At 39.3% G+C, this 72,089-nt stretch overlaps 2 protein-coding genes across 2 annotated transcripts; both read right to left on the bottom strand.

Moving 5' to 3' along the window:
* Positions 1 to 4,835: 4,835 nt before the first annotated feature.
* RSL1D1 (ribosomal L1 domain containing 1) lies at positions 4,836 to 17,895 on the bottom strand. The gene is made up of 9 exons (XM_058570036.1): positions 17,759 to 17,895; positions 16,905 to 17,044; positions 15,192 to 15,330; positions 14,510 to 14,658; positions 14,319 to 14,420; positions 11,823 to 11,916; positions 11,611 to 11,736; positions 9,136 to 9,438; positions 4,836 to 7,154 (listed from the first exon to the last, which is right to left on the bottom strand). The coding sequence occupies exons 1-9, from the start codon at positions 17,855 to 17,857 to the stop codon at positions 6,729 to 6,731; spliced, it is 1,578 nt and encodes a 525-aa protein (XP_058426019.1). The 5' UTR covers positions 17,858 to 17,895; the 3' UTR covers positions 4,836 to 6,728.
* Positions 17,896 to 32,318: 14,423 nt separating this feature from the next.
* On the bottom strand, positions 32,319 to 62,239 carry GSPT1 (G1 to S phase transition 1). The gene is made up of 15 exons (XM_058570034.1): positions 61,658 to 62,239; positions 49,176 to 49,220; positions 49,016 to 49,057; positions 48,027 to 48,254; positions 46,618 to 46,651; positions 44,329 to 44,406; positions 42,956 to 43,136; positions 42,178 to 42,332; positions 41,869 to 42,009; positions 40,727 to 40,820; positions 39,775 to 39,855; positions 35,900 to 36,073; positions 34,940 to 35,029; positions 34,610 to 34,778; positions 32,319 to 32,812 (listed from the first exon to the last, which is right to left on the bottom strand). Exons 1-15 carry the CDS (start codon positions 62,016 to 62,018, stop codon positions 32,760 to 32,762), a joined length of 1,926 nt encoding a protein of 641 aa, XP_058426017.1. The 5' UTR covers positions 62,019 to 62,239; the 3' UTR covers positions 32,319 to 32,759.
* Between the last annotated feature and the right edge of the window lie 9,850 nt (positions 62,240 to 72,089).

Below are 72,089 nucleotides of genomic sequence, written 5' to 3'. Positions count from 1 at the left end.
CCAAGACATCCTTCAGTCAGTGAATGGATAAATAAATCGTGGTTCATCCAGACAATGGAATATTATTCAGCACTAAAAAGAAATGAGCTATCAAGCCATGAAAAGACATGGAAGAACCTTAAATGCATGTTACTAAATGAAAGAAGCCGGTCTGAAAAGGCTACATACTGTATGATTCCAACTATGACATTCTGGAAAAGGCAAAACTGTGGAGACAGCAAAAAGATCAGTGGTTGCCAGGGGTTGCGGGGAGGGAGAGATAAATAGGCAGAGCATAGAAGATTTTTTAGGGCGGTGAAATTACTCTCTGTATGATATTAAAATGGTGGATACATGACATCATACATTTGTCCAAGACCACAGGATGTACAACACCAAGAGTGAACCCTGATGTAAACTGTGGACTTTGGGTGATAATGATGTGTCAATGTAGGTTCATCAATGGTAACAAATGTACCACTCTGGTGGGGATGTTGGTAATGGGGGAGGCTGTGCATGTTGGGGGCAGGAGGTATATGGGAAATCTCTGCACCTTCCTCTCAATTTTGCAGTGAACCTAAAACTGCTCTAAAAAAATAAAGTCTTAAAATACAGCAACAACAGAATATCTACATGTAAGGGCTGCCTATATGTAAGATTAGTGAAGAATGACTGAGTAATGTTACGAGATGGATAAAACAGATGTCCCGGCTCTACTGACCATCAACTAGTTCTTTGCCACAGCAGGGCTTAGGGGGCCCCTTTGACAAGTTGAGGATGTATTTTCATTTCTTGTAAACTTCTAAGTCAGTCATGAGAATAAGGAGAGATATGTAATAATTTTCCTTTTATTTATTTATTTATCTTTTTAACAATTTTATTTATTTATTTTTTCCCCCAAAGCCCCAGTAGATAGCTGTATGTCATAGATGCACATCCTTCTAGTTGCTGTATGTGGGACGCGGCCTCAGCATGGCTGGAGAAGCGGTGCGTGGGTGTGCGCCTGGGATCCGAACCCGGGCCGCCAGCAGCGGAGCCCGCGCACCCAACCGCTAAGCCACGGGGCCAGCTCCTGCCTTTTATTTTTTAAACACTTTTTTTCTCATTATAAAAGTAATTCCTGTGCCTTGTGAAAATTTTAGGAATTATAACAACACTTAAAGAGTAAAAACAACCTGTAATTCACCACCCAGCGATAACCATGATTAATATTTTGTGGGTATCTTCCAGTCTTTTGGTGCATATATAGACTTTAAGTCAGAATTGGAAAGAAATTGTATATAATGTAACTTTCTTTGTTCCTTTAATAATAAATAGTAAACTTCCCATCGTGTTTATTATTTTAAATATTCCTTTACATATTTGTTTAAACGTTTCTCTATATCATTTGTAATGACTGCATAGGTTTTCAATGAATTGATTCGTGTTCAAACCATAAGGATTTAACCAAATTCTTATTGTAATATATTTGTTTATTGTTATTTTTCCCATATTAAAAATCAGTACTTTTCTTACATACAAATCATTGCACGCATCTTTGACTATTTCTTTAAAATAAGTAACTATTCCTAAAAGTTTAATGGCTGTGTCAATAGGCACGACCACTTTGAACTTAGGCCAGTCTTCCTGAATGCAGCCTTATTGCTTTACTGCCGGCTCTAGAGGAGAACGTCAGTTATAAGCTTTTATAAAGTGATCATCAAAATAGATATGACTTATTAAGAACCTACTGCATACCACTTTCATAACTCTAAACATTGTAACTACCCTTTATAGTCAATATATTAATGCCCATTTTATAAAGTAGAAAACTGAGGTGCAGAAATGTTAAGGTTCAGAGTGGTCACGTATAAACAGCAGAATTAGGATTGAAACTCAACTCCATCTGTCTCTAGAACTATTCTTTTTCTAATATAGGTAGGTAGGTATACCACTATAGGTACACTGTATACCAATAGGTATATAGTATGCTCATGGTAGGGCATACTTCAAACGTGTCAACACAAGTTAGCTGGAGGGGATTTAGAGGCATCTATATGAGATTTGTGGGGAAAAGTCAAAACATTTTATTTTATAATCATGATAAAATAAAATACACTATATTAGGAGATATTAAATATTGAATTTGTATAAAATTCCAAAATGTTTTTATATTTGTAAATGAGAAGTTTGAACTTGCTTCTGTGAACATACATTTTTCTTATAAAAGCTGTATTGAGATATAATTCATGTACCATAAAATTTACCCTTTTCAAGAGTACAGTTCAGTGTTTTTTTTTTTTTGAGGAAGATCAGCTCTGAGCTAACATCCATGCCAATCCTCCTCTTTTTGCTGAGGAAGACCAGCTCTGAGCTAACATCTATTGCCAATCCTCCTCCTTTTTTTCCCTTTTTCTCCCCAAAGCCCCAGTAGATAGTTGCATGTCATAGCTGCACATCCTTCTAGTTGCTGTATGTGGGACGCGGTCTCAGCATGGCCGGACAAGGGGTGTGTCGGTGCACGCCCGGGATCCGAACCTGGGCTGCCAGTAGCGGAGCGTGCGCACTTAACCGCTAAGCCAGGGGGCCGGCCCCCAGTTCAGTGGTTTTTAGTATTTTCACAGAATTGTACAACCATCACAATTCCAGAACATTTTCATCATTCCAGAAAGAAACCCTATACCCATTAGTGGTCACTTCCCATTCCCTCTCTCCCCCTGACCTTGGCAACCACCAATCTACTTTCTGTCTCTATGAATTTGCCTATTTCTGGACATTTCATATAAAGAAATCTTACAATGTATGGTTTTTGTGTCTGGCTCCTCTTACTGTATTGTTTTCAAGGTTCATCCATGTTGCAGCATGTATCCTTTTTATGGCTGAATAATATTCCATTGAACGGACATACGTGTCACATTTTCTTTATCCAGTCATCAGTTGATGGCCATTGGGTTGTTTTCACTTGTCTATTATGAATAACGCTGCTAAACACATTCATGTACAAGTCTTTTTGTGGACATATGTTCTTAATTCTCTTGGGTATATACCCAGTAGATATGGTAAATCCATGTTTAACTCTTTCAGGAAATGCCAGACTTTTCCAAAGCAGCTGCACCATTTTATATTCCCATCTGTGATGTACTGAGGGTTCCAATTTCTCCACATCCGTCTTGTTATTGTCTGTCTTTTGGATTACAGCCATCCCACTGGTGTGAAGTAGTGTCTTACTGTGGTTTTGATTTGTATTTTCCTGATGACTAATGATGTTGATCATCTTTTCATTTGCTTGTTGGCCATTTGTATAGCTTCTTTGGGCAGATATCCATTCAGAGCCTTTGCTCATTTAAAGAATTGGATTTTCTTTTATTGAGTTGTAAATGTTCTTCGTATATGCTAAATACAAGTTCCTTATCAAGTACATGATTTGCAATATTTCCCCCCATTCTGTAGGTAGTCTTTTCACTTTTTTCAAAAAGTGACCCCATCAAGGTGTCCTTTAAAGCACAAAAGTTTTAAATTTGGATGAAGTCCCAATTCTTGAATTTTTATTTTGTCACTTGTGTTTTAGGTGTCATAGCTAAGAAATTTGTTTTATTCAAAGTCATGAAGATTACTTCTGTGTTTTTTTCTAACCATTTAAGCCCTTATATTTAGGCCTATGATCATTTTGAGTTTTTTTTTTGTATATGGTGTTTGTTAAGGGTCCAACTTCATTCTTTTGTGTATGGATACCAGACGTCCCAAAGCCATTAGTTGAAAAAACTTTTTCTCATTGAATTGTCTTGCCACCCTCATAAAAAATCAGTTGAGCATAAATCTAAGGGATTATTTTTGAACTCTCTATTCTATTCCATTGGTCTGTCTATACCTCTCGTTCTTCTTTTTATAGTTCCTTCCCATCGTCTCTATTAGCACTTCCCTCCAAAAACATACAACCTAAGTTTAAAACAGTTGTTGACAGACATCAAGGAAAGTTTCCTAGCCCTGGGTCCACCTCCTCCCAGCCTAACTGCTGCCCCATTATCAAAATTCTGATGCCACTAATTGGACCAGGACTCTCTTGAAGTTCAAAGCTCTTAGTCTCCCAAGTCTAGTACTGTACTTGGTAGTTTGTAGGAACTTAATGGTTAAAGCATGTGTGGATATGTGGATGTCTGAATGAATGAAATGACAACTGATGTAACTTGGTGGCTCAATGGCTGAGTTCAACGAAGTTTTTGAGACTGTGTCATTGTAAGGTTGAGTACACTGGAGGAAGATTTTGAGGGAAATCTATAATGAAAAGTTGAGTGTCGAATTCACATTATCAGCTAATGTCTTCTGGAAAGCTAAGAGACATCGTTTTAGGCGAGTCAAAATTATACATATGCCCTGGTTATTTCCTATAACTTCAAGTATAGAAAATGCCCTGAGTTATACAAACAGGAGATGTTAATCCTTGTAAGATAGTGTTGAACTAAGATGTAAAATCTGGGGTTGAATGTACACACCTAAATAATTTGTCATTTACTCTCTCCAGGACCATTATACTGATCACTGTAACTAAAATTTTATTTGTGGTCTTTTATCACATGCATTAATTCCTTTAAGAAGCAAGGATTAATGAGGACCTCTTATGGTTCATCAAGTCCTAATTGGGAATCTTGGTGTTGTGACTATTAACACACTAATTGTAGGCAGGAAAAACAGCAATTTAAGAAAAAAATATGTAGGTAGTGCAGAACCTTCAAATATTTAATTAAATGACAAAAAACTTCTTTGCTATAAACACCCATGAACTGAAAGTAGATAGAGAGTTTTTGGTCTGGTGATAAGATTGCATGACTCAGCAATTTCTTTGTACTGTTATTTAAATACTTCTCAAGGAGGCTATGAAATACAATATACAATGTGACCTTTATTAAACATGTGGACTGTCTTAAATACATTCAAGGCATTTAAATTTTTAAATTTTTTGTGCTCATTACAGTTCCTAAAAAACACATTAACTAAAATTCAAACATCTCTTCAGAACAAAAACGTTGCAGATTTCTCCCACCAGACCTGGTTTTGTCCATTAAATCTCTATGGTATGGAGGATGGATCCAGAAACCCATCACCGACTTCCAATGAAACATCAGCCACATACTAGACCTCTTAACCCACAAAAGAATGTAATTTACTTACAGATCTCCAGTACTCCTCTGGCCCCTGGGTAGACCACTATTGGCTCACAGCCCTTTCAGCCACCAGGTAAGGTGTTCTTTCTACTTCTTAGCCTTGGAAATCTAGCACCAAGATTTGGACTTTTTCACTGCAATTCATAATTATTACCAGTTCCTCAACTGTGGCTTCCATTGTCAAAAAAGTAGCATTCTTCTCAAGAAACTTAGATAAATCTGCTTTTTTCAAAGTAGAGAACATTGAGAATTAGAGTGAAACTAGATGCACAATAGAATAGGAAGGTAAACATCTGCACCATATTCAACAGGGACTAAGCTACAGGTCAAAGAATCACTTATTGTTGCAAAATCTTTATTTGGCTAGAGGATGGGATTAAAAAAACATAGCTATCCCCAGGAAACTGTCCTGTTGAGAACAGACCATATGATTATGTATGTGAGTTTGCCCTATGCAAAACACTAGACGTAAATCTTCACCTTTGAATAAGCGAAGCAAGTCTATCTGACCACCTTCCCACAGAACCTAGTTTTTATGGAAAACAAATCAATTAAGCTAAACCCCTACAACACATTAAATGTATATTCATTTTTAAAAGCCTAAAAGAACAGTGGAATTACAAATTATTTTGTATTTTAGAGGCTTTCACGATTTAAAAAGTTAACATTACAATTTAATTTGTGCTGCTAAAAAGCAAACGCTGTCTCGACGCTGACTTGACTCCATGACTTGCCGGAGAATCATCTAAAGCTTTTATTCGTCATGATGTTCCTGAGCCACGTGATCTTTGCAAGGATGCCTGACTTTGGCCTTTCCTGTACTATGGTGAACCCATCACTCACTTACTACTAGAGATGTGTACCCCAACTCAAATCCAGCGAAAAGCTGAGCACCTGAGAAGTCACTGGCTCAGGATATATTTGACGATCACCCGAAATTTAACAGTCTGTGCTCCCAAGTCTCCTATCCTAGAGTCAATCTATATGGGGTGAGGAGCAATCTGGAGGAAGGTGGCAAGGCTTCTGGAAGACATTATTTTCCTCCGTTAGCATGCAGGATTCAGCTCAGTGCCTCTATGAACGACTCCATGTTAATTTCCCTCACCAAATGTACGCTAACTCAGTGATTTACAACCTTGGCTGACCAGCACCTGGGCCCTGGAATCAATTATTTTGATTTTGATTCCAGGGCCCTTTCCAAGACCCACCAGGATACACCATCTCAGCATGAGGGCCAAGAAACCCGAGTTTTTCAAAAGTTCCACGGCTGATTCGCATGCAGCGAGCCCATTACGGGCCTGCAGACCAGCTCTGGAAGCATTTGCACAAACTACCGTAATGGAGTCTGTGTGAGGAAAAGGGTCCCATCACAGGCATTCAAGTAAAACCAACAAGACATGGAATGTCCACAGTACACTCAGAAGCAAAGGTTACACTTTAATAATAAAAAACACAACCACAGAGAAGCACAGTATTTTCCCTCTGTTACATTAGTAAATACACAGAAGAGGAATTAAAAAAAACGGATTTACTTCAAACTACTGGTTCTTACACTCACGAACATATATCAGAATTACTGCAGGAGGTTTTAAAACTATTTAAGTCTAGGCCTCACTCTTGGAGAAGATTGCAACGGTGGTCAAAAAGCTCTTCAGTAGCTCCGCCGCTTCCTTCTGGAGGAGTCACTGACTCTAGGTAGACTGGGACACCCTGGGTTTCTTGGGCCACTCTGGGTTTCTTGGGCCACTGTTTGGGGGTGTGGGCAGCTTTTCTGGCAGATTTACCAGCAGTAGTGAAGAACTTGGCCTCTGGCTTTTTGGGAGTCTGTCTTGGGTCTTTCTTCCCCAATGAAGAGTTTCTTTCTTTCTCCACCTCTTCTTTGATTCTTGGCTTCTTCCCTGGGCCTTTACCTGGGGTCTCGGGCTCTGCAGCTTTCGGGGTCTCCAAGGCTAGGAAGGCCTTTCTCTTCTTCCCATGAGCTGTGTTGGGGCCAGGACTCTTTTTTGGAGACTTCTTTACTGTGGCATGTTTTTGTATCTAAGAAAGAGAAGAAAGTTAAATCCATGGGGAAAAAACCCAACTGACAAGTAGATCCAAGAGTTATTGTTTTCATTATTAAGGTAAGCCCCAAAAGGTACACCTCAGCCCGATGAAATGAGGAACAGCTTTTCTTCCCGCCTTGCAGTCATTCTGAAAGGTAGCAGCATTCCATTATTAATGGTGTACCAAGGACTCTGGCAGTCTCCCCGGTCCATCACAGGGAAACCATCCTTTCCCGGGGTTGAGGGTAGGGACGGCAGAAGCACCCCCTGGAGCAGAGCAGGGAGACCTGTCCTAATCCTGGCTCTCCTCACCTTCAGTTGTCAATGCCCTGCACATGGGTTAGGGCAGGGGTCCCCAAACTGTGTGTGTAAAAACCAACTGGCGTGACTGTTGGAAAAACCTATTTCCCAAAGTTATACTCAGAGGCTCCTCGAGCAGACAGTGTCAAAGGCCAGGAATCTGGGATTTTCCAAGCACAAGATGACAGCTGCTGACGATCCAAGGACAACATTCTAGCAACGGACTCTGTCCCCATACAGAAGTAGGTTATATAGACCAAAAACAACCAACAAAACAAAACTTTGTTTTTGAGTAAATATAAACCAAAAGATTACGGAAAATTTGAAAAACATCAAAAATATAAAAAATAAAACTCCCTAATAACTTGACCACACAGTATGAACTATTATTTATGAACTTCCCCCATGAGTATGCATGTATTTTAAAGCCAAGCATTATGCCCCTTTCCCAATTATTTCATCTGTATTTCCTAAGCACTACAAACTTATTAAACTTTACTTCAAATAACTTTACAAAAACTACCACAAGGGTACACGACATTTTCTTTTTTGCTTCTACAGTGAACAACGATGAAACTTTTGTATAGTATTACCCTGATCATGTTTCCCAGATGGGTTCAAAGGGCATGAACGTTTCTACAGCTCCTGAGACAGTACCCAGTCAGCCATGCTCTCCACTCGTGCATTTCCAACATATGATGGCCAGTCCCATTACAACAAAATATAACAGCTTCCTTTCTTTAAAAATAATTATACTGCTTACAGGTAACATACTGATCACTTACGTTAATTTCAAGTATATTAAAAAACTCAGCAGCACTTTGGGGGCACTTTAAAAGGAATACTTTCACTCGTAGATGAAAATTTTAATACCGTTGAAGATTTTAAGGCTCACCGTTAGGACGAAACACAATAGGTTAAGTGCAGTAACAGCTTTGGGACACCTGGTGCAGGCTGTGCCCAGAGGTACCACGAGTCTTCTCTGCCCGCCTGGTGAGGGCCGCCTGTTAGTCTTTTAGGGACCTACTTCCCCTCTTATTTTCAAGAGCTCTGCCTCCAATAGTTGGATGGATACTATGTGTACGAGGAAAAACATTATCAAAGAACCAAAAAATAAAAAACGCAGTTCTTTTAAATGATCCCCTCTGAAACCCATTAAGTCAGATTTCTGTTAAGGACCATGGGGGGTGGGTGTCTGAAAGTGTTCAAAGGTTTGAAAGGCAGGATCTAGTCTCCAAGTTTCCCTAGTAAGTTTCCTACGACTAAGTACGCGGTGGTCCAGGACTCACCTTCAGACACCGAACCACTGTCCAAATGCCCGCCCTGGCCTGCTTTCTAAAACCACAGGTAGTGTTTCTTAGAATTATTAATATGGTCAAGTCCCCCTCGATTGCAAAGTACATAAGAGGTTGTGTTTACTATAAGTCACTCCGATATTTAAAAGAAGGGTAAAGGGAGTCATGGTAAGTATCTCCAGGGTTCTTGAGGTTTTCTCCAGGATTCTTCATCTGTTACTTCAAAATCTTTGGTAGAACAGGTTTCACCTGAAATAGATTTCTACAAACAATGTTGCCCATCTGTGTAACGCTTCTTACATTTGTCACTCAGGAGTACCTGCCTGACACCCAGGGCCACTGAATCAGTCCACTACGAATATCAAACATTAATAAAAATACCTCCACGTTTTCTTTCGCTGGAGTTTCCCCCAGAGGTACCAGCACTGGGATTTCCTCCTTGGATTCGTCTTGCACTTTAACTTGGGCTTTTCCTCCGCTGGTCTGTTTCTTCTTGCGTGCTGGGGTCCCTGCCTTCCGAGGTGTGGGGCCCTTCGCTGGAGCACCATTGGTCGTAGGGGCTGCCTGCCCTGCAGCTGGCGCAGGTTTAGCCTTTTTTTCCGCCAATTTTAAGAGCCTCTTGTTTCTTTTGTTCTCCCTTCGTTTGTCGAGATATTCTTTTTGTCTTTGTTTTTTCTTTGCTTCCTACAAAAAAAAATCAAGCCTAAATTTAGTAGAGGATCCTTTTGTTGGTAAATAAATGGCACAGACTTAGCATTTGTAGTTCTGGGGATTCGTAAGCTCCTTGAAAGGGCCTTGACCTGTACAAGCTCTGAGCAAACAAACCCCGATGCCAGCATCTAAACCCCAACTCCACTTTGTCTGTGAGTCATAGCCAAAGATGCATTTTATGTGGTCAATTCTGTACTGGTATTCAGAATCCGGGTATCTGAAGAATGCAGTCGCAGATTTTATGAAAGTCAGTCTCATTTATAGGTGAGTTAACAATTATCCTAAACTGTATATAGTATGTGATGTGAATTATACCTCAATAAGCTGTTACACTGCCCCCCCCCACAAAAAAACTGACTTTTTTTTCCTACCTCAGATTGTAGTTGGAGTTAAAATAGTCAAAAGTTTACATAGCTAGGGGTCCATTATCTTTACCACAGAGTACTGTTAAATAACATCTATAAAAGCATCCAAATTCCATTTTAACTAGCAATTCCAAAATTGTCACAAAATCCTCAACTGAATCAGCTGATAAACAGCACAAAATTCTGCCTTCCTGTTTCCAATAAACGCAGTCTTTTTCTTTCTTTTGGTGAGGAGGATTGGCCCTGAGCTAACGTCTGTTGCCAATCTTACTCTTTTTGCTTGAGGAAGATTGCCACTGACCTAACATCTGTACCCATCTTCCTCTATTCTGTATGTGGGAGGCCGCCACAGCAAGGCTTGATGGGGGGTGTGTACGTCCACGCCCAGGATCTGAACCCACGAATCCCAGGCTGCCGAAGTAGAGCACATGAACTTAACCACTATGCCACTGGGCTGGCCCCTAACAGCAGTCTGTTTTATCTTGGGTCATCCTCTCAATGAAAACAAGTAAAAAAGTGGGGTAAAATAGTAAAAAAATTTTTTTTCATAAGCACTGATGAACTGAGCAAACTCTAAGAAATTCAAAACAAGGACCCAATGGGGTAGGTTGAGCCCAGAAGCCATTTTTGCCCCGAGTGTACATACTGATCCCTAACTTTTGCTTCCAGTCATGTGGGACTGGGGGCAGGAGGGGAATGGCGAGAAATCAAATCCACGTGTGCACAGTCCACACCGGGCAGGGATTCCAAGAGGAAACCCCCTCCAGTAAGCTGGGACTCTGATGAGTTACACCCTCGGGGTCAAGATGAACTGGAGGGGAGCTGTGAGGACATTGCCAAGGCTGGGTGTGAGTCACTCAGGGAACCTGAAAGCCTTGAAAGTGCTCTCAGGTGGTCCCAGGCAGAGAGTGCCCCCAGGTGTCTGGCCAACGTAAATGCAAATCCTCCAGAGAAAGGGTCTTCATCTGACACCTCAAATTATTTCTACAAATACTTTTCCAAATGCAACGACCATCACACAGTCAACGATAACCACGTACATAAGGAGCCAGCAGGAAGAGGCAACCGGCTGCACCACCAAGACGTCTCCTATGTGAGTTATCAGACAACTAGCCAACAACTACGCTCAACATGTTCCAAGAAATAAGACGAACTGGAAGACTATAGATAACAGGAAACCAAAAAAAAAGTAAAGCCAATTTGAAAAAGGACAAAGCAGGGAATGTCTAAGAATTAAAAAATAAAAAGACCAAATTTAAAAACTCATTGGACATAATTAACATGGCTGAAGAAAGAATTAATAAACTAGGAGATTGGTCCAAACAACAGCAAAAAATTTGAATTCCTCTCATTCTGGCTTCTTTTGCCATAACACCAGTAGCCCTGAAAACCTACAAACCAAAACCAAGAGGCATCTGTTAGCCTAATACAACCTTAAATTCTGCCCATAAGTAACAAACTACTTCATAAACTAGATTCTGGTTTTCCTCTCTCTCAGCTCCTCTTGCCACTGCACAGACCTCTCCTAAACCTAATTAGCCCTTTTAAGAGAAATTAAACATTAAACTACCTAACGTCAATAAATACTAGACACCGACATCTCAGTGTGCTCAAGTTACTCCAGCATTAACCCATCTGCTATGTGGGATGGGGGGGAACCAGAAGCACCAGCTCTGGGCAAACACTGAAACGCAGGCAGGAATGGCCACCTTGTTCTCTCTTCTTGGGGCCAAGTTGCCATCCTTGATTAAGCCTACTCAGTATTTAAAACTCTACTAACTTTTTTCTTCTGACTAGGAGTGCGTACTCCTTTGGCGTCATCTTGACTGCTGACAAACGAAGAGAAGATGGGAAGGGCGACCGATTTCTCAGTTTTCACATACAAGAGTTTCACACTCTCCCACTTCTGAAACAAAGAAAGGAGCAATATAATCTCTACACGTTCTGTTTCTTTTAAATGAACACTCAATTGATGCATCTGCAAGACTATACCTCGGGCAATTTCTGTGAAAGCCGTTTCGCGACAGCAACAACGTTCTCCATGATGTGCTGAACCTGCATTCCAGTGTGACCGATGCGTATAGTACTGAAATTTAATCAAGTTTTAGACAAAAAGACTGTAAAAAATAATTTGTTTTTCAAAAGAAAGCACAGGCAGATATGTGAAAGGTATCAGTACACAAGCCTAAAATTTTTTTTAAGGTAGAAACATTAAATCTTTAGTTTCTAAATATATTTGAAAGGAAGATTATCATCTTTCTTGTTCTAGAAATGTCCTCCTCCTGAAATATGTCATACCATGAAGAGGCGACTGAGGAGCTGCCACCTTATGCGCGAGGCTGGGAGGGTCAGTGGGCAGGGCCAGGCGGCGCTTTACCTTCAGTCTAGAAAATACAGATCACTGAGTTGGCCCTCTAGCTTTTCTGAGGGCAATTACCCCAGGAGTGGCTGTTCTGAAAGGAACTACCCCCAGGAGGTTTGTCTGCTTTTTAGTTCCAGTGCCCTGACCCAGCTGCCACCTCTAAAATAAACATGCTCATTGCTCAAGGAACAGCGTCTTCTGGCCAAGAGCAGGACCATCCCTTCAGTGGACGCCGACCGCAGACATAAGCCAGGGGGAAGCCCAGAAGCGCCCATCACTCAGCCACGGGGTCCGCCTGTCCCTGCTGGCTCCCATCCTCCCCACCATGGGAGCCAAAAGGCAACTCGCTGTTCATTGGGTGTCTGCAGAATGAGGATGCAACAGGGGCTGGTGCTCCCATCTCCCTCCAGTCAAAGACAGGGGGCTCTGCCCACTCTGTGTGCCCACTGCCACCTACCGGCAAGCACACCCATGGCTTCCCAGATAGAAAGACAGCAAGAATTAGGGGGGCGGGAGGGTGAGGAAGATAGAAAACCATTGCTTTGCAAAAAGGCAGGAAAGGAGATGGAGGAACGGTTTAGGTTTTGTATTGTGTTTTATTAGTTCCACAATTTTCCTTCAACTGTAGGTTTGGGCTTGGAAAAACCCCAGAGGCAGGAGACTGCTACTCCTTTATCTGCCTTCATGGTGCCATCTCCTTCTCCCAGCTGCTCACCAATCCCATGAACCAGGCCTCCGACCTTCTAGCTAACTGCTTCCCATGAGCCACTACTTTGATGTCAGCCTATAAGCAAAGAGTGCGAGCTCCAGGTCTGACCGCCAGCTCTTCTCAGCTGCTTAATTATACCCAATTCAGAGTCTCCCACCTGCAGGCAGAAGGCAAAACCAGAACCCACCTGTCTTGCCAGCCATACCCTGTTCTGTCCTACCTGGAGACACTCTGCTGAGGGCTGGCCTCCCTGGTGGGCAGAGTCAAGACATCCTGGTGGTCCTGTTTTACCAGGATGTTTTACCAGGTGTGTGTGAGCACTGGGTACACACGGGCTCCTAAGGGTATCTATGGGAGGAAGGGCTGTACCCTATAGCTCTGCCCTGCTGGCAGCTGTCCATCCTAGTCATCGGATTAAGTATTTTATAACATGATTTTGAATATGTTTACAACCACCCCTCTCCCGCCTAAACTGCCAAGCATTCAAACTTAACCCGCCCCTCAGCCTAATAAAACAAGCTGGGCTGCATTCTATCCCCTGGAAGCTAGGAAGCAACCACCGCCCTACAAGGTCTTTTCTGGTCCCTAAGACCAGGTGTGGGGGCTCCAACAGCTCACTGTCCTGTGTGACACAGAATCAATGTGACAACACAAAGACACCAGACAGGATGATGAGACAAGATGGACGCTGAATTCATTTAATAAGTAAACCAAGACTGAGGTTTTGGGATCTTCACTTTAAAAGATAACAGGATGTTGGGCCGGCCCCGTGGCTTAGCGGTTAAGTGCGCGCGCTCCGCTGCTGGCGGCCCGGGTTCGGATCCCGGGATCGCACGACGCGCCACTTCTCCGGCCACGCTGAGGCCACGTCCCACATGCAGCAACTAGAAGGATGTGCAACTATGACATACAACTATCTACTGGGGCGTTGGGGGAAAAATAAATAAATAAAATCTTTAAAAAAAAAAAAAAGATAACAGGATGTTGGTCAAAATGAAATGTTAGAAAATGTTCTCTAAGCATTCATCTTATTCTCCTTGCTTTCCTTAATATCTAGAGATGCCCTGTCCAATGCGGTAAACATTAGCCACTAGCCACGTTTGCCTATTTAAATTTAAATTAATTAAAATCAAGAAAAATTAGAAATTCAGTTCCTCAGCCACAGGAGCCGCACTTCAAATGCTCAACAGCTACACATGGCAAATAACTGCTGTAGGAAACAGAACAGATATAGACCATTTCCATCACTGTGGAAAGTTCTATGGGACAGTACCGTTCTAGAGAATTGAATATTTCTAAGGAATGGATTTTAGTTTTAACAGAAGGATCTAGTTTTACACTATCTTGTGAAAATGAAGTTTATATAATCATTATTAAATATAAGATTAAACACAGGCACACAGTGCCTTTTACCTACCTGCAAGAACCACTTTTCGAGATGTTCAGGACAGTTCCACCTATAGATTCATTGATCTCTCTGGATAAATTCTTGGCCAGAAGGTTTACAGGTATCGGAACTCTGTAACAACACACAGGCACTTAGTGCACGATGCATATACACCTATAAACGTCACGCTGCTGAAGTCCAGTCGTTGCTAAGAAACTCACTTCTTCCTGTTATAGAAATGTCTCCCGAGGTGGGAGGGTAGAAGCCGCCTGATTCTCGCATCAGTAAGGAAGAGATCAAAACTGCCCAAGAGGCGGAGCTTGGCTTCATAGGCCTTATATTCCTTTTTTAAAGTGCGGAAGGGGATAATCTAGAAAACATAAGAAAGAGTAAAAACAAAAAAAAGTTAAGAAACTGAACAAAAAGAAGAAATACTTTGGCAACAATGTGCATGTGTATTTTTAAATGTCTCGGAGCCATGTGAGTACCTGTGACGTGCCAGGGACTAGGCTAAATGCTGGGACACAGAGGCAAATGCGTTGAGACCTCAGCTAAAGAAACGACACCAACAACTACAAAACAAGGTGAGAAGTGCTAAGCCAGAGGCAAATGCAGGATGCTCTGGAAGTTCAGAGGAAGGACCTAATGGAGCAACCTTTTATAAAACCTTCAAGATATAAGTTAACTGATGTACACATTGATCTTTTAGGTTAACAAACCTCAAGAGCTCATCCATCATGGGGAAGATGAAATATGCCCTACCTAAAGCCAATGAGAATTAAATTAAAAAGAGAAAATTAAATTCCCAGGAGAGAAATATTAGGTAATATAAGAATGTATTACTTATCACTTCAATTGAATCCAATCTTTTAACTCTCTCAAAAATATTAACCTGCTCCCTACCTGAGAAATGGTTTTAATTCCATGCTTGTTCAAAAGCTTCTTATAAAAACGTTCTGTCTTTTCAGGAGTTACATTGGGTTCGTCCTTGGTAAATAAACAGATATCTGCTAAATCTGATCGAATACCATGAGGCAAGGCCCTGCAAAATACATGAGAAGAAACCAAGAAATAAACCATTATAACAGACAAAATGTATGTTTACATCCAGAAGACACAATAAATTCGCTGTCATTTCAATAAACTTCATTCATGCTATTTAAGCAAATACTCTACTGAGAACATTTAAAAATATATCTAGTTTTCAATAGTATAGAGAAGAGATTTAAGATTCAAGTAAATCACCAAAACTATCCACAGGCCAAAATAACAATAATATTTGGGATATAACAAGAATTAAAATATAATCAGAGATACCCAGAATAGTGCATATGTAATTATTATTACTTTATATGTTGCTACATAAGCATGTATACTACAATGTACTCCATTAATCTAGTTCCATCGCTGGTTCAGAACTTTACCTAGCAGGAAACTGTGGACTCCATAAACAACATAACTCTAAAGAGCTGAAACAGAAAACACGGAGCAAACCAGAAGGACCAGCAAACATGCATTGATTACTACGTTGAGTCTTAAAAAGAAAAAAAGGTTTAACTCATTTCCTAGGCCTACGCGTTCTGAGGAAACACTTCCTTAGTTTAAGGAGAGCAAACAACATACAATAGCATGACTTGCCAAATGAGAAGGTTTAAGCGCTGCGAAGCTGGTAAGTGGTAAAAATCACCATGAGGTGAGTAGTTGGGAGAACATCCTGGAGAACGTGAGAGAGCTTTCCAGAAGGGAGAAACTGTGTGAGTCAAGATGTGGAATCAAGGATGTATGCAGGATACATAAAGCAGTAACTAAGGCAACCAGGCTGGGGCAGGTTTGTGAAGATTGGTTAAGAGAGAGTCTGAGGGTCAAAAGGGTCTTGCCAACTTGTAACCATTTTCACCCCTTCTTCCCCCTTTATGGGGGAAAACAGAAACAGCTATCCCACACGCTGCTTTCTTTAGCAGAGCTGGCTTTTTGACACTTAGCAAGGGACTCCACAGAGAAGCAGTGTTGCCAGATAGAGTATAGAATATCTAGTTAAATTTGAAACATTTTTTTTTAGTATAAATATGTCTCACATATTACAAGGAACCTACTTACACTAAAAAACTTCTCGTATTTTTATTTGCTAAACTGGCAACTCTACAAAGAGGGCATCTCTGACCTACAACTTCTAGCAGTAAGGATGTGTAATTGCCTCAGGTTTTCTCTTCCATAAGGAGTTCACTGCCAAGTGTTCAAGTCTCTGTATAAAGGAGCAAGTCTGGGGCCTCAGGAGTTTTAGCCTGGAAACAGCTCGACATGGAAAGACAACAGATTCTACAAAATTACAAAAGCTGTTCAATTTATTCTACCTTTGTTCTCTCAAAAACCAGGTTTTGGTTTCAATAGAACTGCTTGGGTCAGTTGTCCACCAAGACCCCAGAAAACTGGTGAAAATTTCTAGAAAATCTAAGCACATCTGAATTCCTATAGTTTTTAACAGGACAATTTTTTATTTCAGCTCAGATTTTTATTTTGAGTTTGCAAAGTCTCCATCAGAAACTAAGTTGCCATTGTTAAAGTTACAAAGAACAACCAAGCAGATAAAAACAGCAAATGCAGAAAATCAGAACTTACAATTTGACCCTCAGTTCTTTACTTGGAATTTTCCATAATACCACCATTAAAAAGAAATTTTCATTCTCATTCAAAAGCAATCCATTCGCGTTTTTCCTGGACTTGGAATGTGCCAACAGAGCGTCCACTGCCTTTTTAATCTGCAAAGTGGAGATACACAAATAAATTAAATCTCAATCTAATTTAGCATTTGCCCCTTCCCCACACCTTTTTCTTTTTCTGCTCAAATTTTAACAGGCAACCTCCACAACCGTATCTATTAGGATCCTGCAATTTGTACTGGGAGGAATGTCTATCAGAAACGCCTAAGTATCCGCTTCTAGCACTTGAATACAGAAAAGCGCCTCTTCTACATACGACACGGTGCCAGATGGAACATGCTTCCCCTATCCTCAATGATGAACGCAGCAATCCCAGTAAAAGAGCAATACACACTGCAACTAGCATTTACTGAGCGCCTACTACGTGCCAGGCCCCCGGCTACAGCGCGCTGCGTGCATTACCTCCTCTGATCCTGGAGAGCAGAGGGCAGCAAAGCCCTTAAGATACGAGGCTTGCAAAATCAAGCGACTTGGCTAAAATCAAACGGTACGGAAGCAGAGCTGGGTGGATCTCACCCCAGAACCCCAAGTTATACCTGCAATCCGACTCAAGAGAGCCAGTCCGCAGCACGGGGCGAGGCGGGCGCCCACCTGCGCGTACGAACGAGCTGGCAGGCTGAGCGCACGGCCAGCGAGCGGCCTCCCCGAGCCCCGGGGACGTCCAGGAAGGCGCGGAGCCCACGTCCAGCACCCCGCGCCTCACAAGGCCACGGCCACCCCGCTTCCGAACCACCCTCCCCAGGGGCCACTCACCTGTTCTTTGTCCAGTTGCTCCAGCACGGCCGGAGTCGCTGGAGTCGCAGCTGAGGTTGCCGTTGAGCTGGACGGCGGGGTGGAAGCCAAGGCCTCCATTTCGCTGCCACCTCGTGCAGACGCGCGTGCGGAACCCCAGAGCTGGCCCCTCCTGCGCACGCGCGAGCTGAGGCGCGTATCCGGAAGCCAGGGGGCGGGGACGGGCTCCTTTGCGTCACTTCCGGAGCGCGGGGTAGTCCCAGGGCGTCGCGCGGTGGTGGTTTGGCGGGCGCGAGTGAACGGGCTGGTTCTTGCTCGTACGTCTGGCTCTCTTCCCGGAGGCAGAGCGTCTTTCCCTGCTGCTCCCGGTGTTCGCGAGGTGCGGGGAGCAGCCTGACGACGCCTCGCTCTCGCTCTTGCAAGAAAGAAATCGAGCAAGCGCCCGGAGGCGGGAGAGGAGGCCTGGCCGCCCAGCCGAGTGGGGCCGCCGCTCTCCGTGGACCCCCGCTTTGGGCAGGCCACGGGGGGTGTGGGGAGAGCGGGAAGGTCCGGCCCCACCTCCCACCTGCCGGCTGGCTTGGGGCGGACCACCTCCGCCGCCCAGCCACAGTCTCCTCGAACGCGAGGGTGGTGGGGACCTGCCACCGGCTGGCGAGGACTCCGTGCCGTGGACTTTGTGCACGGGACACACCAGACACGTCGTAAAGCGGCGTGGGGGCTCGAACGGTGACCCAGAGCCAGTCTCGTGAGCTTGAGGTCTTACAGAGGCGGGAGGTAAGAGCTTACACTCAGAAGCGTGCAGGCTGGAAAACGGTAGAAAACCTCCCTTCCTCCCCGCATCCCCAGGGGTGGCCACTGTTCTGTTTTTCCTGGAACCTTCCAGGGATGTTCTAGGCATGTTTAGGAAATACTTATACTTTTTTCTCTTTGTGGATGGTTGGGTTTAAATTTAATGAAAAAAAATTTTAACACAAATAGGAACCTCGTATACCCATTGCCTTTTCCTTTCAGTATGTCTTGGAGGTTGTCCAAGTCGGTGCATTAATGCGCTGCCTCATCTTTTTTAACGGCCGAATGGCCTTCCACCATTTAGGTAAACAATAGTTTATTTAGGAGCTTTTTGAAGGACATTCAGGGTGGTTCTAGTCTTCTTGCAATTAGCTATGGAAAATTTTGAGAGATTAAAGAATGGAGGTAGGAGACTTTCCAGGTCAATTGTTTGCAAAAAATGCCCTTTTCATGTTGCCAAAGCTGGAAGGAGGAATGTTCTGCTGCTGCTTTCTAGTGACTTGAATCAACTTGTAGAAGAAATGTTCTTAAATCTTTGGCACCTACTCGCATTGTGTATTCTAGAATCTAGTGTAAGATGGAATTACTTTTAGCACAGTATTATGAATTGTTACATTAGGCTTCATGTATCATTGTTTTCCAGTATTCTGAAAAGAGTATTAGGGCTGTCAGGTGTTGTGTGACTGAATTCAAGTTTGAGAACTAGACTTCTAGGCCAAGGGAACGGGGTGAATTCAGGTGAAGGAGCGCGGTGGTGTTTGGAAATAATAAGTGGCTGGAACAGGGATGTGCAGAGGGGAGGAGTGGGAGATGTGGCTAGAATGGTAGGTTAAGGAAGGAATTCGTTATCAAGCTGAGAGTTTATACTTACTTGGGAGAAATCATATGAAGTTTTTGAATTGGTAGTAGGGAAGAAGAGGAGGTAGTGATGAATTATGCTTTAGGAAAGTTAATAATCTGGCTGTGGTGTTGTGTTGGTTTGAAAAATATGTCATATGCCCACAAATTCTTTGATAGTTAAGTGATGGAGCTTCAGTCCCCTCCCCTTGAGTGTGGGCTGGACTTAGTGACTTGTTTGTATCAAATAGAATATAGCAGAAGCGATAGAATGGATGTCACTTCTGAGATTAGGTTATAAAAAGACTATAGTTTCCGCCCTGAGTGTTCTTTTTCCCTCTATCTCTGCCACCCTCGCTCTTTCTTTTGTTCAAATACTTGCTCTGGGTGAAGCCAGCTACCATTTCCTGAGCAACCACATGAGTGAGCTTGGAAGTGGATGCCCCTCCAGTTGAACCTTGAGATGACTGCACACTCTTGAGAGACCCTGAGCCAGAACCATCTAGCTATGCTGCTTCCAGATTCCTGACCCACAAAAACTGTGAGATAATAGATGTTTATTTTAAGCCATAAATTTGTGGTGATTTGTTATCCACCAGTAGATAACTAATAGAAATTTGTAGACCTCCCGTTTTCAGACTCATCAACTATGTTGACATAGAAGTGCTATTGGGACCTCACACCCAACACGTCACACCATGGACTCATTAATTTCCCCTCAAGCCTGCTCCTTCTGTGTAGTCATTGGCACCAGCAACTGCCTAGTTCCTTAGCCGGAATATGGGAGTCATCCTTAACTCTCTTTCTCATCCCTCAAATAGTCGATAACAAAGTCTTGTTGTTTATTCCATTTAAATATCTCTTGCATTTATCAAATTTTTTTTTATCCCTTCTGCCTTGTAGTGCAAGCATTCATTTTTTTTTTCCTAGACTACTGCAACAGTCTTCTAAGTTATCTTTCTACCTCCAGTTTTGCATTTTGTAGTCTGTTCTCTGCCCTTAAGTTGGAGTAATCTTGGTCAAGTGCAAATTTGATCGTATCAAACCTGATCGTGTTTAACTGCCTTCATTGCATTACCACTGTCATCAGGATGAGGTACAAATTCCTTAATTTGCCTTATATACGTCCAGAGTTTGCATCTGTTGCCTAGCTGTCCTATCTGGTTTAGCATTCGTCCTGGAAAAAAGTGTCTCAGTTTGAAAAATAAATTATATGGTCATCCTCAACATGTTAGGCACTGTTCATCTGATCCTTCCCTAACTTATACACTGCCACTCACCCCTTCAGTCTTTAGATCCTGGTTTCAACTCTGTAGTTTCCACTTGTTTTCATACCTTCCAACATGCTGTAACTTCTTCCTGGAACAGTACCACCGTCATAGTTGTCCTACCGTAATGGCTCTCCCTTGTTTGAGCATAAGCTCTGATAGGGCAGGGGAGAACTAACTAATGGTAGGAGAATTATAAATGATATCTTTACCATTGTATCCTTAGCACCTAGCCCATATATGACATTATTAGTATTGCTTTAAAGAAAGAATAATGCATTGGAATGGCCTGAGACAGGGCTTAGGTTGACAAGCATAGGAAACTATTGTAGTTTTCTAGGTATTGAGCTCTGATATTAGGGTGATAGCAGTGAGAACAAAGTATAAGACTTGACCGAAAATTGGATATACAAGGAGGGAAATTCACATTACTCCCAAGTTCTGAATAACTGGGTGAATGGGTGGTGGTGTTAATAGAACTTGGGAAGGCAGGAGGAGCAGTAGATTTGGAAGGAAAAACAGGTTCTTTTTCAGTATTTTGAGTTTGAAGTTCTAGGGGTACATCTAAGTGGATCTGGACTGTGGAAGAGAAGGTTCCTGAACTAACGAAGGAAACTTGGAAGTCATAGAGGTGATGGTTAAAGCTATGGAAATAGATGAGATTGCAAAAAAGAAGTATAGAGGAAGAAGAGGGCTGTGGAGAAACCCTCGATTAGGGAACAGGAGGAAAAAGCCAGTAAAAGAAACAGTTGAGGATGTAAAAGAAAATCAGGAGGGTGCTATGTTCCGTCTTGAGGAATGGAGGTATGAGGATGTGCTAACACCATCAAATACTGAAGCAGTTGAGGAGAAAACATACTGATAGAAGGCCGTTTTCTTGGGCGGTTAGGTCATGGTGACCTTACAGAAAGCAATTTCAGTGAAAGGATTATGAGGAATGTGAGTGATAGAAGAAAGGGGGAACATTGGTATATTTTTAACTTTTACCACTAAGGCAAGTGAAATAAATGAAAATATTTTTGTGTTTCAGAGAATTTATTACATTACCAGTTCTTTTTATGATCAAGGATAACATATATAATAGCACTTACTCATCTCTCTATATAGCGTTTATTGACTTACTTGTTAGCATTTTTGGTTGCCCCACTGACTGAACCTCTGTGGCCTCATCTTTTTCACTTTCAATCCATAATGCCCAACTCGTGTGTAGGTGCCTACCGAAAGTGACTTTACAGCTTAACAGGGCAAAACAAGGCATACCAGGCAGGATGTGATAAATGCTGTGTAAGTCGTATAAGGTGCCACATGAACTCAGATGACTTAAAAACTGAACGAACAGCAACAGTTTTAGAGAAGAGGTCTCTGAAGTTAGTGCTTTACCCTGCTGTGATAATAACTGTTGATTCCTTTGTCTCCTCTGCTAGAGTGAGTTCTCTGAGGACCAGACCTGGGGCTTAGTTATTGTGGCTCACACGGGGCCTGCCTGCCGCGTGGTGAGCAGACGCTGAGTCAGTGCATCCCCGCTGCCCTCTGAGGCTTTGCTCCCAGCTCTCCTCCTGCTGTGCCGGCGTCTGCATGCCCTCCTCCTCCTTCAGTAGCCTCATGTGTGCTCTTTTTAAGAGACGGTGCCGTGCTGCTTCTCCTTTTTTTGGTCCACCTTTTTGTCTTTCTGACATCCAGTGCATTCAAGTGAGGTCAGCTTTCTCCTAACTTCTTGGTTCCAATCACACTGGTCGTATTCCCTCTCAACATGGTGACCTGCTTTTAATCAAGTCCAGTAATCTTTTCTAAATCCTCATTTTTCTTGATCTGTTGTATTTGAAACCATTCTCATGATTCAGTAAAACTTCTCAGGGAGTTTTATCCCTGCCTAAATATCTATGCCTGCTATTTTTTAAGACCTGAGTTAGCTGTTCCTGAGCACTAATTGTAAATCTGGGCTCTGCATCTTCAGAAATGTATTCCTTTTTTTCTGTATAATTGTCACAGCAAGTTACTTTATTTAACTTTTGGATTTATGCTGGAAAATATTTGACTCCACCGGTTAGTCTTTTAGAACAAACTAACCTGAAAAACTAATCTGTATTATTTCATTAAATTTCACTCCAGTAGTCTGAGGGTAAATATTTCAACTCATGAATTAAATAACTGAAAATTTTCTTAAACTGCTGTCAATTCTACCTTTTTAAAATTTTTCAAACTCAGGATACTGTATGAGCACACACAAGATTAATGTCTATGTAAACTCTCTATCCAAACTCTATATATTAAATTATATTATTTATGCCTATCTGTCCTTTATCACTATAAAATAATTAATTTTTAAATGAATTAAATTTGGTAATTGCTAGCCAAAATAAATATGATACTGGTAAAGGAATACTAAAGATAGTCATAACAGAGGAGACTGAGTTAAAGGAAGACTAAATGTAGTAAGTATTCTGAACCAAGAATGTGAACTACTTTTTAAAAATTAATATGTACTATCACATCTTATGAAGAAATCAAAGTAATTAGAATGTGCATTTCTAATGGAACAATTGTTAACTTTTGTGGTATAATTTCTTTTATAGTAAACATATATTAAGTAACAGACTTTAAATTCATTTCAACATTTGAGTACCCAGGTCTCACTGAATACTGTGAATACTATTAACTTATTTCTCTGAAGGTACTGAGATATTTCTCTTTGAACTTCCTGAATTTTTTTTATTAGTTGCAAAATGTACCTGCTTAACAAAATGGCATTAACTGTAAGCAAAGTAGTATATAATTTTATTAAGGATTTAATAAATCATAATGCAACTACCTGCAAAGAATGTATGAATATGTTGCTGGATGGTAAACATAAAGTTTAAGAAACTGTAAACTCAATAATGTAAACTCAAATTCTAGTTACTTCAAAATAAATATTTGCTAGAATCAACTAGTAAATCTAGAAAACTATTAGAAATCCTTTATAGACAGCCCCAACCAATTTAGAATAGTTACAAATGGCAGAGCAACAGCAAAAAAGCCATATAATCAATTATCCATGTCTGGATTATCTAAAAACAATTTTAAAAATTTTATGTTAGTGTCCTCAAGATACTCATCCTAGTATTGAAAACTGCTAGAGAATATTAACCTACACATAATGGAGTTAAGAAGTGAAACAATATTTGCTCAAATATAGAACGTGACATTTTAAAGAAGGCACGAAGAACATGGTCTTTTTGGTCAGAAAGATCTGAGTCTGAATCCCAACTCCATGATCTATTAGTTAGTTATTATCTTTGGACAAGTTAGCTGATCTCCCAAGCCTCAATTTCTTCATCTGTAAAGTGAAGCTAGTTCCCCATAGGAATTGTTAAGAGAATTAAATGAGATGACAGATTTATGTACAGAGTGCCTGGCATGTGCATACTAGCACAAGGTGAGCCCTTTGCTGAAAATAATGTAATCATTATTAAATGGATTGGAAAATGAGATGTGCATCTTAAGGGCTGAAAGAGGGAAGGAGGCAGTGCACCTGTACTCAAGCTGGAAGAAGTGGCTGATTAGTCAAGAAATGATTAGCTTCTGATTTTTAAAGAAAGAATTTTGGGAGGGCTCTGGGGAAGAGAAGCAAGAGAACAGTGAGATCACCAGAGAGGAGGGAAGAAAATAAAGGAGGTTTTCGGTAGAGAAACTTTCTCAACCTGTTTGCTGTTTCTCTTTAACTATGTGCCTGTCAGCTGTGTGGGTACCACACGCACATCATGTTGCTCAGTTCACAGTGTACATCAACCCCCACTTGTACACGATTTAGAAGACAACTTTTTAATCCAACCTCAATTTAGAGGAATTATATTCCCTGAGGAATGTCATATTAAGGCCATTCTTAAAAGTGATTTCTAGACTTTTAAAAAATGGGTTACCGATACCATTGGTCTCCTTATCACTGAAGATGAGCAGCTGACAACTTCTTGGAGGACTATGTTCTTTTAACCAATACCAGTCTGTAACTGGTGAATTAAGTTATGATAGTTCCAAGTGCATCTTTATTCAAATTAGAAAGTTTCAATAGCCACTGTAAAGTATTATGCTAGGTCATCAATAAAGGATCAGTAAAAGAACTTCTAAAAGTTATTCATGCACATAATTTAATAAAATAAATCTACCAAAAAAGAAAAAGAAAAAAAGGACTTAGCCTTGAGGTTTAAAAGAGTTAGTTAGTAGAGGTGCAAGTCAGGTTAATTTGCCCTAGCAATGAAAGTCGGACAGGGACCATCCAGCTTTAGAATTGGCATGGCACATCAAAGGGAACGTGGTGCAGAAAGCATTTAAGACTGACGGGGAGACTGGAAGGGAGCTCATCTTACTTCACCTTTTGGGAGTACCAAATGATCTGTTTGTGTTTGGTACAGCTTTATAAAAGCAGATAAAGGGAAAAAGAGGGGAAACTTTTCTCTGTGGTTTATTTTCTTATTTGCATTTCTAATGATAATTCAAAGAAGGCTGTTTGTGTTTGCAGCCATTGACAAAGAATCCTAATTGGAAAACAAAATTAAATCTCCCTTCAAGGAGGGATTAAAAAAAATGTGGGATATTCATAAAATAGAATATTACTAGGCAGTAAAGAGAATAAGCTACTGATAGACACAACATGAATTATCTCTGAAACATGACGTTGTGTGAAAGACAGTTGAGGGCATACTATGATTCCATTTATGTGGAGTTCAGAAACAGGCCAAATTCATCTATGGTGGAAGTGATTGCCTTGGCAGGAGGAAGGAATGGATTGGAAAGGGGCAGAAAGGGACTTTCTGGGGTGATAGAAATATTCTGTATGTTAATGGAAGTATTTACATAATTGTATATAATTGACAAGCTCTTTGTAAATTTAGGATCTGTGCATTTCGCTGTATGCAAATTTTACCTTAATAAAAATAATCTCCTTTGTACACAAGTTCTGTCTGCTGGAACTTCTTTACAAATAGTAATTATTCCTAAGGATCTCATTATTTCAGACTTTTTTTTTTTGTGAGGAGATCAGCCCTGTGCTAACACCTGCCAATCTTCCTCCTTTTTTGCTGAGAAAGACTGGCCCAGGGCTAACATCCATGCCCATCTTCCTCCACTTTATATGGGACGCCGCCACAGCATGGCTTGCCAAGCAGTGCGTCGGTGCATGCCTGGGATCTGAACCGGCAAACCCTGGGCCGCCGCAGCGGAGCGTGCGCACTTAACCGCTTGCACCACCAGGCCGGCCCGCAGACTTTCTTTTTTATCCTAAAACTTAGTGTATTTGCCCAGGAAATAACAAAGATGGTGATGGAAATTGTGTAGTTCATAAGAAAACAGAGTCCTTTAGGAATACTCTACTCTCGCTCAATTAAGGGGTGAAATCACCATAGTAAATCTCAACCTAAATATAATCGCACAATGAGGGATGCAAAACAAGTTACAGATGTAATTTTTCTCGTTATGCCCTCTGTAGCTAAATTACTTAACAGTAGACTTATATTACCAGTAGCCTGACTGTTCACTAAACTCAAATCAGAGAATAGAAGTTTTTGGTGATTTCATATAAATCATAAAATTTTAACTACTTTTATTGCTTATTCTTTATGTATTTGGGCATGATCATCACTTCCGTTGAAGTGATACATTTAAGAGATCAAATATTAGGCAATGAGATGAGTTAAGAAAATGTGCAACTAACATTAAATGTGACCGAATACACATTGAGAGGAAAAAATTTTCCCCTAATTTTGAACAGAAGCATCATATCACAAATAATAGTAACTGAATAACAAAAAGTACACTTGTCAGCTACAGGATTTTTGTTTCCTTGTTTTAGGTAATCTCTTATTTCTAGCAGAAAACAGGAAAATATTTCATGCAAGTAATTTGCACATAAAGCATTGAGAAAGAATTTAAAGGCAAAATATATATACAATAACAAAATTTCACTTTTAAGACTAACATTGGGCCTGCCCGGTGGCTCAAGTGGTTAAGTGCACACCCTCCACTTAGGTGGCCCAGGGTTCGCAGGTTCGGATCCTGGGCGCACACCAATGCACTGCTTGTCAGGCCGTGCTGTGGCAGCGTCCCATATAAAGTGGAGGAAGATGGGTGTGGATGTTAGCCCAGGGCCAGTCTTCCTCAGCAAAAAAAAAAGAGGATTGGCAGATGTTAGCACAGGGCTGACCTCCTCACACACACACACAAAAAAACGTTGAATTTAGAGGACAAATTAAATATACGGAAACAAAAAAAAAAATGCCACGACAGTACATGACTTTTCAAATTCTTCATGTAGCATCAAAATGGCCATAAAGGCTTAAAGTGGATAACTTGTCACCAAAGAGGTTAAATAAAAAATATTTTCCAGACCGTTTTTTCACACGGCCGAAGAGACTAGTTTTTTGTTTTTTAAGGTCTTTTTAAATTTAGAAAACTGTAAGATTCTATTTTATTGTAATTTGGCCATCATTTATCCTAGATTGGGAGATACATAGTTCTTCACTACAAAGCTATAGCATCCAAGGTATTGACGCTCTTTTTCTGCTTTTAAGATGCACTGATAAAAAAAACTTCTCTCTCTGAAAATGGTTCTGTGGGTCATGAAGTGTAAAATTCTCTATTGTCAGTCTTCTGCTCACTGCAGTATAGTGCCTCTGTGTGGTCTGATCTGAAACACAACATTTAGAACACAGTGTTTGATGGGCAGGGTTGGAGACCTAGTCGTTTACGAGTAGAAAAATGTGATTGCTGGGACATGTCGTAAGCCATTTATTTATAGGTTTTATAATATGAACCCCTGCTTTGTTTGCTCATGACTTTTGTTTAAGCTAAAACTCGCTTAATGCCAAACACCTATACTAGAGACTGATAACCAGAACCTTGAAGTGGGTTCCTCTCACTTAACGATAGTTTAAGCAAGAGCTCATTCTAACTCATGGAATAAAAGATGAGTGAACGTATTGCTGCCATGCCATTAACACTGTGTATACAGCCTCTTTATCATTCATTTCTTGCCCTTGCACAGTAAAGAAGGCTAAGTACTATTTAGTCTCTTGATCATTATTAAAAATTCTGAATACAGAGGCTCGTAGTTCTGAGAATCATTGGTTTCCCCAACTCTGTTCACATGAAACCACATAGTGTGATACAGTGATTTATTATTAAGCATCTCTAACTTACTATAGGGTTTTGTTTTGTTAAGATTCAGTCATATACACTGTACAAAGGCCTTGCAGACCAAATGTAAGCAGACCACACGTTTATAAGTTGCTTATGTGACAGCTTATTAGGTCCATCCAACAAATCTGCTGGTCAATGGTTCCAATACTTGATACAAAAATAAAGGATTGTACAGAAAACAGATACACTCAGGGTATGATACAATACAGGTGGTTATAAACAAACAGACAAATCCTTCAAAAGGGAAGATGACAATTTTTATTGTTATTACAAAAGCAAATTTTTTTAACTTCAGTCATTTGAATAATTGCAAGAGCAGACTAAGGGCTTAATCCTCACACAGGCACCAAGTCAGGCACAGTAGGTAGCTACACATCATAAGAAAAAGGTTTCTTTACCTTGGATTCCCATAATTCCTACCTAGAGCATTCTGCCTTGCTTTGGAATTAGGTTAAATAACCCAGCAAACCTCATCAGTTCCCTTTAATTCTGTTTTTTAAAAAATGAGAGCTAGGTATTAACCTGCTGTCTAGTGAAAACTAGTCACTAATTCCTGGCCTGAGAGAAAGCCACATTTCCTTTAGAACAAACAGAAGAAATGAGCTAAGAGGTCACTTTCTGAGAGCCCAACTGAGTCGTGAAAACGCAGGCCTTGCGGGCTCAGGCCGCAGCTTCACCTAATGCATGTGATGATCACCTGAGGAGTGCCAGGGCTCCAGCTCCAGCACCAGCGCTCTTCCCGGGCAGCAGGAGAGGAGGTAGCAGGGACTCACGGGCTGACATCTGAAGCACTAAGCTAACCTGCCAGGCAGAGGGGAGCCTCAGGAAGCACAAAATGTCATTCTACGTTTGCTGTCCACAAACCTGAGGTTTCCATGTTAAGTTTTAAAGGGCACAATGTGAGTGGCATGTGAGACAAGGCAGAAAAGACAATTATCATTCCACGGGTTGCTTAAGAAATCCTGCCTAATCAGACATGGTGCCTATCTCCTTTTCCCTTATATTGGAGAACATAAAGGTTTAATCCCCACTCGCACACCTCCAGGCCCTTATAACATTCCTTAGGAAACAAATTGGCTAGCATTTTACTGTTTCAAGGAAGCATAGGATTAGAGGTATGTGAAAAGTATATTTATTGAAGGGAAGACTCATATGTTCTAGGATATTGAAAATCAAGAATATTCTAGAGCCAAAACCATTACAAGTTGAACCAAATCTACTCTATCTGAATTCTGGCAGTAAATTGGTTCAAATGGAATCCACTGAACTACTACAGGAAAATAAAAATACTTCCTATTCCATTTACTATGAAATCTAATATAACCAACTGACTGCTAAATTTAAACCCAGTGAGTCTTTTGAGTTGTGCATGTGTAATTACATTTATTTATTTAACAAGCTGTTGCCATGGCAAGATCTCTAAAGAAACAAACAGGATCATGAATATATTAGATGACATCTGCTAGAATCACTGAAAAATTAGCTGGAGGAAATTTAAGCCATATTATTTGGAGACAGAAAATTGTCCCCCAAATTCTGTTGATTGCTATCTACCTTACATGTCTGTGAGAGGATTAATGGCACACTTTATTCTGATAAGGTAGGCCAACACTGAATATAACATTTAATCATCCTACAACCAGAGCGATAGTGCTATAACCAGAATTTTCACAAAGGGTTTTTAAAAGTTGAAAGTTGCCTTATGTTAAGAGCTGTAATAAAAACTATTTGTCCTTCAACTACCTTAAATCCCTACCCAAAGCAATGGCGCTATCATCCATGAAGCAGCAGTCCACGAGGAAGTCCATGCCCACGAGGAAAGGTGCTGTCATGTGGAATAATCATCAAAGACCATGGAGTAATTAGTCTTAACTAGTGTTCCTGAAGATTGCCAGGGAGTTGAGCTGATTTTTTTCATAAGTTCATCATGGAAGCAGCGTTTGACCATAGGTTCACTTTTTTCTTGGGTTGCAAAACTGCATCTGGTTGAAAATATGACCCAAAATATCTGCATAGCTCCAGCTGAGAGGATGCCAGTAACTGTTCAATTGTATCACGTTCCAAGTCCATCCCATATTGTAGAAGCAGTTCTTGTAGTTTATGTAACTAGCAGACAAGTATGCATTACCTCTTGTTACAGTGAACAATCTCTACTCTTACAATTTACAAAGTTTATACATTCAGTTATCACATATTTCAAGACTTTCAAAACACAGAAATATACATGGGCTTAATTTTTCAAGAACACTTTACTATTTGTTACTTAATTTCATGGCAATACATACTCAGTCCAATTCTTTTGGTTTGATTTTACATAGATTTTCACTGGATAAGTCCTTTTTGCAAATTAAAAACAAGAAATAGATACTATATTTTCCCCTCTCCCACAGCAAGAAATAAGGGTTTAAAATGGCAATTACTTAGATGTACATTTCAATGATATCTTTCTTCTCTTAAACTCAGTTCATTAATTTAAAAAACTATAGTTAAATAATCTAGCATAAAAGTTGTGTAAAGAATATCATTAATGTAAAAAGATGCAAAGAAAATTATGATTCTAAAACATATCTCTGCTAAAGATAGAGAAAAAAATGTTTAGGTCTGTAACATCATAAATCTGCAGGCAATTACCCTATTTTTGCTTTGTCAACCATAAAAACATGCTTGCACTTGCAGAAGACAAGATGACAGCACAAGAATCTGTATTGCTTTTTAAAGGCCCAGCATCTCCACACACTGCCAGTTCACTTCAGACATTTTATCTTCTCATCCAGAGAAACAGCCAGTGTCACTAGGAGTTTAAAATGCATCAACTTCACTGAGAATACTTCCCAAAGAACTTAAAAGCTCACAAAATGCATGGTGTCGGTTAATCTAACAAAGAGGTTTCTTTTAAATAATCTAATTATTTGCACAAATGTGCAAGAATCCAATGAAATTTTTATTTCATAATTACATTTATATGTATTACCTTTTATTTTTCAGAAGTAAGCCCTTCACAGTTGATACCTCTATGTTGTTTTACTTAAGAGTCTTGGCAACATGCACATAATATTCTAAAAGTGTAAATATTTTAATAGCAAACATAACTGGTTTTTTAAAATGTGTTCAATTTAAAAATGGGAATCAATCTTTGGAAATCATTTCAATGACTCTTGAGCTTTTAAAGATTCATTAAAATCCAAGCAATTGCTAGTATTTTTTTCTTAGTAACTTGGAAGTACAAAGAGTTATTATGTACTGATTAAAGCTCCCATATTGCCCAGAAAAATAAAAGCCCAGAGATTTGCAGACATAATAAAATTTATTTAAATTTCAAGCCATTTAATATCCATGAGTATAGTTATAGGAAGCTGCAGGACAATAACTTTGCTCTGTCCATAGATGTAGCCTCATTCATGACATTAATGGGAATTCTATAGTTAGGGAAACAGGATTAGATCAAGTTTTATGTTTTGTGACTAGATACACAGTCTGACTAGGCTTTTCTTTTCCGAGGAGAAAGATTACAAGAAAGGGACGTGTCATTAAATATACAATTACAAAGTATCTTATTTAGAGATAAACCACAATCTAACAGAGGCCAAGTCTTTGATAAATGCCAACACTCAAAATCAAGGGGGGCTTCCAATAAACCCACAAATTGTCTCTCTTCCATTTCTATTTATTCTCCTTAAAAATTTCAAAGTCATGACACTTATAGCAGAAAGCCTTCAATCTAAAAACCACCACAATGCTACACTGTGGTTCATCCAAAACACGGTTTAGCAAATTTCAGCTTTATATTTAAGAAAAGTCAATTTCAAATAATTGAGAAAAACTTATACTGTGCTTGATCTACTTATCACTGTTAACTTTAAGTCTGTGCAGATTCTGATGGTTCTAAATATGTGTTCATTTAGTTGCTGGATGAGATTTAGCTTTAACCAGCAAGGATCATCCAACCTTGAAAATAACTGATACAAAGAGTAAACGGAGTAATTTGTAGAACTGGCACTTGCAATTGATACGGTTTTCATACTAGATGCATGCAGCTCTTATAAATACTAAAGGAGGCATTTTTGCCAGGTCCCGACATGCTTTCTTTATTGTAGATTCCACTAATTTAACAAGTTAATGGAATTTTCTGTAGGGGTACAATTTCATTATGCTTTACTTAGAAAAACTACAGTAGGCTGTTCTTTTATTTTAAAACAACTTACTGTGTTTAAGAAATCATGTTAAAATATAAATTGGCAGAAAATAACTGACAGACCTAATAAAGCAGTGTCACAGTTGCATAAAGGTAGTTAATCGTATGTATGCATTCACCATTAGAAGGGGTCAAACTAATTCTTTCCTTTAATACAAACTGGAACAGTGTTTGTAAATGCCTCATTTAAAGTAGTGGATAGGGAAAGAGTTTAGAAAAGTCCAAGTAATAAAATGTAGTCAATTACTTGGTCAAGTTAAAAAGCTAATGCAACAATGTTACATCCAGATAAAAAACATTATTCAAAAGCAATTCAGATACCGAAAAGGGTTTCAAATTGAATATTTTATTAACATGGTAGTTGTTTTGTAACATGTGCACACACACTCGCACACTCAGAATGATCTGCCTGGGGGGAAAAAAGACTAAGTATACCTAGGGGGAAAATGAAAAATAAAAAAATTCCTGTAGGTTTTCATTATTGTAGGCAATTATGTCCACATCACTTACAAAGCTATTGCCAAATCTGTCCAAGGAAGCAGAGTTTGAGAGGGGAAGAAAAAAATCTTGGGAAAAATTCAACAGTGGCATAGCAGAGCTCTCAATATGAGAAAGCTGACATAATGTGGACTTTTGCTGTGAATTTTGTCTTTGCAAAGTATGGGGAGAGTTTTGTCAATGGGCAGAAAATAAGAGAAGGCGGTGTGAAGTAAGCTTTTGCAGTCAATTTTCCTCACAGTATTGTGCAGGGTCATCAAGAAAATGCTTAGTCTTTCTCTGGAACCAGTTTCAGAACTTTTCCAATTGCAATGGTCTTACCTAGAAATAAAATTAAAACAAACAAAAACAAAAACAAAACCTTTTCAGTAGTTAACAGCAAGGCTATGTAAGGTATTAAAGCTTATTTTAAATTATAAAAGTATTTTTTACAACATAAATTACTAATTAACTGGCTGTACCAAAGGCATGATTTCTGATTAGGTAGTCTTAATAAGTGGGTCTTTTGGGGGGAGCTGAAGAGATATGATTTCCTATATCAAAAACCTATGTTTTGACAAGTAAAATGTGGAATATCCACACAATGAAATTACTATTTGGCAATAAAAAGGAATGAAGTACATACAATACATGCTACAACATGGTTGAACTTCAAAAACATGCTGAGTGAAATAAAGTAGACACTAAAGACCACAAATTGTATGATTCTATTTATTTTTTATCTATTAGATAAAAATTCTATTTTATTTTATCATGTCCAAAACAGACAAATAGAAAAAGTAGATTGCCTAGGGCTGAAGGTAGAAATAGGAGGTGACTGTAAACAGGTACAAGAGTTTCTTTTTAGATGTTCTAAATGTTCCAAAATTAGAATGTGGTGATGACTGTACAACTCTGTAAACACTCTAAAATTCACTGAATTGTATACTTAACACAGGTCAATTTCTAGTATGTAAATTATCTCAATAAAGCTGTTAAAAAAGGCACTCAGGCCTATTATAAGAGATACAAAACCCATTAGGTCTTGTGAAAACCTAAAAGCCAAGCATTTTTTCTTTAGGAAAAAATAATTCTGGGGTTAAAAACTTTTGCTACATTAATTTCTTCTGTCTGCCTCATTTTATCAGGTTCTAACTGGTAACTAAAATTCTCATTTTGTTATATTAATAAAACAAACTCAATAACCAGTTTCGCTTATCCCAAGAAGAGTTTTAAGATAAGGACTTTAAAATGAAATGAATACTGTCTTTATACAGATTCTCTGAAACAAGGTCCAGAGACTGGATTCATCCTCACACTGCCAGTGCTCGGCACAGTTCCTGACATTCGGTAGATACACAGTAAGTTTTTTGCTGAATGGAAGTGGAACTCACATGTGAATTAACTATTGTATATTTCAACTGAACCATAAAGTTTTATGTAAAGTTTTCCACAGTCTTGAAATAGTTATCTAAGTTAGAAATATTAACAATCCTTAGAGAAATGTTTAATAAAAGTCATTTTGTTTTCATGATACCAAAGAATTTCATGGAGGAAAGACAGGGAAAAGGTGTTCCGATTCTCTCAGAGGCAGGCAGAGATGAAAGCACACAGAAGAGCAGGAATAGTCAACTTGCGGAAAAATTAGCTCTTAAAAGACTATCAATCCATGTATTTCTTTTCTCTCCCCCAATATCAGTGTAGTGAATGTTTATCATATTTGATTTTAAAATGATTTCTTCTGACCACAAAAAAATGGCAAGATGTCTACCTCAGAGGCTTGCTCAGCAAAAAACCTACCCTACAGGCCTAAGCCCTTCAAGATGGGCTTTAATCACACATATTACAAAGGATTTCATCACAGAAATGTCTTATTTAGTAAATAAAATGACTCAAAACCCATTACTTGCAAAATATCAAAATTAAGATTCTTCATCTGGAGCATTACTGCTAACATGCATGGTCAATTCTGTCTGTTGTTCAATTCATTCAACTCACAAAATAGTTATTATATGAGTATGTTATAGAACACATATCCAAGTTTTCTATGAACTTGTTATAATGTGCACTGTACTCAGAGGAAGATTCCCAAAGCTAAGCATCTTCATTATACTGCTAGACATCAATTTAAAGGCTTACCCTCATCTCTTAAGGTAAAACGACCCATCTGAGGGAAGTCTTTAAAGGTCTCAAGGCAGATGGTTCCTGCTGTCCTTAAGCGAGCAATGCATACTTGATCTTGTTTTACAAAACGGGGTCGAGTCTTACTTTTTTCTCCTGACTTTTTGTCTACCAAGCAGATTAAGGCCTAGCAAAGAAAAAAAGATGAGATCAGAATAATGTCAAATAAAACAATCTTTAAATTAAGAATAGGAGTGCAAATAAGAGTACATCACTGTGTCAACTAGAAATTATCAAGATGAAATGGTCTTAAAACACACAAAAACCCCAAATTATCTTAAAACTCACTGTTATTTCGACTTCCTCAATACAGGTATGAATATGCAGCACCGCATTATAACCTGGGCAGATGATGGATTTGTGCTCTATAATCACTATCTGTCAAACAAAAAAATTCACATATTTATCCCCAGATAGATAAATTCTTTTCTAAAGTAGAAAAGAATTCAATGTTGTAAAGTGCTATATAGTACCACAACAATGTGTAACTCACCATCTCAGCAGGACACCAACTTAAGTTATTTTTGTGTTAGAGGTGATGGGTCAGGTCGCCTGACCTCCAAGCATGAACTTTGATATCTTTACCCTACTGATCTTGGCAAGTGCTCAAACTTTAAAAACACAGCAGGCAACTTTCTTTTCTGGGAAGCTTTTCCTCTATACTCCCCCCAAGAAATTAAGTTAATCATTGCTGCTCATGTGCTAGTTTTTTCTCCCCCTAGATGTGAACTTATAGTTTTATCCGTTTTTCAATATCTGAGGTCTAGTAAAAGTAAACAACTTGTATCTGGCATCAAAGTGTAACTTGATTAGTTGTCATACTTTGTGATAGAAATCAAAAATTCAGTGAGCTACACCAATCATTTACTCTGTCATTCTCCTGGGGAGGTCAGGTTGCTATTAATATGGAGAAATTGTGTGTGTTTTCCTGTCTGGAAAGTTATTTGCTCTGAATGAACAGACAAACCATGACTTCCAAGGCAACTGTGCTCTACTTAAGGTGAAGACACTTTGAGCAAAATGTTAAGTAATATATTATCAACAGAAGATCAAAAATCAAAAGGAACTTAACAAAGAATACTACCTACCCAGTAAGAACTTGTACCATCTTGAAGACCTCATGTGTGTGAGACAGACATCATGGTTGTTGTGTCCAATAATGTCACCAATAATGAGGACAAAGGGCATTTAAATTCCAATTTCATTCAGACAGTAAAGATCACTAAGATACCAAGAATAACTGTTTACCTGGGCATCAAATGTGCGTCCAGAATGACAAAGATTATTAGGATCACAAAGTATGAATCCTGGAAGAATCTCCTCCTCTTCAATTCCTTTCAGTCTGATTTTGAGGTTTTCACCTGGGGCTACAGAATCAGTTTCTACATCATCGGAAAGGATTCCAAGAACTTCCACGTTGTGCTTAAAAAGAAACCAAGACTGGAGGTTTTCTGACACATTCACTACATTACAGAATGTAAAATGATCTGACTGTTCACTGAAGACTTGTAAGTCACATTTTTCTGTGGTTGCTGATTAGCCAAAATACTTATTTGAATATAAAACTTTATTACATTTGTATGACATGAACTTAATGAAAATCATATCCTATAAGTACAAACTGTCAACTTAATGAAAATCATATCCTCTAAGTACAAACTATCAATTAAAATATTAATTTGTCATCTTTTAGTCTCACATCCTAATAATTTCCAAACAGAATACAGTATAAACTAGCATTTGCCTTTTTCAGTTTTTTAAAATTAAATATTAAATCGAACATTTATATTTTTATTTTATAGATGTGATTATTATTATTAAATTCTAGGATTTAATAAACATAGCTTCCATTACCTATCGGTCCCTAAATATCTGAAGAGTGAACTTCTCAAAATTTATTTGAACAATTAAGCTTTAAAAGCATACTGACTGGTTAATGAGTACAGGGTTTCCTTTTGGGAGTGACAAAAATGTTCTCAAACTAGATAGTGGTGATGGCTGCACAATATTGTGAACGTACAAATGTCACTAATGGTAAATTTTACCTATCTTTTACCACAATAAGTTTTTTCAAAAGAGCATACAGATGGGGAAAAAAACTCCATTGTTAAAAGAAATACCCACAAATATTCCCTTATTTTACTCCATTTCTGCCCTTGGAGATAGTTCAATTTGTCCTGAAGGCTGTTGTTTTGTTTTCTGGTATGTGTTTTAAAAATATCAATTATCTCATGATGGTAGATAAACAGTGGAGAATCCAGAATCACATTCCATACCATAATTCTACAAATTGTCACTTGCTAAGACCTAGTAGCTTACCACCCCCATAATGGTTTTCTTTCCCAAAAGGCAACTTAAACCTTATTGATACCTGTCTGTTAAAATTCATTCCATGACCTGAAATAGAGCCATACTTGTTAGCTAAATTCTTTACATATCGGGATAAAGGGGTAGAAACTAGCAGTTCCACCATACACAAACTAAACTCAACAAGTATTATTTACTACTTTTTCCCCAAATAATCCAGCATAACAATTTCTCTCCCCAAATACAGCTTTTTATGGCTAAACAATATTTAGTCTAATCTTTCAGTTAATCCACAGTTATCAAAAATTAAGATTGAGACCAACAAATTCTCTTAGTTTATAAAAGGTATTAAGGATTTTGTCTACTCTAAGTACTTCATGTAAGTGGAATCATACATTATTTATCTTTTTGTGACTGGCTTATTTCACTTAGCATAATGCCCTCAAGGTTCCATCTGTGTTGTAGTATATGTCAGAAATTTCCTTCCTTTTTAAGCTGAATACAGTCATGCACCACATAACGATGTTTTGGTCAATGATGGACAGCACATACAGTGGTGGTCACACATGATTAGTACCCTAGAGCCTAGGGGTGTAGTAGGCTATACCATCTAGGTTTGTCTAAGTATACTCTAAGGTGTTCGCACAGTGAAATCACCAAACGACGTATTTCTCAGAACGTATCCCCATCGTTAAGTGACACATGACTGCAATATTCCATTGTATGTATATACCACATTTGGTTTATCCATTCATCCATCAATAGACACTATAAGTTGCTTACACATTTTAGTTATTGCAAATAATGCTGCTATGAACATTGGTTCTTCGAGATGTACTTTCAATTTTCTCAGGTATATACCCAGAAGTGGAACTGCTAGTCATATTATTGTATTTTTAATTTTTTAAATTTTTTGAGGAAATGCCATTACGTTTTCCACACCAGCTGCACAATTGTACATTCCTGTCAGCAGTACACAAGGGTTTCTATTTCTTCACATCCCTGCCAACATTTATTATTTTGTTTTTTTGAAGGTTGTCATCCTGATGGGTGTGAAGTGTTACCTCATTGTGGTTTTGATTTGCATTTCCCTAATAATTACTGATGTTGGAGCATCTTTTCATGTGCTTGTTGGCCATCTGCACATCTTCGGAGAAATGTTTATTTAAGTCCTTTGCTCAGTTTTTAGTTGGGTTGTTTGTTTTTTTTTTGTTGAGTTGCAGGAGTTCTTGATATATTCTGGACATTAACCCTTTATCAGATTTATGATACACAATTATTTTCTCCCATTTCCTAGGTTGCCTACCCATTAATTTTTTAATGTAAAATAGTCTGGCATCTACATCTTTTAAAATATTTAAATCTGTTCCACTGAGACTCAGCAGGACTAAAGTGAAGTGAGTTTTTAAGGCTTGCTTAACAACTATTATAGGACATGCTATACTGACCTGCCCGGTAATTAGTATAAAGTGACAGCTTCCAGAGAAGCTGTAATGACTATATTATGACCACTCATCTATTGCCATAGCCTGGCACTAAGTTCATTTGCCCACCGTGAACTGTATTTTCTTTCTATAGTGATAAAATAGTCATAAAATTTACCTTTTTAAACCATTTTACATTGTACAATTCAGTGGCATCTACCATATTTGCAACACTGTACAACCATCACCAGTATCTAGTTCCAAACATCTTTATCACCCCAAAAGGAAACCCTGTACCCATTAAGCAATCACTCCCCGTTCTTCCTGCCTCAACCCCTTGCAACCACTAATCTGCCTTCTATCTCTATGAGCAAACTCTACTTCTGTGACTGCTCTACAGACAAAATTGAGCCAGGATTCAAACTGACCATTATATTCATTCAGTTGTGACTGACCTTCAAGTTGCAGAAACAATTACCTGAGAAAAGATACTACGATAGGATACTCTAATCTCCAATGCATAAGGCATCAAGAAATCCCAAAGTATAATTTGTAAGGTGCCAATTCTACCTACACATTACATTGACAAGGGATACCTTTTCTAATTCACTGTGCCTGGAATGAGCATGGTAAAGAAATTCTCACTTAAGTCTAACAAAATTTCTATTTGGAGGTTCTAATAATTCAGGTCCATTTTCCTACATAAGTAACATTTTTGGAGCTATTAGAGAAACCCTCTCTGGAAAACAGGTAACAGTTTCTTAGTAACATGTCATCTGCAATTATCAGCAATTGAGCAGTCAGAAATAACACAAAGGATGATTCGTGGAGATTTTTCACATTTTAACAAAAACCTCTCCAAAGATGAAGAAATTAGGTATTAAAGAATAAGGTAAGGAAGAGTTAAGAAAAGACCCATTTATGATAAAGGCAACTCTCTCAAAACAAATTAGGAGCGTAGCTTGGACACATTATTTTACAGTATCCAATGTAACTACATACAAAAAAGAAAAACCGAAAGCTAATTATATCATGATTAAACCTGAGTTTTCATCCCTGGCTCTCTTACTAATCCCGTGTGTTAATGGAAGCAAGTCACTTAACCACTCCAGATCTCTATTTACTTCCTGTAAAATCATAAAGTTGAAGCTCTCTTGATGATGCATCTTTTAGCTCTAATGTGGTGCTACTACTGACCCTTCCCCATTTGTCATTGAATAACTAGAACATCACATATTCTTTATTAAATTGTGTACTTGACATTAATAAAACAGTATCCTGCATTTAAAAAGTTTCTTTTAATGGAAATCCCTAAGCTTTTGAAAAGTTCTGGCTCCTTGATCAAATTTTCAAAAGAAAACCTAAATGAGAAAGAGCATTACTAATTCTTACCTTGTTTGGCATCATCACAAGCTGCTGGCCTTTACAAATAGATCCTGATTCCAGCTTTCCCAGGACCACAGTGCCCATATCCTGTTTAAATTTAAAATAAAAAATCAACTTTCAGACTTTTATTACTCCTCTACAGCAGTTCAAAAACCCAAAGTAAAATCCTGCAGGGCTTACTCATAAAGAAAATCTTTAGCTCAAGTGGTAGAATGCTTAAGATTAATCTTAAACACAGGATAGGTAACAAATACTCTATAATATTTGTGTCATAAGCATATGTACAATTATAATATTAATAAATAAGTGTGCTTAAGATTTAAAAAGAAAGCATGGTACAGGAGACAGCACAGAATTTTACATTTGAAGATCTGAATTGTTTGTTCGAATTCAGGTTCTCTCAAAAATCTGAGCCTGTTTCCTCGTGTATAAAATTGGAAAAACACTACTTGTTCAAGAAATTTAGTATGGAGCTAATGAAAGAATGAAATATTTAAGGAGGGCAAAACATTACATATTGATACTGCAAAACTTAAAAAATTCAAGGTGAAAATCTAGGTAAAAATAATGAAGCTTATTTTTGTAAGAGAGTAACATCCAGTGTTGGTGAGGCTATGGTAGTACAAGCACTCACATACTGCTGGCGGTAATACAGTTAGCACAGTATTTTGGAAGGCTATTCGTCAGTATCTATCAACTTTGATGTGCAAATCCTTTGAGTTCAGCTGTTCTACTTGTATGAGATTCTCTCTACAAAATGATCACTGGCTCACTGGGAAACAGCTGGAATAAACTAAGCTGGTTGATTAAATTATGGTCTACCTATACTGCGAAATAATATATAGCCATTAAAAAGACATCTATGTTATGTTGTTAATTATTCAAGTTGTTTCATAATTTAAAACAAAACAATTATTTCACCTTCCATAAAACTCAATTTCTAGAACATTTTAGGTACCTTGTATTTATCCACAATTGGCAGCCTGATTGGTCCATCAACTGATCTATTGAAGTTTGGCAAATTATCCAGATATGGAATAAATGGTAATCCACTGAGAACATAACAATATATATCCATTAAAGAGAGTTAACATAAATATCAAAATTTTACCAAGCTGCACGACTATAACTTTATACAAAAAGCGTGGTTGTGACAACATTTTCATTACACCCATGTACTCTTCTCATTCAACCAGTTCATATATTCCTCAGAAACCAAAAATATAACAAAATAGCTCAATATAATGAAAAAGCTTCCCCATAAACTTATTTCATTAAAATTTAGGAAAATATTTTATAGCAAATAGCCCACATACTGTAATAAAATGACTACACTCTATTACTTAATTTTTATGGACTTTTCCAGCTCTGAAATCAGGATTCTATAAATTAATTTCCCCTTTAAATCTACAGTACATGGATTGGGAGACTTAATACTGTCAAGACAGCAATGCTCCCCAAATTGATCTACAAATTCAATGCAATCTCTATTAAAATCCCAGCTGCCTTTTCACAGAAACTGACAAGCTGATCCTAATGTTCATATGGAAATTCAAAAGATCCAGAACAGCCAAAACAATCTTGGAAAAAAAGGCAAAATTCAAAGACTCACACTTCCCAATTTGAAAACTGACAAAGCTACAGTAATCAAGACTTTACCTTACAAAAAAATTAACCCAAAATGAAACACACACCTATATGTAAAAGCTAAAATTATAACAAGCTTAGAAGAAAATAACAGGTCTAACTCTTCATGACTAGACTAGGCAATGTTTTCCTTGGTATGACCCCAAAAGCACAATCAACAAAAGAAAAAATAAACTGGACTTCATCAAAATTAAAACCTTTTGTGCTTCAAAGGATACCATTAAGAAAGTGAAGATAACCCACAGAATGGGGGAAAATATCTGCACATCATGTATCTGATAAGGGGCTTGTATCCAGTGCATAAAGAACTCTTACAACTCAACAACAAAAAGACAACCCAATTAAAACATGGGCAATGGCCATGGTATTTTTAATGCCAAGGTTAAAGTCAATATTTCTTAAATTACTTATTAAAACATAAACTTTTTTTCAAAGGAAGAAAAGGTCACTTACATGTACCAAGGACAGAAGTCGGACTGCTCTTTAAGATTTGCTCCAGTCAGTCCTGAGCAGGGCATAAAGTGAATATCCTTTTTGGGATTGAAGCCAACTTTTTTCAAAAATGGCACCAGTTTCTCTTTACATTCTTCATATCTATGAATATTTATAAATAACTCAATTATAATGTAAAGCAACTGAACTCTAGTTTCATTAAAAAAATTAAGAGTTAGAAAAACCCCAGGAGAAAAAAGCATATAGTAACAAAACCATCCTTTATTTCATTAACATGTCTATAAAATATAGTAAGACATCTAAGCTTACCTCTCATTGCTCCAATTTACCGTTGGATCATCCATCTTATTGATAAGCACAATTAAGTGTTTTACACCTGCTGTTTTTGCCAACATTGCATGCTCTCTTGTCTGTCCTCCTTTTTCAAATCCAGTTTCAAATTCTCCTTTCCTGGCAGAGATTACCTATTCCAAGAAATCAAATAGTTTATTCTTACACATTCTTGTATGCCATTCTAGCAGTAAAACATCTTTCGTTTCAGTTTTATCCACTTTTTGCAAGAAAATAGAAGCAAATGAGTTATAACATACATGCTTTCGAACATCACAATGTTTAAATGGTTTAAGATTTTGTTAAATGTTTCTGCTGATCTCCCATTTTCCAAACTCTACTATACCTTTATATGCTACAATTCAAACATGTATGTGATTTACTGTCAGTACACTGACCAAAACAAAAACGCAAAATGACTGAAGGCCTTAAGAAAACAGATCATTTCTTATTCATTTTTGTACCCACAGTGCATTTAGTGGGTACAAAATGGACTAGGCTTCGAATTTAGTGGACACTAAGATCTGACACATTAATAGAGGATTCAAGGGGAGAGAAAGGTGAAACCTATTTTCATAAGTAAATCAAATTATAAAGATTTCTTGAGCAGATTAGTGAGATGAAAGTGAACATTACGACTGTGTATACTATAGTTCACTGAAACCTAAGTCTAGCTTTTAGAGGGTAAATTCAAATATTTAAAGTTTAAGTGGAGCTGCTAACAAATACACAGGTGAATTGGAAATGTTTTTCTTACCAAGACAGCCAAATCAGCTTGAGAAGCACCACCAATCATATTTGGGACAAAACTCTTGTGGCCAGGGGCATCTAGAATTGTGAAATGCTTCTTTTCTGTTTCAAAATAGGCACGACCCACTTCTACTGTTTTACCCTTGTCTCGTTCTTCTTGATTTGTGTCTAAGGCCCAAGACAAGTACCTGAAATAATGTTAAAATAAGAATAATACTGATAAGAACATGATAGTTTTTAAGATTTTCTTCTACCATGAAAGGTGTTATTGATAACATCCAGCTTTATGTCCAGCATACAACATTTAAGTCATGAACAGGACTGGGTGGAAATGAAAATTAAGAGAATAAAACTGGTATTATTGTGACTCAAACACTTGGAGATTTTACATATATCACAATTATATATTTCTATAAGCAAACATTATTTATGAAAACAAGCTGACAACATATACAGAAAGACTACTTAGTACCAATGCCAATATCACCATGAGTTAATGGTGATATTGATATATAAACTCATATAAACTCATATAAAAATGAGTTATATTTCATTTTTATAATCATTTGGCACAAAATATAATATAAATAATGGCTAAGGATATTTTTGAAAAGTGAAGGCCACTAAGCTGCCATTTGGGAGCAATGGTTACTTGCTAAAAATTATTTCAATATTTCTTTGCCATATAAAAATTATTTATATTAAGTTCAAATTATCTCTAATAGTAGGCATTAATTTAGATTACTTCACCATCTGTATTTCATAGTATGTAATCCATTCTTTTAGTATAACATTGATTAGAATGTTTTTCCCTTAATACAGAGGAATACAACTAAAAAAAAAAGACCATCAATGTCCCATTCAGATAAAACTTGTTAACTTTTAAAAAATAAAAGTAATAAGTAAGGTTAGACAGAAGAAAAGAGTTGACCCTTTATCTCACCACTGAAAGGCAAGCACCATCCATTCCTTCTTCTTTCCAGTCTTTATTTGCATAGTTAATGAGCATATCCTAAGTACTATTGTATTTCCTGCTTTCTCCCCAAATTCCACTGTAACATAAATTCTATTCCTGGTTATTATAAATTCTATGAATGCAATTTTTCAGTGGTCAGGTAATGGCCCAACTAAATGGATGGTTTATAACTTATTCATCAAGTCTCGTATAACTGGATGTTTGGATGTTTCTAAATTTTCTCTGTGTAAGTTATGAAGCCATCAGGAACTGATCTACTGTGTAGTATGAGGGGAAGGGAAACTTTTCCTTTGTTATGACACCATTTTAGACCTCATGAACTTATATCTTAGTAGACTACAAAAGCATGAAGTAGGTAGTGTCTCCTTAGAAGTAATTTATAGCATCATCAAAGGTTACTATACCAAGTTTCTCTGTTTTTTTCTTTAGCTTCTCTTTCATATTTCTCAAGTGTCCTTTTGTCAACCATTCCAGTCAAATACCTGAAAACGTTTAAAGAAAAAAGAAGTAAACACTTAATTACTCACAAATTATTCAGTGAAGTTAGGAAACCTTTAAAGCTCTGGAGAAGAATTTCAACTCCAAAAAAGCAGTGGATGCAGAAATCATGGTAAGTTTCAGTGGAAAAGATATTTACATAGTCTCAAATTATCTCCCCCGAGATAAAGGAAAAAATAATAACTTTACAGTGGAGAATCCTGGCAGACCTTAACTAAGTAATCATGGCTATTATCACCAGTAATAAATAAAACATATTGAATATTGACATCATGTACTCCCTGACAGGATGCTCTGATAAGAGCACAAAATATCCTCGGTGATATTCTTGCCCCAAATACATAACCTCAATCTAATTGTGAAAAACATCAGTCAAACCCAAACTGAAGAACATCCTATAAAATAATGGAATAGCACTCTTCAAATTATGAAGGTCATAAAAGATAAGACTGAGGAAATGTCACAAGTAGAAGGAGACTAAGGAGATGTAACTAACTAAATGCAATGTGGAATTCTACAATAGAGAAATGACATTAGTGGAAAAACTGGTGGAATTCAAATAAGATCTATGGTTTAGTTAATGGTAGTGTTCCAATGTTAACTTCCTAGTTTTGATGACTGTACTATGGTTACTTAATACATTAACATTGCAGTAGGCTGAATGAAACGAATATGGGAACTCTCTGTACTGTTTTTGCAACCTTTCTGTAAGTCTGAATTATTTCAGAATAAAAGCTTTTTAAAAAAGCAAATGTAAATACTACATAAAAGAAAATAATTCCAACAATGTTGTCTAGGCAATTAAGTCTTACTAATACATTTCAATATTTAACATTTTAAAAATATCATCTGTCAAAGTGAGATTATAATTTTAAAATAATTCCTTAGTGATACCTAACTGCTTCCCTTGACTCAACTCAAATCAAAGCCTTCCTGTTCTAGCTTTCATCTCTATGTGTTCTCTACAGAGTCATCTATAGCGCATGCTTCTAACCATCAGTGTAGAATCCCAGTGAAATGCCAATGAAAATTATAGCCCATTAAGCAAAAAATATACATTTTCCTAAAACACAACATCAAATGGGCCCGACATGTCCATCCATAGAGCCTTAGTTAAGGATTCCTGTTCAAGAGCCTGTTTTAGGGGCTCTTGTGGAAATTTTCAGCAATAACTGGCAAGATTACCAACTAAGATTACTTAATAAGGCAAGATCCCTCTAGATCCTCTGATGATATAGTTTAAAGAAATGGGTCTAAATTTAGGAGGGATTAAAAATGTAAGATTTTTTAATTAAAAAGATTTTTTACAGGGTCCGGCCCTGTGGCTTGGCGGTTAAGTGCCACACTCCGCTACTGGTGGCCCAGGATTCAGATCCCAGGCGCACACCGACACACCACTTCTCCAGCCATGCTGAGGCCGCGTCCCACATACAGCAACTAGAAGGATGTGCAACTATGACATACAACTACCTACTGGGGCTTGGCGGAGAAAAAGGGAAAAAAGGAGGAGGACTGGCAATAGATGTTAGCTCAGGGCCGGTCTTCCTCAGCAAAAAGAGGAGGATTGGCATGGATGTTAGCTCAAGGCTGATCTTCCTCACAAAAAAAAAAAAAAAAAAGACTTTTTAATACTAGAATACATCACTGAAGTTCAACCATGGTGTTTTCATACCTAAATAGCTTCTATATGTGATAAAAAATTATCTTAGCATGTTATCCAGAGTACCTGTCTTTGATTGAATCCACATAAATTTAAGGAGCTGATGAAGGAGGAAAAACCAGCTCCCCCCATGCACCAGATTCAAGATCTGGTTTTCATTATTCCCAAGAAAATTCTATTCAAACAGACTAAGATTTCCTATAATCTAGGGTTCTATATTAGTTTTTATCAAAAAAAAAAAAAAAATTAAACGACAGCTTTCAGAAATACATTTAATATTCCATGAGTCTGACAGCAATAACAAAAGAATTTTAGGGAAAGCCTAAAATCCATCAGAAAATACTAAAAATGATCACAGTGCAAAAATTACTTCTTAACATCAGCCTTCCCTAAAGGTCATGTCATTTTATTATTAATTTTTCTTCACTTGGGGTGACCTGTTCTATCTCCTCTGTATGACTATATCAATGTTTACAATGCCCGAAAATCATTCTATCAAGTTAACTCTATTATTTAACAAAAAATACAGACTTACATTATTTGTCCTCCAATGGTTGACTTGCCAGCATCTAAAAGTAACAACATCATCAATAATATGCAAACTATAAGTATAAAAAAAAACCAAAAACACCAACTGCTATATTCACTAACACAACTAAAGGTATCATTTAGCATATATTACACCTTGGAAAAGCAAATGAAATGATAGGAATTTGGGGCATAAGCCATGGTTAGGTACCCTCTCCCTTGGAACATGAAGCTGCAAAGACCCCTTGCAGCTCAATAATGACTCAGAATTACTTTACTGATAAAGAAGAAAAATATTTTTGAACAGACCTACAGCTAAGAGCACAGCAGCAACAGAATATAAATTACCCAAGGGGAGCCTCAGAGGAAAACAAGAGTAGCCAAAGAGCTGTAAACTACATTTAGGTAGTCTGCCTTTCTTTTAACAAATATAGGTGTTCCTTTATAAATTTCAAAGAAGTTCTTGCTACTAAACAAATAGAATGGTGTATCATTATATTCAAGGGAAGGCAGAGATAAAGGGAAGAAAAAAAGGACACATAATTCTATATTTTCTTCTCACCATTTTGGGGATAAGTCAGATGGTCAGAGAATATCTGAGTAAATTAAACAAGGTTTTGTTTTGTTTTTTTGTGTGTGCATTAAGCCAGCAACCTGAAAGGCATCCAGAAGTTACTCCAAATTATTAATTTCTTATGTCACACAAAATTAAACAACCTAGTAAGGTTAATCTCATAAAATTAACAAATTAGCTGAAGTTCATACAAAAAAAAAAGCACGTTTCCTAGGATATTAATAGATGTCAGGGGCCGGCCCCATGGCTTAGCGGTTAAGTGCGCATGCTCCGCTACTGGCAGCCGGGGTTCAGATCCCAGGCGTGCACCGACGCACCGCTTCTCCGGCCATGCTGAGGCCGCGTCCCACATACAGCAACTAGAGGGATGTGCAACTATGACATACAACTATCTACTGGGGCTTTGGGAAAAAAAGAGGAGGATTGGCAATAGATGTTAGCTCAGAGCCGGTCTTCCTCAGCAAAAAGAGGAGGATTAGCATGGATGTTAGCTCAGGGCTGATCTTCCTCACAGAAAAGAAAAAAACAAAAAAATAGATGTCATAATACACTGAGCCATCATCAGTGGTCTGTAGACCGATTACGCATTACATACATATATACCGAAGCTTATTTTCTTCCAGCTTCCATGCCATTACAAAATTGTTAGTCTGGCCAACCTTGAAGAACAAAGTGCTGGCAATTTTTTGCCAGCTAAAATATCTGTCGAGTTAAAAATCAAGACATTTTAGATTAATTCAGTTCAGTTTCACTAAACATCTTCAAGTAGCTAAATAAGATGTTCTATGTTTGATGTATCAAATAACTTTGGTCATTTCTTATCATTGCTGAGTGCAACTTACCTACATGCCCAATGAATACTACATTTACATGTTCTTTTTTAGGAGCACCTGGCGGTGCAACCACAGATTTAGGTTTTGGTATTTCCTCTTCCTCCTCCATCATTTCTTGGGGACTTTCTTCTGGAGGTCTTCCATCTCCCAAGGAACCACCCCCTGGCTCTGTTTCACTTATTTCTTCTTTGTGCTCCCATGATTCTTCTGGGGACATTTCTGTCTCCCCATTTTCTACTGAAATAAGACATTTTAACTTAGTATTCTGAAAAAGATTTATAATCTATACCTTAAAACACAGATGCTTGCAAACAACAAATAGAACTTTTGCATATTTAGTTCCATTTCCTAATATCTAGTGACACATATGCAAGAAAATCTCTTTCATAACAGAAATGGATAATAGCTTTCGAGCTGGCCTCAGTGCTGACGTCAGAACTCTGACTCAGAGACTATGAGAGATTGCTATTTTAACGAAGCTTCATTTTCATAAGGACAAACAAAATGTGAACAGGAGAGCTAACATTCCTAACAGCCCAGTTATTCCAGTGTCAAGATGCCCTGATGGGAAAAAATGGAAAGTTTAAAATCAGAACCCAGGAAAAATGTAAAAGGCTTTAGGAGATCTTTTCTTTTTCCTCTGCAAGTAATATAACTTTGGCATCAACTTTATTAATCACCTTGGGAATATGAAACCCTTAAGAGTAAGAAAGTTACAAAAAGGAAGGAAATTTTTTACAAAGTAAATGGAACAAGTACAACTATTTAAACTGACTTGAGCATTCCTCCACTCAGTTCTTTTATATTTGCAATCACTAAATTTATCATGGCTGTGTGAGTGCCCAATTAGTTCTGCTTTCTAAATCCTAATAGCAAAGACTCAATGTCAGTTTTAAATGTAGGCATTACAATAATCATAACACTTACATTTGCACCTTAAATCTTGAGAGTGCAAGAGTTTCATATTACTGTATTAATATGGTCAGAAATTTTCTTACCAACAGGTTCTGAAAGTTCCATGCTAACAGCTGAATTTGAACCTAGACAAGAAATTGAGATATAATATATATTTACAAAACAATATCTAGCTTTACACACCATAGACAACTTAATGTTTTCTCAATTAGATATTCAAAGAGTCACATCATAGAAATTTACCTTCACACAACAATGATTGTTCCTCTTGAGAAGGTTCCACAGGTGCTGTTTAATAGAAATAAGTTCTATTAAAAATTGAGACCCATATATCCATTTTACTTATTTTTTAAAATACAGCAACAACAGAAGTTCAGTAACATAACAAAAACCTCCATAATTCAGACTAATGGCAACTAACTCAGGTTTTCAAATTAGAAGTCTCTGTTAGGGCCAGCCCCGGTGGACTACTGGTTAAGTTTGATGCGCTATGCTTCGGCAGCCTGGGTTTCGTTCCCGGGCGCAGATCCACACCACTCGTCTGTCAGTGGCCATGCTGTGCTGGCGGCTCACATACAAAAAGAGGAAGATTGGCAACAGTGTTAGCTCAGGGCGAATCTTCCTCAGCAAAAAAAAAAAAAAAAAAAAAAAGTCTCTGTTTAACCTATTTTAAAAATCTATCGATTACAGCCAATTTTAAAAACATTTTCAGTACTGAAATGTATTCATAAAAGCATGCTTATTCTCTTAATTTGCTTTATAGATTTTTCCCTCACAGATATTATAAAAGTAACCTATAGCCCAGCGCAGATTAAATTACTAAGATTTTGCTCAACAAATAGTCTGTACTTCTCTAGATTCTCTGCAGCTCTAGCCCAAGAACGCTAGGATTAGCCCCCTTTAAGATTTTATAATCATACATATTTATTAAGATCCTTGAATAAATTCTATTTTATACCAATAAAATAAAAAGGACACTCATATAAAGTCCCTGAAATGCACATAGGTCCCTTCAACATCTCAGAAAAGGTGATTAGAATGATGCCAGTGTTGTCCTATACTAGAATTCTAAGATCAAGCAACAATCCAGTTTCCACAGTTGTCACACCGCAAATGTACTTATGACATCACTGGAAGAGATGTATGAGAAATATATACTGATTCTCAAATATGTAAAGTTTATTTCGTACGTCTGATAAACCTAAATGATACTCCAATATGAAAGTGCTCTTGCTTTAAAGAGTCTCCAAGATGCAAAAAGACAAAGAATTTGAAGTCATATGAATCCTGCACACCAAGTAATAGAGAATAATGAATTAATAACCCACAAAAACTCATATTTAAAATCACTGCCCAGAAGTATTAACACTTATAAGTCAAGAAAAAGTTTTGGGCCGGCCCTGTGGCTTGGTGGTTGAGTGCGTGCGCTGCGATGCTGGTGGCCCGGGTTCGGATACCGGGTGCGCATCGAGGCACCGCTTCTCTGTTCATCCTGAGGCCGAGTCCCACATACAGCAACTAGAAGGATGTGCAGCTACGACACACAACTATCCACTGGGGCCTTGCGGGGAAAAAATAAAATAAATAAAATCTTTAAAAAAAAAAAAAAAAAAAAAAGAAAAAGTTTTGGCCCCAATCTTCAATAACATGAAGCATTGATGAAAGTAATTTTCTGTCCCCGAAAGGTAAAGGGCAACCAAGTTTTTTTGAAGAGAGAAGTGACATGCCAAGTGTCACTTAGAAAGATCATTCTATGGTATTATGTAGATGAACTGGAGAGGGAAAGACTCTACAGGCAGAAAGACCAACATTACTACTACAAGAAGGCACGCCATTAGGACAACTGAGCAGCACAACTAGAGAGGAAAGGGAAGGGCACAGCTAATAGAGGCAACATCTGACAGGTGTTCCTAGGAAGGTAGAATGAAAGGTCTAAGACGACCCTAACCTATGGGATTAGCAGGATATTAACTGAAATGGGAAAAAATCGCTTGAACTAGTTTGGAAGGTAATAGGAGTTGTACTTCAAACATAATATAGATTAACTTTTTCTTTTTTTCCTATTTCAAAGAAAAATTTATAGGTAAAGTAAGGAAAAATTACTCAATTTTCAGAGAAAGCCAGGCAGTACTAAGTGAATCAAGTTCATACGCCACCCTAGGGATGGAAGATGCAGCATAGGGCTAGAACTGAGCTGACTCCTGGCTTTAAATCCTGGCTTGTCACAAGTCGTGAAATACAATTATTTCACTGAAATTATTGAAATGACATGCCATTGCCTGTCAGCACTGCTGAGAGGATTAAATGAGAGAATACATTTGTTTAGTGTCAATTACATAACTCCTGGCACCAAGCAGGTATTCAACAAATGGGTCTCCACCCTACCCCTAACATGTACTGAGTATCAACTCCATTGTATCATCTAATATGTACTGAGTATCTATTATAGGCCAGACAGGGATACGAAGCACTCACACTCACAAATCCACACCGTGCTGGAAGTGGAGGTGGGGTGGCAAATTACCCTAACTCTAACTAATTTCTATTGAGCCTTATGTGCTGACTGCTATCTCATTTAATTCCCCCAAAACCCTGTGAAATAGATGACTGTAATCACTACCATCTAACATTCAGACCTATCAGACTCACTGGGCTTTTCCAAGTTATACAGTGCCATCTTGCCCTTCCTCAAACGGCCCCTGTTGAAAATCCCTCAGTAAAAGTAAACTGAGCAAGTGATGATATACAAGTATTTTAAGGCAGGAGAAAGACTGAGACGACTGGTATGGTGGCCTCTCCCATCATCTTATCATTAATAAGAGATCCCAAACTACAACCGAGTTTTTCAAAACCAAATAGTAAATACACCTGACCACCTAGTTCTAGAACCATCTCTTAGATTTACAAATGTGCAATACATGCATAAGGCTGTAAGGCACTTCTCAGGACAGTGACAGCAGTCATGAGACCACCTCCATGGCTGCATAATGCAGCAGAATGAAAATCTGTTCATGGTTTTATTTTTCAAAACATCGTACATTTATGTTTGTCTTAAGTCTGTAAAGCTTACAGAGGCAGAGATAGAGTCAAGTACCAAAAGCAAATAAGTGTTTAATATACACGTAATGATGTTAAAGGGCCCCAAATAAGAAGTTGACCATAGTTTCCCCACAATGGAAAAAAGCTTTCCATGCATTCAGACCATGGATCTCATCATAAACCCACTGGCAATGCTAGCAACATTTCTGAACTGATGTTTTTGGAATAATCAGCCAGAAAAATCACAGATACAGCAAGATGTTCTTTCAACTTAAATTTCTCCATATAGTTGTACCTAGTCTTCACACACGCACATGCAGCCCTTTCTCGTTCATTCTACTCTGGCCTTATTCACAGCGCTTATCACAGCCAGATCTCACCGGCTGCTCATGAGCCTGGGCTTAGAATTCCACTGAACTCCAAATCACTGCTCACGGCTGGCAAACAGATGGCCATCAGGGCTTGACTTCTCAAGTCCCGCACAGTTCACATCTGCTAGTGAAGAAGGTAGTAAACCTCCTGAGGAATGCAACCACAGCTTCATATTTTCCAATGGTATCTCCATGTTCAGAAATGTGCCCTTATCAAGTATTCAAAAAAGGAACAATTCTAATTAAATGAGAAAGCCATCAGAGTGTACTAGTGAATAAAACTACCATACCCCAAATTAAAAGGAGAAACCAGTACTATAGTTTCTGATAAAGGAAGATTAATGAACTGGCTGTGATACTAGGTATATTACCACAAATTTTAAAACAAGAAGTGAAAAGATTTTACCAGAAGACAGTCAGGCAATAGTACTGACTGTAGTTTAACACAGATGATAATCTGGATCTTAAAACTGTCAGTTAAGGGGCTGGCCCCATGGCGTAGCGGTTAAGTTTGGTGCACTCCGCCTCGGCCCAGATTCACGGGTTCAGATCCCGAGCATAGACCTGCACCACTCGTCGGCAGCCATGCTGTGGCGGTGACCCATATAAAAACAGAGGAAGACTGGCAATGGATGTTAGCTCAGGGTGAATCTTCCTCAGCAAAAAAAAGAAAAAATTGTTAGTTAAAATTTGATCATGGTGAAATAAGAAAGACACAAAAGGTCACACAGTGTACAATTCCACTTACATTAAATATTCAGAATAGGTAAATCCATAGAGACAGAAAGCAGACTGGTGAATGGCAGAAGCTAGGAGGAAAGGGGAATGGGAAGTAACTGCTTAATGGGTACAGGTTTCCATTTGGAGTGACAGAAATGTTTTGGAACTAGATAGAGGAGGTAGTTGTACAACACTGTGAATGCACTAAAATGCCACTGAATTGTTCACTTTAAAACGGTTAATTCTATGTTATATGGATTTCACCTCAATTTTCAAAAAGAATATACAAATTTTAAAAAAGATTTGATCACATATCAAAGGACTTCAACGTGGAGACGCCTACCTTGCCAGTTCATCAGTACAGCACAAGTCAGTCAAGGCCACACACGTGGTAGGTAATGAAAGCCATGTTTAATTCAAGCTACAGGTTTTAAACACAAATGTCTGGTCAATTCTTGAAAAGTGCTTAATCCATATATTCCATAAATCAACAATTTAAATTTGTACTGCTTTAGATATATTCAAAATAGCCATCCTAACTAAAATTTCTTAGCCCTGTTAGCTAAATGGTGTGTTCATTAAAGGAAAAAATAAATACTTCGGTGCTGTCACAGAAGTCACAAGTGTCTTCTACTGCATGGAAGTGAGAGAAATAATGTGACAAAATTCTGCCCAATACAAATATCTGCACTGATGGAAATGTTCTATATCTGTGCTGTGATATGATAGTCACTAGCCGCATGTGGCTATTAAGCACTTGAAAGGTGGCTAGTGTGACGAAGGAAATGAAGTTTAAATTGCATTTAATTTTAATTAATTTAAATGGCGACATGCGCACAGTTCTCGCTCCTCTTAAGAATTCTCCTCAATTGTAGTACAAACTTGCCATACCTGATTTTCCACCTTTTTCCCACTCCCTATCCACCCTACCACCCTGAAGGGCTAATGATCTCTCTTCTGAACTCCTCTAGGATAGGACCCTAGTATTCAATCGTAGGTACACCCACACACATATCTTAGTTCTTGTTCCCTAGGAGATTACGGACTTCCAGAATGACTGTGGTTTTCTGAAATATGGAGACTTTGTTTCTCTATGCTTGTAATCTCTACAGGTTGGCACAGTGCACTGTAGGGAATAAATATACACTTGATTTTTACTGAATTAACTTCAGCAGTTTTCTTTTGATTTTCATAGGTCACTAGTTTCTTGCAGTCTTATCACTTCACTTTTCTCACTAATCCCTGGCATCTATCTACACCTTTACTACATTTTCATTAGGATTCCATACAGTAAAAACAATTTCATATATGCCAATTTCTAAGAAGGGAGTAGAGAAACAGTATTCAACAGATGTTAAAGAACAGCTTGAGTAAAGAACTAAAAATTTTCCAGCACTCAGGTGACCGTATAGTCTCACCAAAATTGCACACTGAAGTATTTTTCTCCCAGAGACAATACTGGAAAATAATAAAGGCAGATGTCAGAAAGAAAAGCCCACAGGGGCCGGCCCCGTGGCGTAACAGTTAAGTGCGCACACTCCGCTGCTGGCGGCCCGGGTTTGCATCTCAGGCGCGCACCGATGTGCCGCTTGTCAGGCTATGCTGTGGCGGCGTCCCACATAAAGTGGAGGAAGATGGGCACAGATGTTAGCCCAGGGCCAGTCTTGCTCAGCAAAAAAAAAAAAAAAAAAGATGAGGATTGGCATTGGATGTTAGCTCAGGGAGGATCTTCCTCACAAAAAAAAAAAAAAAAAAGAAAAGCCCACAGAACAAATACAAGTGTCCATGATTTTGCCTTAATTACCTAAAACTCTAAAAGTGAAAAGGCACAATGTAGACTGTGGTGATCAGAACTGCTTAAAGTCTTTTACATCATTTCCTGAAATGTAAGAAGAAGCAATTTCAAAATATTACTTTAAATTAGAGCACTGCCTACTAATGACAATGTTACTCTGCTACTACTGAGACAGATCATGGAGACGGTGCCAGAGTCCACAAACGCCCGGCCCAGTTTCTGAAAAAATGTCTCAGCCAAAAAGATATTTTAATATCAAATCACAAGGAAAGGACTAGCAGAGTTACCATGACTAGAATAAGCTTTGAAATCAGACCTAGATTCTAATCCCCTCCTCCATTATTCATGGAAGTCACTGCATTAAGTTATTTAGCTTCTCTAAGCCTTAATTTTCTTTTCAGTAAAATAGGTCAACAGCATCTGTATCTCAAGAGATTGTTGTGAAGATAAGGGCATGTTAAGCATGTGGTAACTGCTCAATATATTTATTATTACAACAAGCATTTCAAAGCCCCATAATAATTACACAAACTTTTAAGAATAAAATGCAAGGCAAATTCCAGGGCCCCTCTCTCAGAAAATCATGCCGGTTGTCATAACTAGTTCTAGGCATGCCCTTTTTTCTATTATTAAACAGCATGGCGTGGCGGAGAGAGCACTAAACTAGCAGTTGGCAAATTTGGATTCTAGACTCAACTGTGTCATTAAATCTGTGAGTGACCTTAGGCATTCACTTAGCATCTCCAGGCTCCAGTTTCTTTATTCAAAAATGAGGAGACTGCATTACTGCTAAGGTCATTTCTAACCCTAACATTCTAGAACCTATTTATTCAGTCACTAAAGCAATGCCAATATCAACCTGATTAGACCTTCTGTAGAGTAACTCAAGTTCCACTATATTTTTCAAACAACCCTAAAAAAGATAGTCTTATTTATGATTTATATCCCATCTACTTCAAAAACAATTTGAGGTATAAAATAAACACATAAACCAAACCCATTTCAGACAGCCCCAATAAGGTATAAAGATAAGAGAAAAACACCCCTCTGCAACCAAAGTCAACCACCCAAAAGAGATGGACAGAGACCGCCTAGTAGTATGGTATCCCACGGGAGTTCTATAGAAAGAGTCAACCAGGAAATTGCCCAATGACATTCTAAGGTATGCACTTTTTGTCTGTTCCAAGGGAAGTGACATACAATTACCTAGTTGGAATGTGGTTTGGAATTGGGTGTTACTGCTCTTAGGTTAGGCTAGTGAAAGATGCTCAAAAAATCTTTACTAAGTGTTTCTCTCACCTAGAAAGTAGAATTATGATGGAGAACTGGTAAAATTTGGAATACTGTAACAACCAGGTTTCCTTAGAACAAAGCCATTTATGAAAAAACCAAGTACATCTGTAACCCAGCCATGCTTTGTTAAAATCTATTGAAAACAAGGACAAAACTTTTAAGAAGCTTTGGTATGAATCAACAATTGACAGCTAAAAAAGGAGTCTGAGGACCTCAGAACAATCAAGAACCTTCAACTAGTGGCCAAATTCTTGTTTCCCAAAGATTTTTAAGAACTGTGACTAGAATGATGAAATTCTAAATTAACATGCCCAACAGATACACTAGCCAGAATCACAGTAGCTCACTGCTGTTTATATGAAAGAGACAACAAGTAGTGTAAAAAGATAACCGATGCTCTACTCTAGCAAATTCCTAGCAAAAATATTCTATATTAAATAAAATAATAGAAACACAAGAAGGGTGAATTTTATATGTTAATTATATCTCAACTAAAAAAAAATCTTAAGGTTTTCACAAAGAACACTTTTTTAGAAAATAGAGAGATCTTTAGTTTTATGATTAGGGTGACAAGACTGAAATTATTTACACAAGGGAACCTGTGAACAACTCTCTTCTGTGCTTTGAGAGCCCTCTACCGACCTTTGTGTGGTCCTCTTGCCATGCTGTGTCTTCATGTCATGTCGAGTAAATTGGGTAGCTGACTCCTTTCTAGCCTCCTTGAGGACCACCATTTACTCATCTTGGTGGTGTCATTTCAAGTGCCTGGCACAGTATCCTGCATTCTGCAGGCAGGCTGATGTTTGTTCATTAATTGCTATGCATATACCTGAGCAAAACCAGAGATTCACATCTCAAAAAATTCCATTCTAATACTGCTAACTCACCCCAAAAGGTTATCAAATCTCTTTTTCATTCCTTTCTCTTCAACCACAACGACAATAATACTATTTTAACACTTGAAGACATTTCCTCCCCAGGAAACAAAAGCAAGCAAAACAAGGCTTAAAATCTGCCCTCTACAATAGTTCCCTGACTTGCCCGGATAAATTTTAATTGCTGTCTTTTCATGCAGTACAATTCCAGAAAAGGTGAAAAATAAACAAACGTCAAAAGAATGCAAAAAGCTATGTACTAACCGCACTAAATAAAACCTGCTCCAAACAGGGTTTATTCTCAATCAAAATCTCTAACAGCTTCAACAGCTGCTCCACATGGCCCAGCACTAGTTGATGCCTTCCCTTGTTCCCTAAATCCTCCCGCACGAGCCACTGAAGCATATGAAATCATGAAACGAGCCAAAATCTAATAATTGGTAAGTCAAGGTAGGAAAAGAAATAACCAGATAGGAAACTAGGTAGGAAAAGAAGCAACAGACCAGGAACAATACTTTTCCCTGATCTCCTCTGCCTACTCTCTTCCATTTACTGACCCCTCGAAGCCTGAAAAATCCTTCACATTAGAATTGTTATTGCAGGCATTTCAGTCTTAAAGGAAAAGAAAAACAAACCTCAAGTCAAGAACCTCATCTACCATCTATCTAAATTTTTCTATTGATCAACAGATATCATTCACTGTAATAATAAAGTGTGCTACAGTGTGTGAGCCCTTCTGGACAAAACAACCATTACTTTAATTCTGGAACTTCTCTACTCAGGGGGCCACCTGAAGAGGTCACCTTTGAGACTACTCAGTGATTAACAAGCATCCATCAAGTGGTGATCGTTGCATAACTTTGTGAATATACTTAAAACCATTAAACTGTATACTTAAAAAAGGTGAATTTTATGGTGTGTGAATTATACCTCAATCATTAAAAAAAAAGTAGAAAATCCCTCCCCCACAAAAAGGCATTCAGCAAAAACCAAACACTACAAAACAGAATTTTTCTCTTTAAAATTCAAGTTCCACAATACAATGTGCTACTTTTTGAAGATCCTCCTCTGAGGATCTACCCAGGCCTGCTGGTTTTATTCTATGCTCATTTTTTAGCGGTAGAGTTTTGAGAGGTGAGGGGGTGGGATGGTGGAAAGAACACTACACCATTACTTTAGAAGCTCTGGCTGTTCTACAAGTCCAAGTGCTATGGTCTGAATGTCTGTGTCCCCCAAAATTCGTATGTTGAAATCCTAATGCCCAATGTGATGGTATTAGGTGGGGCCTTTGGGAGGCGCCCTCCCCAATGGGATCAGTGCCTTGATAAAAGGCCCCAGAGACCTCCCTTGCCCCTTCCGCCATGTGAGGACACAAGAAGTCAGCATGGGCCGGCCCCGTGGCTTAGCGGTTAAGTGTGTGCGCTCCGCTGCTGGCGGCCCGGGTTCAGATCCCGGGTGCGCACAAACGCACTGCTTGTCCGGCCATGCTGAGGCCGCGTCCCACATACAGCAACTAGAAGGATGTGCAACTATGACATACAACTATCTATTGGGGCTTTGGGGGAAAAAAAAATAAAATAAATTAAAAATAAAAATTAAAAAAAAAAAAAAAAAAAGAAGTCAGCAGTCTGCTATCCTGAACAGGGAAGAGGGCCCTCACCCGTCCATGCTGGCACCCTGATCTCAGACTTGCAGCCTCCAGAACTGTAAGCAATATATTTCTGTTGTTTATAAGCCACCCAGTCTGCAGTATTTTGTTATAGGAGCCCAAATGGACTAAGACACCAAGTAACCCTAATTAACATCACTAAACCTGTTTCTCATATAATAATAAAAAAGACTGAACTAGGTGCAAACTGGAACTTAAAATAAGTACGTTCTATCATAGAAAATGTTTGTTTTAGTATACATAACCCTTGTCTTCTACATTTTCATTCATTTCAGGAGCTCTACTTTAAAGAGCATCACTTGGCCAACTTACTTGATCTGTGGAGAATTGCACTTAAATGAATTATACTTAATTACATTTAAATGGGCTCTACTTAATCATTTCTTTGGAAACCTATATTGAATTTTCAAAAAGATCCAAGGTCAACACTGAACCCCAAGTTCTGACTTGGGATGGCTGGAAACAGGCATAATCAGCAGCCTTCCAGTGAAGGTGAATGACACTTTGTGCAGAAGCTTCTTCCTCTACTGGTTGCTCAAGCACCAGTGAAAGTATTCCCACTCCCCCCCCCAAAGAAAAGAAAAAGAAAAACTAGCCTGTTTTCAGAAGAAATAACAGATATTCATCCTAGACAGACACGTCTCAAAAGTCATTCATTCTAGTGCTCTATCTCTAGGCTTCTTCAAGAGATCTCCTGGTATCTAGTTTGAAAACACGCACCACAAATTTCAGCCATGGCTTAACAAAGAAATGTGCTAGCCCTACTGTCCGTGTCCTCACTATAAAAAACTTGCAAACCTATATGGTTCCCCCTTTGTAAATTTCAATCTAAATGCTATTTCCAATTTTTCCCTGCTTCTTCCAAGCATAGTTCTCTGCTCTGATGATGACATTTTATTGGACCTGAATGGGCTGGAACACACAATCCAACAGTCTCACATAACTCTGGACCTCAATTTAGAAAATCCATTCTTTTCCAAAAAGACATCCTACAGAGGATAATTTTTTTTTTTAACATTAACTGGCATTTTGTAGAAGCAGCTAGTAAAGTCAGTAACCCCAAAAGAGGTATCTAATACAAAAGAAAAAACTGACCATAATGTAGGGACTTTTCTTACCAACAACCACTTCCTTACACATTTTTACATCTTCGACTTCTAGCAGAGTCAGAGAAAAGGATTAAGAGTAAAACTGCAAATTGACAAATATCAGGAAGAGAAAAGACAGTCCTCCTGCATAAGAGGTAATGTCTAGTCACCCAACAGTGACCACCATTCCAGGCCACTGCTCTAAGGATGGCTGTCCCTTGATGACTATTTGGCTGATGCCTAGAGAGGCTGGAAATGGAGTCCTAGGTCTAGCCAGAGTGGTGCTGGTGGCTCCAGAGTAAGGAGGGAGGGCCAAAAAAGAAAATGGCTGGATAAAAAGAATCTGCATGATAAGGTAAGGGGAAACAGGCAGTTTTGGGAGGTGGTAAGTGAACTAGTTTAGGAAGCCAAAATGGCTTGATCTAAGCAAAGAAATCAAAGCTAAGCTTCCTTGTTCAAAGAGAAAACATCAACCGCCCACACAAGTAAAAGAAATACCAATAAAACTACCAAACCCAAACTGTGTGCTCACACGCATACTTTGCAACTTTTTGCCTCTAGAGAGAAAACGGTAGCAAAAGTTTCTGAAGAAACCAAACTCCTAGAGCCCTTTCATGATGTAAACTTATCTACAATACTAGGACATAGAGCATTAAAGAGAAATCAACAATCTGCTCTCACTTATAAATTGCTGGGAACCTCTATGATCCAGTCCACCAATACCCTGGCTGAACAATACAAGGACATTCAGCCTTTTTCTTTCCTTTTCTCTTTAAGCCAATACTGACAGTTCCTAAAATAAGCACCTTTATATGGGGAGAATACTTCAGTTCATTCCTTCCTACAAAATCAGTACCTGAAAGCATGCTATCACTTAAGCAGCCCCTAAATACAGGAAGATTTTTAAAGAGGGAACTTAACTTGAAACCACAGAAAGTCTGTCTACTAGCTATGGTCAGAATGGCACGTGACAACTATAACTTAATTAAGTTATAACAAATGCTCAAGTGTCTGAATAGACTAATACACATGAACATAGAAAAAGAGTGAGTTATACCAAGTAACCTGAATAAGCTTAACAATTTTAACACAATGAAAATTTCAAACGTGTCACTAAGGAGAAAAGGCCAAGTCCCACCTAAGAAAAGGGGCACACGAATCAATGTAGTCTCCTACACACATTAATATTAAGTGAGAAACTCTAACTTTGTGACACTTTGTGAACGTTACAAGCCTACAATATGCTACGGGTGAAAAGATCTTCGTATTGATAGCCAACAGTTCCTGCCCGATCACAAGACTGCAATGCATCTTGGGATTCCTTCAGGACGGTTCGGTGCCATTGATACTTAAAACGTAATTAGTTTCAATAATAGAAAGTGCAGCGAGAGACGCTGTCTGGCCTCGGCCGAAGGTGAAGGGAAACCCGAGCATTCGTCCTCCCTGACTCCTCGGATCTCTCAACGCCACCCGACCGGCTCCTGGCTCCATCTGTCCTCACTTCCAGGCCTCGTGGCACTGACCCGCCGCGGCCCCCGCTCCGTCCCATACGGTCCCACTTCAAGAGGGTGACTGCAGCCCCCCAAGAGAGAGGGGGACCCCGGCGTCCCCGGCCCGCCGCTCCCGCCCCGCCCGGCCCCCCGCCGCGGCCGCCGCACGCAGGCCGCCTCCCGGCCCCGGCCCGCCCCACCCAGGGCTGCCGGCGCCGCTGTCAGCGCCCCACGTGCCGCCGGGCCCCCGGGCCGCGCGTCCCCGGCCCCTCCCGAAGGCCACCCCAGCCCCATCCCCGGTGGGCTCCGGTCCCCAGGCCGCTGCCCTGCCCTCGCAGCCCCGCTGCCCCCCGCGTCCCGGGGCCGCCCAACCCCGGCCCTTTACCCGAGGGGCCTCCCGCGCCGCTGCCGGCTCTGTGGTTGCTGGCGGCGGCGCCAGCTGGGGATGGCGGCGACTGGGCCGGGCCCCGCAGGAAGGACGGCACGAACTCGGCGGCGTGGACGTTGGGCACGAAGGGCTTGGCGTTGACGTTGAGTTGCCGGCTGAAGGCCGCGCTGAGGTGCTCATGCTGGGCCTCGGCCGCCGCCGCCGCCAAGGGGCCGCCGGCGCCGCCGCACGGGCCCGGCCCGGGGGCTTCCATGTCCGCCTGGTCCCAGCAGTCGGGCGCCGAGTCGCTGCTGCTGCTGCCGTTGCTGCTCCCGCCGCCGCCGCCACCGCCGCCGCCGCCGCCACTGCCTGGATCCATGATCGGGGGGGCCGTGTGTGTGGTGAAGAGAGGGCGGGAAATGGAGGCGGGGGCGACGGGCCGGGGAGGAGCAGGCCGCGCTGACCCAGAGAAGGCGGAGAGGCAGAAGGCTCGGGGGCTAGCGACACAGTCCCCGGCGTCGACGCGGCGGCAGCTGCAGTCCCCACTCCGCACTCGCGGCGACGACGACGGCGGCGGCGGCGACTCAACCCTCCTCGTGTGTGCGAGCGGATCTCCTCCCACCCAACCCCAACCACCTCCGACTGCCTCAGCGCCAACCCCACGCCCGGCGTGGATTGACCTCTCGCCGCCACCCGTACCTTCGCCTCGGTAGTTCTCGGCCCTGTCTATCTCGGTTTCCGGCTATGATGCGCGGCAGAGGACAGAACTACAGGTTCCGGCAGCGCCCGCGCGACTCCGCTGCGGTTTTCCCGGGGGCCGACGGGAGTCGGAGTTCGGGGGCCAGGAGCAACCGGAAGCGGCTCGGGCTCCCGGCAGGCAGCGCGAGGAGGCGGAGGTCCGGTGGCCGCTCGGCGGCCCCACCTGTCACCGGGTGGGGGCAGGGATGGGGGCAAGCCCTGGCAGGACTCGGCGCTGGGCCGCGGACCGCGAGTCTTTCAGTCCAAGGGGGTGGTCCACTCCGTCCTGTTATGCACAGAATGCTAGGAAACGGACAGCAGTTCCCACGGGGACAAACAGCTCTCAACTCCTGAGAATTCCTTCCTTCTCTTTTCACCAGCCTCTGCATTCTCCGCCTCACAGTCTCCCTACCTTGTTCTCTTGCTTTCCACCTTCCTTCTCCCTGCCCCCAGCTAGATTTTGCCCTACATTTTAAAGCCGACTCAGAGCGTCTTTCATTTTATATATTCATTTGGTGAAAGAGACAATAAAACCGTGAGACATGACAACTTAAACTGCAGTGTGGCTCGTAAAGCGCTCGGGCCCAGCCTCTGCCCCGGCACAGGGGATTATTAACTGGAAACTTGCAATGACTCACTGTCTGTTTGACTAGTCATTTTAAAGCCTTCACCCAAACTTTTCCATCCCTTCCTCCTCCTGGCCAAGGGCTTAGCAAATTACACAGAGGATTGCCATATTCCATGATGTAGCCAACTGTTCCCAACCAATAAATAGGGTTATTTTGCTGCGTCCAGCTTCTTTATGCGCTATTAAATGAAGTGGTTTTCTTTTGAATGGTCGGATGTGCTTAAGTGTTCCCAGTATTCCCTTCGTACATACTTTATTGACTGCATCTCACGCTGACAGGTTGCGTTTAGGTAAACACGGGAAGAGAAAAAAAAGCAAGAGAAATACTTAGGGTCAACTGCATGAAGTAGGAAAATAACGTTGCTCTGAGCACCGGTTAAGTTTTCCTATAATTGACCCATATGGATCCCACGATAGAGAAAAACATATTGTTGATCTTTTTCTGCAAGCAGTCTAGACAGAGCAGCTAACCTGCTAGAAATTACAGAGTAAAGGCGTGAACACACAGAGAATAGATGTTTCTTAATAACCTGTTAAGGTCTAAAATCTACATCTAGATGTGAAGTTTGATTTTAAACATTTATATTTTAAAAATGAAAGAGAACTCAGGCTAATGAGACAGGTCAAACACAAAGCTGTCAGTTACCTTTTAAAACAAGTCCTATGCTAAAGTGATTTGAAATTGTGTTTAATATTAAACTAGCAAATATTATGTATGCTTTTTTTCTTTAACACATAACACTTGCGAAATTGAGAGCTATAAATGTAAAGAAACCAGAGACCTCCATTATAATAAGGCTGGCTTTAAGTTTCTCATCAGGTCTGTGGTCCATGCTCCCTGAAATCTTCTGGGCATTGATTTTTTTTTTTTTTCCCATGGTAGATGATGTATTCCTCTGATTAATACAAAGTTCTGGTGGCAGCCTATTAATTAAAACTATTAATATAGTTTTCTGAAGACCCAACTGAATCTTTCTTAAGAGTGTCCCACTTTAAAGTTGATGTTAAGTGATTGCCCTCATATTGAGAGAGAACTTATCGACAATTGGTATATATAGGAAACCTGCATTGCTATTGAATGAGATAAATATTTTTATCTTATAGTCACAACAAGAAGAAAATACAATATGTCTGAAATAAAGAACCTTCTCACTCAAGATTTGTACTCCCCAACCTGCTTCTAAGAAATGTCCACATGAGCAGCTGACTCAAATAGTGAACCACACTGTCCTTCTCCAACTACTTTGTCACTGGATACCATACTTGAAGATGGATCACCCGTGGGGCGCTGGATGATCACACTCTGATAGGTTAGTTCTTCACATCTAATTAAATTAGCAGAGTTTCTTTGTGCGTGGCGCTTTTTCTAGGAACAAAGACAGAAACTGCTAAGGCTGCGGCTTAGAAAAGCAGTTGATGTCATTAACTTCCAAGTCCCTGAATAGGATAATTATGGATATTCAGGAAAGAATCCACTCCACTGGTTTTCAAAAGCATTGACCTGCCAGGGGTGAGGCACTTTCCAAGTGAGAAGCTCTTCTTGATAATTACTGTTGTGCTAAGACTGAGCAACTTGAGGTCGAGGTCTTTTCTTCATCTTCTTTATATTCCCAATGCCCGATATAATGCCTGGCATAGAAAACGTGCTTAATAAATGTTTAATGGATGAATGGATGAATCAATGGGGAGTTTGGGACCATACTGCCCTTTTATACTCATTTAGGGCTGTTGAGACACAGGACTATCAACTTTAAGAAAGAGTTTTTCCAAGGACATCCTGCTATTCACTGGGGTGCACACACAGGGTTAGCTTGACAACAGCTTTACTTTGAAAAGCTATGCTTGTTCAAGGTCTGAGCCATTTCACAACAGATAATTCCCATCTTCCGATGCAAATTCCACCAGCTGGCGTTCCTAGTAGTCCCTCTCTTGTTCTCTGCAGTCTTCCCACCCTCCCTTAGTTATTCTGCCTTGAAACTGAATCAGGGTCTTAGCATTTGCACCTTTTAATCAACTACACAGTACTTTGTTTTGTTTTTTTTAATCTAAGAGTTTATCCTTTATGCTTCCAAATAGGAGGTTGATATGAAAACTCACTGCTGTCCCAGGTGAAAATGCATGCACACAAATGCACACTGATGTAGCAGTCCCACACCTGGAAATGTTTTCTACAGAAATATGAGCACAAGTGTGAAAAGCTGTCCTTCCCAGCATTTTTGCAGCAGCTCCAAACCTGAAACAACCTAAATGTCCATCAACAGGGAAATGGTTAAATAAGCGATGGTATATCCATATTATGAAATAATATGCCACTATTAAAAAGAGTGAAACAGTAGGTGCCAACACAGGAATACATTTATAATATGTGGTAAAGTAGGGGAAAGCAATATATCTAGTATGTGTAGAATATATAGTGGGTCAATGTATCTAGTACAATCCTACTTCTTTAAAACTATCTAGCTTTTTCCTCTCTCTGGAATGCTCTTTCCCTCGATCTTCACCTCTGTAGCTTGTTGTCACTCAGTTCAGATGTTGTGTCCTCAGCTCAGAGGACTCTCCTAGCCACCCTGGCCCTCCACCGACCCACATCCCTCTCTACCCTCTTACCTAGTTTTGTTTTTTCACAGCACTTATCATGGTCTGAAATTCTTATTCACTCCCATGCTTACTGCCCATCTCCTCCTACCTGAAAATTAATTCCATTATTTATGTGCTTTATTCGCTGATAAAATTCATCCTGATCACCTACAACACTGTCTGGCATGGATAAAGTACTCAGTAAACATTTGGGAGAGAAAGAAACATATGTATCTCTTTGTATGTTATAAAACATCTAAAAGTGTGGACAGATACATATTAAACAGTTAATGGAAGTTCTATTGGTGGGATGGGATTGGATGTGGAGAGGAGAGCAGCTGGAAGGAGAAGAAATTGCAATTTTTTACTTTATATTTTTATGGATTGGATTTTCCTACGACAAGCAAATTGCTTTGTTTAAAAAAAATTTTTATTGAGGTGAAATTCACGTAACATAAAATTAACCATTTCAAAGGGAACAATTCAGTGGTATTTAGTGCATTCTCAGTGTTATGCAACCACCACCTTTATCTAGTTCCAAAACATTTTCAACATGACAGGAGGAAACTCATTACAGTTGTGGGAACAGTTTCCATTCCCATGGGAACATGCTCCCCATTCTCCCCCTTGCTCCTGGTAACCACCAGTCTCCTTTCCATCTCTAGGATTTACCTATTCTGGTCATTTTATAGAAATGGAATCACACAATATATAACTGTTTATGTCTGACATCTTTCACTTAGCATAATATTTTCAAGGTTCACCTATGTTGTGGCATGTATCAGTTTGTTAGTGCCTGTGGAGTCGATTCCAACTCCTACAGATCCTGTGTACAGCAGAGCAGAACCCTGCCTGGTCTTTTTGCACCACACTCTCACCTTCTGTCGCTCTATCAGACAATGCTCTACTGCTATTCATATGGTTTTCACGGTCAATTTTTTCAGGAGTGGTCAGTTCCTTCTTCCTAGCTGTCTAGTCTAGAAGACTCCACTGAAACCTGTCTACCATGGGTGACACTGCTGCTATTTGAAATACTGGTGGCATAGCTTTCAGCATCATAGCAACATGCAGTCACCACAGTATGACAACCAATAGATGGAGGTGGCGGGGTGGGGCAAGGGGGTGTTTCCTGACCAGGACATGAACCAGGGTCATGGAAGTAAGAGCACCAAATCTTAACCACTAGACCACCGGGCCTGGCTATGTGTCAGTACTTCATTCCTTTTTATGGCCAAATAATATTCCATTGTGTGGATGTACCACTTCTTGTTTATCCATTCATTAGTTGCTGAGAAAATTGCTTTTGTAATTTGAAGACATTAAAAATAAAAGAAAGATTAAACAGGTGAAATCCTAGTAAGGTGTAGAGTCTACTTAATTGTATTGTGGCAATGTCAGTTTCCGGGTATTGATAGTGTACTATAGTTATGTAAGATGTTACCATTGGGGGAAGCTGGCTGATGGGTAACATGGGACCTCTTGTGATATTTTTGCAATTTCTTGTGAGTCTATAATTATTTCAAAAAATGTTAAAAGGTTAAAACTCTCATACTAACAAAAAGCCATGTTTTCTGAACTCTTAGAGCCCACTTGTAATTATACAGACTTGAGCCTCAGTTCCCAAGTCTTTACTGAAAGATTTTTTTCTGCCCTCCTTAATTAAATTTGTTTGGGTCAGGGGTAGCATTGTGGAAGGGTTTTTTTTTTTTTTTCCACCTTTGAGAATTTTATAAATACAGAATAGTACAAAGAATCACAAACACTCACATACCTACATAGAATCCCCAAATTATCAGTTGGTAACATCTTATCACCTTGTTTCATGTTTTAAGATCAGATTTCATAAAACAATTCCAATACATGTGTCGCCTCTTTCACCCCCATCCCAGTCCCATTCTATCCCCACAAAAAAGGCAACCATGATCATATATTTAATGTGATCCATCTAATCTATTTTAAAATATATTTACATATGTAACATGCAAATCAATGAAAGATACACTGTATTGTTTTAAAATTTACATATAATATACAAACCTGTCTTTCACACCATATATTTGCCTTTTAACTGCTAAGGAGTAACTCCATCTATTTTTATACCTCTTTTCAATTTACCCGTTTCCCTATTGGTAGACTTTTAGATATTTCCAATTTTTTTGTTATACCACCAGTACTTGCACAAGTGTCAGGATCCTTTCAGAAGCAAGTTACAAAAATTTCAATTCAAACTGGATTTAACCATAAGAAATGTATTACTTATATAACAATAAACCCTAAGATAGGACTGACTTCTTAGCCCATTGGCTCAATAGCTTCACGACATCATCAAGGACCTACATCTTTCCGTCTGTCTGCTGCTTCATCTTCTGGCTGGTCCCATGATGGCTGCAGAGTTCTAGATGAAAGAAAGAGTTCCAGATGCCAAGTCCAGAGAAACAAGAGAGAGCATCTAATCTTGCAGCTCTCTTCTAGGAATGAGGAAACTTTCTCCAGAAGTCCTCCAGAAGGTATCTCCTCCCATGTCATTGACCTGAATTGAGTCACACACCCATTCTTGAAAAGATCTCTTTTTATTGTGGTAAAATATATATAACATAAAATTTACCACTTCAACCATTTTTAAGTGTACAGTTCAGTGGCATTAAGTACATTCACATTGTTGTGCAACCATCACCATCACCCATCTCCAGAACTTTTCATCTTCCCAACCTGAAACTCTATCCATTAAACATTAATTCCCCATTCTCCCCTCCCCTAGCCCCTGACAACCACCATTCTACTTTCTGTCTCTACGATTTGACTAACCTAAGTGCCTCAGATTAGTGGAATCCTATAGTGACAAATACTGTATTTGTATTTCACTTAGCATAATGTCCTCAAGTTTCATCCATGTTGCAGTGTATATCAATACTGAATAAGGTTCCATTGTCTATATATACCACATTTTGTTTATCCATTCATCTGTCAATAGACATTAGGTTGCTTTCACCTTTTGGCTATTGCAGATAATGCTGTTGTGAATATGAGTGTACAAATATCTGCAGGATGGTTTTGAGGAACTGCCATACTGTTTTCCACAGTGGCCACACCATCTTACATTCTCACCAGCAATGCACAAGGATTCCAATTTCTCCACATCCTCAGCAATTGGGTAATTTTCTGTTTTTTTGTTTTTGTTTTTTAATAATAGCCATCCTAATGGGTGTGAAGTGGTATCTCATTGGGGAAAGGGGATCTCTTAAACTAGTGGTTTACACTGTTGGTTGCAAATTAAAATCACCTGGAAGAACTTTAAACCTAGCCCATCTCTAGACTCTGATTTAATTGATCTTGGGTAGGACCTGGGCATTGATACATTTTAAATACATCCTACCTGAGGCCTCTATGTGAGGCCAAGCTCGAGAACCACCGGTCTAGAGACAAATCATCTATCCAAAGCAAAAGATAGGTGCTGGGGAATGGTGTTCAGTACTACTCAGAAGTGAAACTACTGAGTCCTCAGTAGGGTTTTTGTTCTTGCTAAGTACAGTCATCCCTGGTTTTCCTCAGGGGATGCGGTCTGGGACCCCTGCAGATACCAAAGGCTGCAGATGCTCAAGTCCCTTATATAAGATGGCATGGTACTTCCATATAACGTGTGCACATCCTCCCTTATACCTTAAATCATCTCTAGATTACTTATAATACCTAATGCAATGTAAATGCTATGTAAATAGGTGTCATACTGTACTGTTTAGGGAAAAATGACAAGAAAAGAAAGTCTGGGCGTGTTCAACACAGACACAACCATCCTAGGTGGCAGTCGGTCGGATCTGCGGATGTGGGGCCCGCAGATACGGAGAGCTGGCTGTAGCACCAACTTGGAGTTATTCACAGAAATTTAGAACCAGAATAGCGTGTCAGCCCAGATAACTATAAGAGACAGAAAATACACTGTTTGCTGCTTCATTTCCTCACTCAGCAAACATTTTGTCAGAATTGGCAACAAACGCTGTGGTAAATTGACTGGTTCTGCACTTCGGCTAGACTTGCTCGTTTCACGTGGTTTGTTTTTAACAGCTTATCGAGATTTAATTCAGGAACCATACAATTCACCCACTTAAAGTGTACCACGGAATGGTTTTTAGTATATTCGCAGTTGTGAAGCCATCACCAAATTTCACGGTATTTGTTTGTTTCTTAGGTCTAGATTAATGGAAATGCAGTTTGGAAAGAAAAGACCCAAGAGCTGACATCAAGAGAAAAGATGCAGAGAAAAAGGTCTGGATGAGTCACAAATTACATAAACCATTCTTCACAAAGAAGACTGCTCTGTGCAAGATGACAAAGGTAAGGAAAGAAGGAATCGATAGCAGATAATGGTGACATTGTTGAAACTTGGTAATGACAACATGGTCACAATGAGAACGAGCCTGAGACCCCTGGTTTAAGGAGTTGATCAACCGGTTCTTGTGCCGAAATTCACTTCCTCTCTAGCTTCTGTGGGTTAATCGCCTTTTCAATGAACTGCTACGAAAACCAGGTGGTCTGGTTTCCTCAGGAATGGGAGATACTTCCGTGAGGAGAGCTTCTCCGTCACTTTGCAGGCCTCTTTTTCCAAGACCATTCATCTGGAGGAAATGCTTGTATTCCGAGATCTTAGCCAGTGTAATCCTGGGAGCCCTCTGTGACCAACATCCAGGAGGTTTAACAACCACTGACCTCTGGGTTTCCCTGTAAATGGATTTGTCCCCCTGAGGTAGAATGAAGCTACTGAGACCACCCCAAGAGCTGCTTCCTGGCTGTTAAATGGTGTCTAAATAGCAGCAGTCCCCAGGTTCAACTGGCTCGTTGATTTACATTTGAAATAGCTGTCTCCTTGCTAATGGTTATCTCCTTACATTCCCTTTGTGAATGTATAAGACCCATAATGGGCGCAGAGAGAAAGCATGATAATCATCAGTTGACTCAGATGTGAAGTTGATTCACTCTGCAGAAATCAGGGTTCGTTATTCCCGAGGTGTTGACATAGTGCTTACAATGTTTTACACCTAAGAGCCTGGCACCTTTCCTTCCAGGGTCCCGGCACATTTGAACAGATCCCTGGTTAGCAAAGGGGCGTTATAGATGGGAAGAGGAAAACTCCAACTAGGTTCAGTAGTTTTTTTTTTTTTTTAAGGTTTTTTTTTTTTTTTAAATTTATTTTTCCCCCAAAGCCCCAGTAGATAGTTGTATGTCATAGCTGCACAGCCTTCTAGTTGATGCATGTGGGACGCGGCCTCAGCATGGCCGGAGAAGCGGTGCCTTGGTGCGCGCCCGGGATCCGAACCCGGGCCGCCAGCAGCGGAGGACGCGCACTTAACCGCTAAGCCACGGAGCTGGCCCGAGGTTCAGTAGTTTTAAGTTGCACAGCTAGCCTATTAAATAATGTATGTGTTATTACAATATGTAATAATAGCAATTATAATTTATTGACAAACTACTATCTTTAGTTTTTTTTCTTTTTAAAAATTGTGGTAAAATATACCCAACAAATTTTACCATTTTAACCATTTTACAGTGTACAATTCAATGACATTAAGTACATCCACATTGTTCTGCAACCATCACCACCATCCATCTCCAGAACTTTTTCATCTTCCCTAACAGAAACTTTGTAAACAGTAACTCCCCATTATCCTTCTCCAGGCCCCTTAGTAACCTCTTTTATTTTCTGTTTCTATTAATTTGCCTATTCTAGTTACTTCACATAAGTGGAATCTGCAGTATTTGCCCTTTTGTGTCTGGCTAATTTCACTTAGCTTGTTTTCAAGGTTCATCCATGTTACAGCCTGTATCAGAATCTCACTCCTTTGTAAGGCTGAATAATATTCCAATGTATGTATATACTACATTTTGTTTATCATTCATGTGTGGATGGATACTTGGTGGTTTTCACCCTATTGTGAATAATGCTGCTATGACCATTGGTGTACAAGTATCTATTTGAATCCTTACTTTGAATTTCTGAATAATAACCATCCCATATGGGTATTATCTGTAATGTAGCTTCAAAATTTATTTATCTTTAATGTCACAACAGCCCTGGAGGTCTGCGTGTATTATCTCCATTGTCAAGGGGAGAAAATGGAAGTTCAGAGACTTTGAATGACTTGAACCCAAGTGTGGCAGACTGCAAATCTAGGGCTCATTCTCCACATCCTCACACCTAATCCTAACATCACTGATGTGTCTTGAGTAGGAACTAAGTCAGAAACTGCACAAGCCGGCTCCTGTAAAGGATGTCTTTTAAAGCTTTAACAAATAAACTGTTTTCTGATCAGCTGGATGAAACACAAATCTCTGGGGGCTGGCCTGGTGGTGTAGTGGTTAAGTTCACCTGCTCCACCTCGGTGGCCCGGGGTTCACAGGTTCGGATCCCGGGCGCAGATCTATGCACCACTTATCAAGCCATGCTATGGCAGCATCTCACATATAAAGCAGAGGAAGATGGGCACAGATGTTAGCTCAGGGCCAATCTTCCTCAGC

Source organism: Diceros bicornis, chromosome 26, assembly GCF_020826845.1.
Source record: "Diceros bicornis minor isolate mBicDic1 chromosome 26, mDicBic1.mat.cur, whole genome shotgun sequence".
Lineage (NCBI taxonomy): Eukaryota > Metazoa > Chordata > Mammalia > Perissodactyla > Rhinocerotidae > Diceros > Diceros bicornis.
This window is presented reverse-complemented; position numbering and strand designations above follow the sequence as displayed.

Excerpts from the sequence above, each read along its gene's own strand:
- RSL1D1 (XM_058570036.1), bottom strand. The coding sequence starts at position 17,857 with ATGGAGGCCTTGGCTTCCACCCCGCCGTCCAGCTCAACGGCAACCTCA. Across the intron at positions 11,737-11,822 it reads TTTCACAGAAATTGCCCGAG|AAGTGGGAGAGTGTGAAACT; the intron begins GTATAGTCTTGC and ends TCTTTGTTTCAG. Across the intron at positions 7,155-9,135 it reads CAGCGAAAGAAAACGTGGAG|ATACAAAAACATGCCACAGT; the intron begins GTATTTTTATTA and ends TCTCTTTCTTAG.
- GSPT1 (XM_058570034.1), bottom strand. The coding sequence starts at position 62,018 with ATGGATCCAGGCAGTGGCGGCGGCGGCGGCGGTGGCGGCGGCGGCGGG. Across the intron at positions 49,221-61,657 it reads CGGCGCGGGAGGCCCCTCGG|CACCTGTGGAACCTTCTCAA; the intron begins GTAAAGGGCCGG and ends TCTATTAAACAG. Across the intron at positions 49,058-49,175 it reads ACAATCATTGTTGTGTGAAG|GTTCAAATTCAGCTGTTAGC; the intron begins GTAAATTTCTAT and ends TTTCTTGTCTAG.